This window comes from Hordeum vulgare, chromosome 3H (genome assembly GCF_904849725.1).
Source record: "Hordeum vulgare subsp. vulgare chromosome 3H, MorexV3_pseudomolecules_assembly, whole genome shotgun sequence".
Classification (NCBI taxonomy): domain Eukaryota; kingdom Viridiplantae; phylum Streptophyta; class Magnoliopsida; order Poales; family Poaceae; genus Hordeum; species Hordeum vulgare.
The window spans coordinates 488555019-488627107 of NC_058520.1; the positions used below are offsets into that span (position 1 = coordinate 488555019).

Here is a 72089-nt window from a genome sequence, read left to right on the forward strand (position 1 = left end):
TGACGAGTCCCCTCCGATGAGAGGAGTGTTGGTGATGACGATGGCGACGATTTCCCCCTCCGGGAGGGAAGTTTCCCCGGCAGGATCGTCCTGCCGGAGCTCTAGATTGGTTCTGCTCAAGTTCCGCCTCGTGGCGGCGGAGAAACCACGAAAAAGCTCCCTTCTGATTTTTTTCCTGGACGAAACCCTCCATATAGCAAAAGAAGGGGCCTAGTGGGCCAACAGGGTGCCCACAAGCCCCCATGGCGCGGCCTGGGGGGTGGCCACGCCGTGCAGGCTTGTGGACACCCCCTGGCGCCCCTCTGGCACTTCTTCGGCCTAGTATTTTTTATAAATTGGGAAAAAAATCTCCGTTGATTTTCACGGCGTTTGGAGTTGCGCAGAATAGGTATCTCAACTTTGCTTCACTTTCAGGCCAGAATTCCAGTTGTCGGTATTCTCCCTCTTCATGTAAACCTTGCAAAATAAGAGAGAAAAGGCATAAGAATAGTATCGTGAAGTGAAATGACAGCCAAAGAAGCGATAAATATCAACATGAAAACATGATGCAAAATGGACTTATCAACTCCCCCAAGCTTAGACCTCGCTTGTCCTCAAGCGAAAGCCTAGCTCAATAAATATGTCCACATGTTTAGGGAGAGAGGTGTCGACAAAACAAGATACAAACATGCATGCATCATGATCAAGATCAGAACAGCAATACCAACATATAAACTCTCATGTTGAAGTGATAATTCCTTCACAAAGTAAAGCATGGATCAAGAACCTTACCGAGGAGTAACAACCGATAGCCTTTAGTCATTGAAGCAATTGCAATTTATCACAACATCAGAAAGAGTCAAATAAGAGCTTGTAAAGCAAATCCACATACTCAATCATTCTTTCGTTCTCTACAATTGCTACAACTCACGTGGTACTCATGAGATCAAAGTTTCAGCTGGACACAAAGAAAGATAGGGGCTTATAGTTTTGCCTCCCAACTGCTTACCTCAAGGGTAATGTCAACAATAATAATTCATCGATACTTACCTCCAAGTTCAATACCTCTTTCAGAAATTTTACGTCCTAAGACGATGCCTTCATTAACCATAAAGTGGCACTTCTCCCAATTCAAGACAAGATTGGTGTCTTTACATCTCTGCAAGACTCGATCAAGGTTGCTGAGGCAATTATCAAAGGAAGACCCGTAAACGGAGAAGTCATCCATGAAAACCTCGAAAATCTTTTCACAAAAGTCAGAGAATATAGCCATCGTACATCTTTCAAAGGTGGCAGGTGCATTACACAAGCCAAAAGGCATACGTCTACAAGCAAAGGTACCAAAAGGGCAGGTGAAAGTGGTTTTCTCCTGATCAGATTGTGCAACTGGTATTTGGGAGAAACCAGAATAACCGTCTAGAAAGCAGAAGTGTGTGTGTTTGGATAGTCTTTCTAGCATTTGGTCGATAAAAGACAAAGGGTAATGATCTTTCCTAGTGGCCTTACTCAACTTCCTAAAATCAATCACCATCCTATAGCCAGTAATAATCCTTTGTGGGATCAACTCATCCTTATCATTAGGGACAACGGTGATGCATCCCTTCTTAGGAACGCAATGCACCGGACTCACCCAATCGTTGTGAGCAACGCTATAGATAATACCCACTTCCAGGAGCTTTAGTATTTCTTTTCTCACTACTTCTTTCATCTTAGGATTCAATCTCCTTTGATGATCAGCAACTGGTTTGAATTCAGGATCAGTTTTGATCTTGTGCTGGCATAGAGTGGGACTAATGCCCTTAAGATCATCAAGAGTATATCCTATAGCAGCACGGTGCTTCCTCAGAGTTTTTAGTAACTTCTTTTCTTCCTGCTCTGAGAGGCTAGCACTAATAATAATAGGATATATCTCCTTTTCATCAAGATAGGCATACTTAAGAGTATCAGGCAACTGTTTAAGCTCGAACATAGGATCACCCTTTGGTGGGGGTGGATCCCCAAGCAGTTCAACATGCAAGTTATTCTTAAGGATATGATATTGTTCTAAGACAACTCTATCTATCTCATCCCTTTCATCCATATGCATATCATTTTCATGCTCAAGCAAGTATTGCTCTAAGGGATCAGTAGGAGGCACGGCAATAGAAGCTAAGGCAATAGTTTCATCCCTACTAGGCAACTCCTTTTCATGAGGTTGTCTACCAAACTTAGAGAAATTGAACTCGTGTGACACACCTTCAAAGCCAACAGTGATAGTTTGCTTCTCATAGTCAATATGAGCATTGACGGTATTGAGAAAAGGTCTGCCAAATATGATGGGACAAAAGCTATCTTGTGCAGTAGCAAGAACGAGGAAATCAGCAGGATACTTCGTTTTACCACACAAGACTTCAACATCCCTAACAATTCCCACAGGGCACATAGTATCTCTATTGGCAAGGTCAATAGTGACATCAATGGGTTCTATCTCAAAAGGTGCAATCTCATCTTTGACTTCATCGTATAAGGATTGAGGTATTCCACTAACACTAGCACCCAAGTCACATAAACCATGATAACAATGATCTCCTATCTTAACAGAAACCACACGCATGCCAACAACAGGCCTATGTTTGTCTCTAACGTGAGGTTTAGCAATTATAGCAGCATCTTCACAAAAGTGAATATTATGTCCCTCAACTTCTTTAGACAGAAGATCTTTGATAATAGCAATGCTAGGTTCAACTCTATTTTGCTCAGGGGGTGTAGGTGTTCTAATATAGCCTCTACGTATGACAGTTGAAGCTTTAGAATGATCCTTTATCCTAACAGGGAAAGGTGGTTTCTCAATGTAAGCACTGGGAACCACAGGATCATTATAGGCAATGACTTTCTCTTCAACTGGAGTGGGTTTAACTACATTGACTTCTAACGGAGGATGATATTTAAACCACTTCTCTTTGGGGAGATCAATATGGGCAGCAAAGGATTCACACAATGAAGCTACTATCTCAGAGTCAAGTCCATACTTAGCGCTAAAGTCACAAAAAGTATTTATCTCAACAAAGGATTTAACGCAATCAAAAGTGAAATTCATACCTGACTCCTTACCTTCTTCAAGCTCCCAATCTTCAGAGTTGCGTTTAATTCTCTCCAATAAATTCCGTTTGAAGTCAATATCTCTCTTCATAAAAGAACCGGTACAAGAAGTGTCAAGCATGATGCGATCATCATGAGAAAGTCGAGCATAGAAGTTCTGAATGATAATTTCTCTCGAGAGCTCATGATTGGGGCATGAATATAGCATTGATTTAAGCCTCCCCCACGCTTGAGCGATGCTTTCTCTGTCACGAGGCCAAAAATTATAAATATAATTTCCGATCACGATGTACTAAATGCATAGGATAAAACTTTTGATGAAATTCCAATTTCAACCAATTGTAGTCCCGTGATCCAGTATCATCACATAGCCTATGCCATGTCAACGCCTTATCCTTCAAAGATAAAGGAAAGACCTTCTTCTTGACCTCATCCTCGGGCACACCTGCAAGCTTAAATAAACCACAAACTTCATCCACATAGATCAGATGCAAGTCTGGATGTGATGTTCCATCTCCTGTAAAAGGATTAGCCAGCAGTTTCTCAAGCATACCCAAAGGAAATTCAAAGCAAAAAATTTCAGTAGGTGCGGCAGGTTGAGGAGCAACTCTTTGTGCTTCCGTTTGAGGTGAAGATACCCTGAACAAGCCCCTCAAAGGATTAGTATCCATAGTGACAAGTGACAATAAATTTCAGCACACTATATGAATGTTTCCTTACCAAGTTCCACTTACCAAAGGCGCTTCACTCCCCGGCAACGGTGCCAGAAAAGAGTCTTGATGACCCACAAGTATAGGGGATCAGTCGTAGTCCTTTTGATAAGTAAGAGTGTCGAACCCAACGAGGAGCAGAAGGATCTGACAAGTGGTTTTCAACAAGGAAATATCTGCAAGCACTGAAATTATCGGTAGCAAGTAATTGTGTGGTGAGATGATTCGTAGCAAGCAACAAGTAACAAAAGTAGCAACAGTGCAGCAAAGTGCCCCAATCCCTTTTGTAGCAAGGGACAAGCCTGTACAAAGTCTTATAGGAGGAAAAACGCTCCCGAGGACACACGGGAATTTCTGTCATGCTAGTTTCATCATGTTCGTATGATTCACGTTCGTTACTTTGATAGTTTGATATGTGGGTGGACCGGCGCTTGGATACTGCCCTTACTTGGACAAGCATCCCACTTATGATTAACCCCTCTCGCAAGCATCCGCAACTACGAAAGAAGAATTAAGACAAAGTCTAACCATAGCATTAAACTAGTGGATCCAAATCAGGCCCTTACGAAGCAACACATAAACTAGGGTTTAAGCTCCTGTCACTCTAGCAACCCATCATCTATTTACTACTTACCAATGCCTTCCTCTAGGCCCAAATAATGGTGAAGTGTTATGTAGTCGACGTTCACATAACACCACTAGAGGAAAAACAACATACAACATATCAAAATACCGAACGAATACCAAATTCACATGACTATTATTAGCATGACTTATCCCATGTCCCCAGGAACAAAAGTAACTACTCACAAAGCATAATCATAATCATGATCAGAGGTGTAATGAGTAGAATCAAGGATCTGAACATAAACTCTTCCACCAAGTAATCCAACTAGCATCAACTACAAAGAGTAATCAACACTACTAGCAACCTTACAAGTACCAATCGGAGTCGCAAGATGGAGATTGGTTACAAGAGATGAACTAGGGTTTGGAGATGAGATGGTGCTGATGAAGATGTTGATGGTGACGAGTCCCCTCCGATGAGAGGAGTGTTGGTGATGACGATGGCGACGATTTCCCCCTCCGGGAGGGAAGTTTCCCCGGCAGGATCATCCTGCCGGAGCTCTAGATTGGTTCTGCTCAAGTTCCGCCTCGTGGCAGCGGTGAAACCACGAAAAAGCCCCCTTCTGATTTTTTCCTGCACGAAACCCTCCATATAGCAAAAGAGGGGGCCAGTGGGCCAGCAGGGTGCCCACAAGCCCCCATGGCGCGACCTGGGGGGGTGGTCGCATCATGCAGGCTTGTGGCCACCCCCTGGCGCCCCTCTGGCACTTCTTTGGCCCAGTATTTTTTATAAATTGGGAAAAAAATCTCCGTTGATTTTCACGGCGTTTGGAGTTGCGCAGAATAGGTATCTCAACTTTGCTCCACTTTCAGGCCAGAATTCCAGTTACCGGTATTCTCCCTCTTCATGTAAACCTTGCAAAATAAGAGAGAAAAGGCATAAGAATAGTACCGTGAAGTGAAATAACAGCCAAAGAAGCGATAAATATCAACATGAAAACATGATGCAAAATGGACGTATCAAGGTACTCCAACAGGAATCTTGAAGAACACTTTGAGGAAAAAAATCACATCCTTGAAGAACCACCATGACGAGCCTCGTATCAAATGGATGATGCAAGATATGAAGGATGAAAGAATAAGATTGAAGCCTTGCAAAGACTTCGATGAAGCTTCACGGAAAGATACTTGAGAAAACTTGGAACTCCGAAGACGAAAAGATAAAAACACTTGAGAAATAGGAATTGATATCATGAGCCACTCCGGACGAAGAATTGGGATCACTTGATGCAACAAGAATAAGAATTATGGTATGCTCATCCTTCATCAAATTAAATTGAAGACAAACAACGGATTAAACACACAACTTATTCCTATTGAAAGAATCTTGAAGAGACAGAGAGATAAGCACCGCTTGAGGCATAATTGAAGGGATCACCGGTAAGAATTCACAATTGAATGGGAACACCACGAATTAATGGAGATACAAGATAATGAAGAGATCATGAGCCACCTAACAGAAAACTTGAACAAGGCACCAGAATAATAGAGAGATGAACGAAGAGACAACAATTGAGAAGAATTGAGGACGAAAGCTGAAAGCTGAGAACGAAGAATCTTCTAAAATTATGGCCTTCGGAGGATCAAGAATGAAACAATCCAGAGATGCACCGGATAGCAAGAAATGAACCACTCATGATTGGGAACAATTAAGATGATGGCACCAAGATATGAGATAAACACTCCTTCAATCTCCAATGGAGAGAATGACGAGAAGAACACCACCAAGAATGTCTGAGACACTACGAAATAAAGAAGAATGCAAGGTTGAGCCAAATATGAGAATTAATTCAAATTGATCTTGAAGAAGGGATATGACTGATGAAATTCATACTTATGTCGTAATCGAAAAGAATTAATGATCTCCGGGAAAGAGTACAAGAGGAAGATAAGATCTTGGGAAAAACTTGTGGGCCATGGGCCCACTCAAAGAAACCACCGTTGAAAACAATTGAATAGATAAAGAGATTGCACCGGTATGAAGAGAACTAGATGAGGTTGAGAACCTCGAAATAATTGAAGCATCGAAAATCAGGACTTCTGAAATATCTTCAACACTCCGGATAGAAAAAAGAGGAAAGAATAGCAAGATAGTGAAAAGACCTCGATGACGCCTAGAGGGGGGGTGAATAGGCTATTTAGAAACTTCTTCAGATTTGGCTTGAAACTAATGCGGAAATAAACTAAGAGTGTACTTGTCAAGCACAAATCCTAAATGCACTAGGCACTGCAACGTGTATCAACAACACAATCTACCAAGATGGACACAATACAGTTACTAACAAGCACAAGTAAGTTACACAAACTTACTTGAGCTATATCACACGACAAGTAGGTGAACAACACAAGATACTAGATCACACTATATCACACGATATATCAAGGGCTGCAAGTATGAACGTGTGGATATAGAGGGTATGCTTGAATGATTAATCTTGTACAAGAAATAGCCAACACAATATAATGAGCACAAGCAATATGCAATGTATGTATGTATGCTCAAATAACACAAGTAAACCACAAGTAAGGAGTTAGGGTTAAGGATAACCAAGGTCACTGAGACGAAGATGTATCCCGATGTTCACTTCCTTGGAGGGAAGCTAGTCATCGTTAGAGAGGTGGATGTTACCACGAAGGCACACCAACGCCACGAAGGCTCACCCTATTCTCCCTTTGAGATAACACCATGAAGGCGTTTCTCAATCACTAGTGGTAAGCCTTTGAGGTGGCTTCCAAACCCTCACAAACTTTTCCGGGGGAAATCACATCAATTGATTCCTCTCCGAAGAACTCCTACCGCCTAGGAGTCTTCAACCTCCAAGAGTAACAAGATCACGGGGAATGCTCAAAACTTGCTCAAATCACAAATAGCTTGGGTTGAGAGAAGGAGAGGGAGAAGATCTATCTTTTGATTGGAACAACTCTCAAAGGGGCTCACAAATGCTCTTGGGATCTAAGATTTGGAGTGAGCAAATGTGTGTGAGGTGGAAATGTGTTCTTATGAGGATAAGGCTGTGTTAGGCAACCCTCTCACGAAGTGGGAGGGGGTATTTATAGTGTGGGGAGAAAAAGAGCCGTTGGGGACACTTTAAGTCACACAGGGTCCGGACGTCCGACAGTTGTCGGAAGTCCGGGCGTCCGTGAGGGGCCGGACGTCCGACCGGGGTCGGACGTCCGAGACTTTTAGGCATGACTGGAACTCTTCTAAATTCATCAGCGGCCGGACGTCCGACAGGGGTCGGTCGTCCGAGGCCTGTAGATGTGCCTGAACATATTTGAATTCATCAGCATACGGACGTCCGGAGTGGCCCGAAAGTCCGTGTTATACAGCTCAACTTCTACTGGTGGTAGGTTCCGGATTTCCGACGGGTGTTGGACGTCCGGCGCTCGGTCGTCCGGAGGGAGCCGGATTTCCGAGATATAGAACTCAACTTCTACTGGTGCAGGCTTCCGGATTTCCGGGACTTGGCCGGACATCCGGGCCTCGGACGTCCGGAGGTAGCCGGAAGTCCGAGTTATATGGCTCTGATTTCTGTGGTATAGGATTCCGGATTTCCAAACGAGTCAGTTGTCCGGTCCTCGGACGTCCGGAGAAAGCCGGATGTCTGAGGCACTGGTTCTGTTTTGAGATAACAACAAAACAGTGGAGATGTGGTCTGAGCAGAAAGTGATGATGTAGTTTGAGCAAGTTCATCGCAAAACCTGTGATCCCCTCTTAATAGTGCGGGATCCCTAAGGACTCAAGAATCATAAAAGAGTACTGATGATCCATGCTTGAGTGTATACTTTTATTCGCTGATCATCACTCCGCACAACTAACGTCAAAGGAACTGATACCTTTGAGTTAGCCCTTTCACCTGAGCTTGATGTTGTTGTTCCTTCTTGGCTCTAGTTGAAAGCAAGACATGATGAAGTCTTCAAGTAGCTTTCCCATACACAATGCGGAAAGCCTAGCTTATGTATTTATCTTCATTTGTCCACCATGTGTGAACATCCACAAGAATCAAGCATGTAGTGCTCAAGAATGCTTATCTTGATCTTGTCCTATCCACCATGTGAACATCCACAAGAATCAAGCATGTAGTGCTCAGAAATGCTTATCTTGATCTTGTCCTTGTTAGCACATGATCATTGACAATAGTTTCAGTGATATATTCGTACTGATCCACTTGAACTTGCACACCACAATCTTGATGACGATCACCACTTGACGTCATCCTTCATGGGTTGTATGAGATTTTCCTTTTGACGCAAGCCCAATGGAAACACACCTAACCCCCACATAGGAGTCTCACAAAGACCATGGATTAGTACACAAACACGTAATGGACAATGCTTACCATACCATGGGATCACTTATCCCTCTCGGTACATCTTATACGCTTTGTGTGTTGATCATCTTGATTTACTCTTTGTCTGAGATCTTGATCAACCTAGTGTTTCTATGACCATTCTTTGGATAATAACTTGAATAACATCTTGGTCAACATATAAACTCCTTGAACCCAACAGATGGACTTCAAGAAGTGCCTATGGACAAATCCTATAAATATAACTTAAGGCAACCATTAGTCCATAGGAATTGTCATCAATTACCAAAACCACATATGGAGATATATGCTCTAACAATCTCCCCCATTTTGGTAATTGAAGACAACCACTTCAAGAGAGTTCATATAAGGAAATAAGCATAACCAAGCGCACACATACAAGGTAATAATGCATGTGAGCAAGATGTAAATGCTGAATGCATGTGAGCAAGATGTAAATGCTTACGCAATAAAAGCAAAACCCTCTAAACATATCCAAAATAAACTCTCTAAACTTCTCCCCCATTGGCATCAATTGCCAAAATGGACGAACAGTTTAGAAGGCAAATACAGTAGTTGGTCCTCCAAAAAATGTGTACTTCTCAGCAAATGAGTGCAGAAAAATATACAAATACAATGATAAGTAGTTGGAGGAAAACAAACTATATTAAGGACCAAAAATTGCAAAAAGAATCATATGCCACAAAGACATACAAAGATAGAGGCAGGCAATCAAAGGATTACAGATGGAACAAACAATCATATGGTCCTTCGAACCACATAAATAAAAGATATTATGATAAAGGCAACATAGTGCTTTATCAAAAACTAGAGAAGCTCCCCATGATTTGTTTACTAATATGATATTATTGTATTTGACACAGGTGCACAAAATAGGATCGTTGCTCCCCCAGAATTAATAGAAACACACAACGAGTGCAAGAAGATAGATGAGACAATAGGCATATCAATTGCACAAAACTAATGGTTGAGCAACATGTAAAGGAAGCAACTTAAGAATAAGCTCAACCAAAGTAATGTGTGTGAGTCATGGCAAAGCACTTGAGAAGACTTAAGATAAGGATGAGCATTGCTCATCAACATAGTCTTGATGAATATGAGATACAAAGTGCAAGACATATCATTACCACACACACATACTAGAAAATGGGTTCACAAGCTTACTAATAAATAAAATAGGAACCAACGCTTGTGACAACCCATTGTGAAGATAGGAAGTAAGAATCTTGTCAAGAGGAGGGATACTAATTGAAAATGGCAAAACCCTCATCAAGACAAGCATGAGGAAAAATAATCTTCACGGCCAAAGAGTGCACCAAGATGTAGGAAAATAAGATACGCACTCAAAACAAATCCTTTCACGTTGCCACCAAAAACGAAAAAGGAAATGCAGCGATGGACGTGAAAGAAAAGAGGATATCAATTAGAGATGTAACTTCTCTCATGTGACCAAGATTCTAAGTAGAAGACAATCATGATGATATATATATCCACAAAGAAGGATGTACACACGAAATGGTTACAAGAAGGAAGAACACTAGATATCCAAAAAGGGAAGTCATAAATATATCAATGAGATCTTTTGCTTGGAAGCATAGCACATGGCCTAATGTTTTCTTATTGTATAATATGAACTTCCAACATACGAACATCAAAGACATCCCAACTAGCAGTAAGACATCATCGTTCGGATGCTTTGAGAAAGCAAACAAGTACTACCAGAACAAATCAAGAGATTCATGCCATGATGCAACCTGGAAAAGAAAAGACAGGTTGGGTCCTTTGCAAGAAAAGAATGCATGAAGTGGATACTTGTTACCGAGACAACATTGGATTGATGTAGTAGATGGTTGTTCTTTGATCATCCTAACTTGGCTCCAATAATCACATGGTCTCAACAGCTTCCTTATAGGTGAGCCGAGCATCCAATGCATCTCCAGTTGTTCTTGGAACAACAAAGCAAACAAAATGGTGCCCAAACTCATTGGGACCAAAGAGTTAGAAAACCAGCAATACATAGGACAAACTCCACATACATATGTGCATATAGATATGAATTTGAATTTCATGCACACTTTAGCCAATTTATGACAAGGTGGAATTCCCCCTATATATTGGGTCAAAGAAGGAAAGCAAGCAAAAGAAGTTGTATATAGTAGATATGATACGCATGCTCAAGACTCTTAAGAATCAACTCAACACAAAGTTGATTAGTCACCAAAAGACAAGGTATCAAGTGATAATAAGATCCTAAAACAAAAAGAACTATCACTTGAAGGATATCAATTAAAAGATACCTCAAGGAATGATATATCCATTGACACATGCCAATTAGAAGGCAACAAGAAACCAATTGAAGGAAAACAAACATGAGGTATCTAGTTTCCAAGAGAGAGCTAGGTTCCAACAAACAAAGCCCTCTACAATTTTTCATGATGGCACAAAGCATCATAAAGAGCAAGACTTGCCTCCCATCAACACACACTTGATGGGGATCAAATGATTTTATGATGGGTGAATAAAGAGAGTGTTCTAAAGAGAATAGGATAGCTCCCCCAAGGGACGTGCATTATATAGAATTTGCATTTGAATACAAAACGCACACGATGGGATCATCACTTTCTCTATATCTATAACCACACTAGACATGTTAAAAAATAGATTCATAAGAGGCAAGAAAGACAAACGAAACACAAAATACAGTGTAAAGATGATTATCAATTCCAATCACATGATGGGAATACCAATTGTCAAGGACAAGAAGTATTTTTGAAATGATACTCATTAGTAGATCACAAATATATCCAAGATCATCTTTACCCATAAAACGCAAGCAAATGACACTTGTAGAGCTAATATGCCACCTAGGAACAGGATAATTTACAATATCAACACTAAGTGGCAACACCTCAAATGTACACATTTTCTAGGTTTGTAATATGCACATAGCATATTACTCCCCCATAATGTGATAACCAACAATATTAACAAGTGGCAAATTGAAACCAACAAGAGATAATTAATGGACCATATGGAATTTGAATTTCTCATGAGTAAGACATACCACATAGAAACTAGATAATCTTGAAATATCAAAACTAAGTGGTATTCCCCATGTATACACATTTATAGGATTGAGAGGTGTGCAAAGCACATCACTCCCCCACAATGGGATAATCCATTAATCTCTCACAAGAGCCAACAAAAATACAGACAAGATGCAAATAGGCTCAATACAAGACTCACATGTACATGATGTGCAAAGCAACACATACTTGATTACTCAAGATAAGCAAGTTGAAAGCACAACATATACAAACGCATGCAAGGTACAAAACCACAACATGCAAAAGGGGGCAAGCACCTAACAATGTAAACAGTTTAAGTATAAGTTACCGTAAGGAGGCACATTGGATATAAGATAGAAACTCGATAATCTGAATGACTTGGCTTGAGATAATATGAATGATGAAGACCCCTTAATTCTTCATTATGTATCCAAGTCTCTAATGTCCTCCATAGTCACCTATTGATCAAGTTTGAGCTTGTTGGTCCCCAACTACGTTGGGTCCTAAGAGGTTAATCACAATAGGCTTGGCAACCCAAATGGTTCTTTTCTTGACACCATTTTGAGTACCAACAAACTTGGCAAACACATTGCCAACCTTATCCTTCCCAAGGGAATAGATATCATCAATAGTGATTGGGTTGGATAAGTTACCTCTTGTGCAAGACGAAGCAACGTGACCTTTCTCACGACATAAGTAGCAACATCTACCCTTTGCTTTCTTCCCAGTTGATTTCTCACCTTGGGGAGTGTTGGTTTGGGTCTTATTGGAAGAGGCCTTCCTTCAACTTGTAGTTGAATATGTGATTGAGTCTGTGGCCGCTTCCCTTGTTGCTTGTGACTTTGAGACTTCGTCTTCAGAGGGCAAGATCTAACATGGTGCCCTTTAACTTTGCACTTGAAGCAAATGATTTTGGCCGAATTCTTGACTTGTTCTAGGCCCCTCTTGTTCTTGTTTGAGTTTACTCCAAACTCATTTTTGTCATTCGGAGATGTTTGCTCACACAGGACGTTGTTGAGTGTGGGCATCCCTTCATGACACTGTTCCAAGTCTTTATTCAAAGAAGTGACTTGGGCCTTGAGCTCTTTGATTTCCTCTGCACGGTTAGTATCAATGAAAGTACTAGAGGAAGTGTGGGCTTCAATGTTAGAGCAACAAGGCAAGGAAAGTAATTCATCACATGAGGTAGCAACATTATGAGTAGACGAATTACGAGGACTAGCACATGGAAATATAGTACTTTGACCAGAAGTAGTGTCATTGCCCACATGAGGCTCGCTTGATGTTACCTTGGTGATGATAGCCTCATGAGCTAACTTTTGCACATTATAGGATGTTAGAAGATCGACATGAGAGCTTGTGAGCATTACATGGTTTTCTTCCAACTTCCCATAATTGCTAGTTAGTAAATCAAGTTGAGCACGTAGCTCAACATTCTCCTTCAATGTTGATACTTCAAAAGAGGTAGAGTTAGATGTACAAGTATCATCAACAATATGAGAGGAGTAAGTAGCAAATAGAGACTTCTCATGAGTAGATTGAAGCTCCTCATAGATCTTAGAGGTTTTGATGAGCTCTCCCTTGACATTATTGCATTCAAGGAGAAGGACCTCAAAATCCCTTTTAAGTTTATCATGAGCAACTTCAATCTCTCCTTTTGAAGATCTTAAGTCTCTACATGCTTGATGACTCTTCTCAAGTTCATGTTCAAGTTGTTCACTTTTAGCTTGTTCATGATTAAGTGAATCATTACAGTTTTCAAAGTAAGCAAGAACATCTTGGAACCTTTGAAGAGAGTTATTTTTAGCTTTATGAAGAATTTTATTGATCACATAGATATTTTCAGTCAAGTCATCATCATCATCCTCATCGCAAATATCATCGTTATTGCACAGGGAAGATGATACCTCATCATTACCTCTTGCCATGAGGCACATGTGAACTGGAGGAGTTGATGATGATTCTTTTGGTGAATCAGATTCTTCATTAGCCAAAAGTACTTCATATTTCTTGATTTCCCCTAAATGGTTAGTCATAGAGCAACTAGGGAGAAACAAGATATTTTGATCAAGAGGATACGAGGAAGCAGGCATATCACCACAGACATTTGTCAAGGAATCTTTAGGTGGAATGCATGACCTATCAGCACAATAATTTACACTATGTGTGGTGCTAGATATGCTCGTGTCCATAGAGGCTATGCCATTTTCATCAACATATATTTCTTCACTCACCATGTCATTACCTTGTGAGATTGAAGATGCTGAGGTGTGCAAGCAATCGGATATGGGAGTAGTGGTGGACTCTTTAAGATCGAAAAGAGTGAAGAGCTCATGCACCAACTCCTTCATCATAATACCGTCTTCATAGAGATTGGACCCACCATATATATCTTCAAGTTTAGTCCAAACTTCATGAGCTGACTTGCAAGTCGAGATAGACTTGAACACTTCACGACGTATGGTTCGATGAATGGCAAGAAAGGCCTCACAATCAAGATACATTTCATTAGTAGATGAAGATGCATCATCCTTTTTGTCGGCAATCCCTACAAGAACAATTCGTAAAGTATTTGGGCCCATGGCCCGAAAGTGATGAAGCATACGAATTCTCCATAGGGTATAATTTGTGCCATCAAAGTCAAAGATGCCATTGTGCACTAATCCAATAGTCGACATCGATACTCTCTAGGTCGATAAACCTAATTAAAGAGAGACCTAGCTATGATACCAATTGAAAAGACCTCGATGACGCCTAGAGGGGGGTGAATAGGCTATTTAAAAACTTATTCGGATTTGGCTTGAAACTAATGCGGAAATAAACTAAGAGTGTACTTGTCAAGCACAAATCCTAAATGCACTAGGCACTGCAACGTGTATCAACAACACGATCTACCAAGATGGACACAATACAGTTACTAACAAGCACAAGTAAGTTACACAAACTTACTTGAGCTATATCACACGACAAGTAGGTGAACAACACAAGATACTAGATCACACTATATCACACGATATATCAAGGGCTGCAAGTATGAACGTGTGGATATAGAGGGTATGCTTGAATGATTAATCTTGTACAAGAAATAGCCAACACAATATAATGAGCACAAGCAATATGCAATGTATGTATGCTCAAATAACACAAGTAAACCACAAGTAAGGAGTTAGGGTTAAGGATAACCAAGGTCACTGAGACGAAGATGTATCCCGATGTTCACTTCCTTGGAGGGAAGCTAGTCATCGTTAGAGAGGTGGATGTTACCACGAAGGCACACCAACGCCACGAAGGCTCACCCTATTCTCCCTTTGAGATAACACCACGAAGGCGTTTCTCAACCACTAGTGGTAAGCCTTTGAGGTGGCTTCCAAACCCTCACAAACTTTTCCGGGGGAAATCACATGAATTGATTCCTCTCCGAAGAACTCCTACCGCCTAGGAGTCTCCAACCTCCAAGAGTAACAAGATCACGGGGAATGCTCAAAACTTGCTCAAATCACAAATAGCTTGGGTTAAGAGAAGGAGAGGGAGAAGATCTATCTTTTGATTGGAACAACTCTCAAAGGGGCTCACAAATGCTCTTGGGATCTAAGATTTGGAGTGAGCAAATGTGTGTGAGGTGGAAATGTGTTCTTATGAGGATAAGGTTGTGTTAGGCAACCCTCTCACGAAGTGGGAGGGGGGTATTTATAGTGTGGAGAGAAAAAGAGCCGTTGGGGACACTTTAAGTCACACAGGGTCCGGACGTCCGACGGTTGTCGGAAGTTCGGGCGTCCGTGAGGGGCCGGACGTCCGACCGGGGTCAGACGTCCGAGACTTTTAGGCATGACTGGAACTCTTCTAAATTCATCAGCGGCCGGACGTCCGACAGGGGTCGGTCGTCCGAGGCCTGTAGATGTGCCTGAACATATTTGAATTCATCAGCATACGGACGTCCGGAGTGGCCCGGAAGTCCGTGTTATACAGCTCAACTTCTACTGGTGGTAGGTTCTGGATTTCCGACGGTTGTCGGACGTTCGGCGCTCGGTCGTCTGGAGGGAGCCGGATTTCCGAGATATAGAACTCAACTTCTACTGGTGCAGGCTTCCGGATTTCCGGGACTTGGCCGGACATCCGGAGGTAGCCGGAAGTCCGAGTTATATGGCTCTGATTTCTCTGGTATAGGATTCCGGATTTTCGAACTAGTCAGTCGTCCGGTCCTCGGACGTCCGGAGAAAGCCGGATGTCTGAGGCACTGGTTCTGTTTTCGGATAACAACAAAACAGTGGAGATGTGGTTTGAGCAGAAAGTGATGATGTAGTTTGAGCAAGTTCATCGCAAAACCTGTGATCCCCTCTTAATAGTGCGGGATCCCTAAGGACTCAAGAATCATAAAAGAGTACTGATGATCCATGCTTGAGTGTATACTTTTATTCGCTGATCATCACTTCGCACAACTAACGTCAAAGGAACTCATACCTTTGAGTTAGCCCTTTCACCTGAGCTTGATGTTGTTGTTCCTTCTTGGCTCAAGTTGAAAGCAAGACATGATGAAGTCTTCAAGTAGCTTTCCCATACACAATGCGGAAAGCCTAGCCTATGTATTTATCTTCATTTGTCCACCATGTGTGAACATCCACAAAAATCAAGCATGTAGTGCTCAAGAATGCTTATCTTGATCTTGTCCTATCCACCATGTGAACATCCACAAGAATCAAGCATGTAGTGCTCAGGAATGCTTATCTTGATCTTGCCCTTGTTAGCACATGATCATTGACAATAGTTTCAATGATATATTCATGCTGATCCACTTGAACTTGCACACCACAATCTTGATGACGATCACCACTTGACGTCATCCTTCATGGGTTGTATGAGATCTTCCTTTTGACGCAAGCCCAATGGAAACACACCTAACCCCCACATAGGAGTCTCACAAAGACCATGGGTTAGTACACAAACACGTAATTGACAATGCTTACCATACCATGGGATCACTTATCCCTCTCGGTACATCTTATACGCTTTGTGTGTTGATCATCTTGATTTACTCTTTGTCTGAGATCTTGATCAACCTAGTGTTTCTATGACCATTCTTTGGATAATAACTTGAATAACATCTTGGTCAACATATAAACTCCTTGAACCCAACAGATGGACTTCAAGAAGTGCCTATGGACAAATCCTATAAATATAACTTAAGGCAACCATTAGTCCATAGGAATTGTCATCAATTACCAAAACCACATATGGACATATATGCTCTAACAGATAGGCTCATAAGAATTTCCAACACAGGATAGAATTACAAGGGCGAAAAGGATATGATGAACACGGATAGCTGAATTGAATTCACCGGAAAAGATAACACGATTGAATAAAGATGAACATGAAGCTCCTAACAAAGTTCACAATGAATCACCTGCTACAAAAGGAAGAAGAGATAGCGGAAGCATCACTGAATATGAAGGCACTTGGATGATAAACTAATCACTAAAGAAAAGGGCGGGAGGGCGGGGAAAAAAAGACAACTTGGAACAGATGAGATGAACTCTGGAAAGAATTGAGAGAATGATCTGCAAAAAATTAGAGGGGATTGAATTCAGTTGAAGAGAAGCACACCGGTTGAATGGAATTGATACGATGACTCCGGTTGAAAAGGAAATGACATGACAACTCCGGTTGACAAGAATTAACAAGAGAATTGATTTGAGCAAAATAATTAGCATTCCCATAAAAATATGAGAACACCTCTTGGAAGGATATGAATTCACCACTTGACATTGAAGCAACTCGAATTACCATATTCAACACAACAAAGGGATGAGGCTTATGAAACAAGCCAGAACAAACTCATGAGAGAGATTTCCGTTCAATATTTTCGTGGACAGGATCGCACGGGCTCGATATTACAGTAGCCATCAAGTGCAAGGCAGTGCACCCAACATACGAAGCGTCCCCGAGTCGTAGCAAGCTACAAGGACTCTTTAAGACACAAGGAGAACCGTTGTAAGTCGACTGTCAACAAACGAATCCACTAGATGCCGAACCCCAACCTAACATCATGCATTTGTTGGAATATTGTCCTATAAGTAACTACTTGAATGCCCACCTAAAAACTCCCGAAATTTCTGGTCATGCAATCTGGTACACGGATACAAAGGAGTAATATTTCACACAAATCCTATACTAACCCGTCCAATGTATCACATCCATCAACACATAACCAGAATCTCGGACCTTCATCTACTACTGACTCTCGTGATCACAACGATACAAAGTATGGCAGTACTCCCGAACAATCTGCACCAGTAATGGGGACATCGGGGTTATCTCGGCACTACTAGTATTGAAGCAATTACGAACATCCTTCGTTCTGAGATACTAAGAAATCTGAATGATAGCGATGTGCTCAAGAATCCCCTAGAGCTCAACTCCCCGGAACAAATCAAGTCAGACAAGAGGCACCAAGACAGAACTCCGTCACATCGACATCATATAGATTCCAAAAATATCCGCGTGATCGTTTTTTTGAGTGAGAAGAGGAGTAGAATTAAAATATTACGTCAAGATTCCTCACCAGAGCATAGAAGAGGAGAAAAAAGAATCCTACTCTCCGATATATAACTAGACCCAAAGCAGTTTTTCACTAGATTCGTCTCGGCCAAGTTCGATCAATCAAGGGGGCTCCTAGATCGGTACTGCTCTGATACCAACTTGTCACGCCCAAGATGCGACCCTATCCTCAATTTGCTACGAGGGCCTCGTCGGGGATAGAAGCGCATCTCGTCGTGTCGCAAGAATGGATATCGTTACAAGTACATGTACTGAAAAGAAGATATATATATATATAGAATTGGCTTACACTCGCCACAAGCTACATCAGAGTCACAATAGTACAATACATAATCATCATGAAGAAGAGCAGGGTCCGACTACGGATGAAAACAAACGAGAAAAGAAGAACGACGTCCATCCTTGCTATCCCAGGCTGTCGGCCTGGAACCCATCCTAGATCGGTGATGAAGAAGAAGAAGCAACTCCAAATGAACAATCAACGCGCTCGCGTCAAGTAACCTTTACCTGTACCTGGAACTGGTGTTGTAGTAATCTGTGAGCCACAGGGGACTCACCAATCTCATTTCCAAAGGTATCAAGTCTAGCAAAGCTTAATAGGCGAGGCAGGGTTAAGTGGTGAGGTTGCAGCAGCGGCTAAGCATATATGAGGTGGCTAAACTTACGAGTACAAGAAATAAGAGGGGGAAGTACTACGCATAACGGGCGTGAACTACTGATGATCAAACGAATGATCATGAACACCTACCTACGTCAGACGTAACCCCACCGTGTCCTCGATCGGAGAAGGAACTCACGAAAGAGACAGCCACGGTTACGCACACAGTTGGCATATTTTAATTAAGTTAACTTCAAGTTATCTAGAACCAGTGTTAAACAACGTTTCCACGTTGCCACATAACCGCGGGCACGACTTTCTGAAAAGATTTAACCCTGCAGGGATGCTCCAACTAGTCCATCACAAATTACCACAAGCCGCATAGAAATCCTCGATCACGACACTCGCGATCTCGTCGGATTCCTTGGTGGAAAACCTCAACTGTGAGATTACCCAAAGCATCACCGGAATCCCGATGCACAAGATATTTCGTCAAAGGTAAAACTAATCCAGCAAGGCCACCCGGTGTGTCGACGAACCCGATAGGAGCCGCATATCTCGTTCTCAGGACACACCGTCTATGCATAGTGGACAGTAACCAAACGCTCGAGTTGCCCCGAGGTGGTACCGCCGACTACTAGGTGGGTGGACCAACACTCATGAGGAGCACTGGCCCGGGGGTTGATTAAATTTCCTCGGGTTAATTACTCCCTATGTGGTTCATTAGTTATTAGGCAAATGTAAAACCAAAGTTGGGCCTTGCCAGACCAGCTTTAATCTAAAATAAATTATCAAGGGGGTCCCCATAACAACCCCAATCGTGTTAGGAGCACTCATTTATGGAACATAACACCGGTAGCCGAAACTAAGGGGGCAAAGTTGGAACAAAACACCAAGCTAGAAAGGCTGAGCCTTCCATCTTTTACCAAGTATATAGGTGCATTAAATTAAATAGCATTTAATAGGGTGATATGACAAGGGACCCATGTTATCACATGGAAGCAACTACACCTGCAACTAGCAATGCTAACACATGGTTAAGCAAGCAGTAACATAGCCAATCAGTGGTTTGCTAGGTTGAACGGGTTGAAGATTTTCATGGCATTGTTGAGAGGCTGATGTTTAACATGTGGTAGGCAACGAGACATAATCGATAGAAGCGATAAAACTAGCATGGCAATGATAGTAATGGTATCTGGGGAAATGGTCATCTTGCCTGAGATCCCGCTTGGAAGAAGAACGTCTCCGTGAAGACGGCGAACCAACGTAGTCGAACGGATCCTCACATTCCGACGCGCTTGCGGAACTCTATCGAGACGGAGCAAACCGAAAACAAGCATCAACACAGATATTCACCACGACAAATGCACGACATGAAGCACATCCTAATATGATGCATGATCAGATCAATAATGCAAGGGATGGCATGGCAATTCACCTCACACAAACACTACACATTAAGTGAAGCTCGACATGCAACGAGTTGCATATCGACGAAACTCCACGTTTAATTATTTAGTTCACTCCCGTTTATTTACACGACAATATTAAAATGTTGTTAACATGGCAAGGGGTGAAGCGGGTGATTCTACATGGCATCCTAGTCGGTTAACACGCGGAACATAGAACGTAGCTACGTTACAAGAGACATGCAACACAAGATATTATGCCATGAATGTGTCATGCATGCAAGCTTACAACAACACGGGCAAGAAGAGAAAATAAGCATGTGTCACCATGGCGAACAAAAGGGAACCACGGTGGCAAAACGGAAACGAAGCCACGACAACGTTCCTATCCCGATAACTCAACGAGATATCGGTGCCAACGAATTGGAGGCGCGTGTGTGTCATGCCAAATAATGATGGGGTGATCCCGGTTACCGGGTTCCCATGTCTCGAGGGCACGACGAAAGAGGGACAACATGCAATGGGCAATCGAATATGGCGCAAGCATACTGTTACATCTCATACATCACATGCACTCGGTACACGACATCGTCCCAACAGTTATACCTTTGAAGTGTGCGTTCAGGCGGATCGGATCGTTGCGGTGTATTAGAACAAAGATCGTCGTGGACGTCGTGGAAGTAGTTGTTCACGGGTCTTCGGCGTCGGTAGACGTACACTGCTCCGTAGATGTCCGGGGTCGTCAAGAACGTCGTGGTACACGTGTCTTGCGTTGAGAGGAGAAGTGCCCAAATCGAGGCAACACGAAAGGCCTCGAATCAGCAGCGATAATAGCACCAAGCCGCAGCGGTTACAGCAGGCAGCAAGCACATCAAGCATCATAGCAACGCAACAACATCATAGCAATAGCAGCAGGCGGCAACAGCAGGCAACACAAGCAACAACACGCAACGCTAGCAGGCCATAGCAGCAAGCGGCTAGCATTGGCGGCAAGCGGCAGCAGCAGCAGCAAGCAATAACAAGCACAACAACAGGCAGCAGGTAGTACGACGACAGCAACAACATCAGTCGGCAGCGGCGGCAGCACGCAACAGCAACTAGCAGGCGACAGCAAGAGCAGCAGGCAGCAAGCGGCAAGCAAGCACAACAACAACAGCTAGCAGCAACAGCGACATGCAACTAGCAGGCACAGCGGCGACGGCAGCGGGCAACAACATCAGGCAACGGCGACAGCATCAGCAGCAAACAGCAACGCGGCAACAGCAGCAGCCACATCGACAGCAACAGCGGGCAACAACATCAGGGACAACAGCGATGAGCTTCATGGAGTGCAGGGTGGCGCGGGAGGCCAAGGGCGGCGGCGCTGGGCAAGCCGGCGGCGGGGAGAGGGCCAAGGGCGGCTCGGCGTGTTCGGCTTCGCAGGGAGGCGGCGGCGGGTCCCTGTGGCAGGGCGACGCAGCAACAGGCGGCGCGGCGAGCATCCGGCGAGAGGAGAACGGCCGGCGGGGCGACGAGCTCGAGACGAGGTCGCCATGGCGGGAACGGCGACCGGCTCGGGCAGGGGAGATGCACCCTGGCGGGTGAGGGGAACAGAGAGAGGGGAATCGGGACTGGAGGGTCCCGAGGAGGGGATCGGGAGGAGGAACGAGAGGAGGGAATCGGCGCAGGGGAGGTTGCAGCGCGGGGGCAACAGGGAGGACGACGACGCAGGGGCCCGAGGAGGGAGATGGGATCGGGAAGAAGCTCCGTGTCGCTAGGTTAGGGGAGCCCGGGTGGGCCTTGGGTCGGCTCAGGCAGGGGCTGGGCTTCTCTCTTTTCCACCTCTTTCTTGTTTTTCTTTTAAAATCTTTTTCTTTTACAGCAACTTGCAAAGAAAGAAAACAAGGGAAGAAGTTGGAATTCCAACAAGAGAGAAATTTTCTCGGAGCCACAAAAATAAGGAGGATTTAATAAAATTGGTTTGGGGATTTTTACAAAATATAAATTCGGACAAGTTTCGAATATATGTCAAACTTGCCTAAATTATAAACCATAACCAAACCAACCCCAATTGGACTGAGATTTAAGATGGTGACCCTATACAATAGATATTATTTATGGGCTCCACACAAACATTTATTTGAGCACTTAAATCTGCAACTCAAATAAATGAAAGCAAAGGAAAAAGGAAAGGATCAAGGAGTGGCTAGAAGAAGCGGGAAAAACAAATGAACACAACAAGGGAAGCAATCACACCAGAGATGACGGAGATGATGCATGATGCGTGATGAATGCAACAAACAAAATAAAACACACCGCGACAACAAATAAAAGGGGATCTTCTAGAGTGTCGGTGTCGGGCTGTCACACCGGCAACCTGGAATAGCAAGGATGGGCGTCGTTCTTCTTTTCTCGTTTGTTTTCGTCCGTAGACGAACCCTGATCTTCTTCATGATGTTTTATGTATTGTACTGATGTGACTTTGATGTAGCTTGTGGCGAGTGTAAGCCAGTTCAATATATCTTCTCTTTTCAGTACATGTACTTGTAACGATATCCATTCTTGCGAAACGACGAGATGCGCTTCTATCCCTGTCGAGGCCCTCGTGCCTAAATAAGGATAGGATCGCATCTTGGGCGTTACAAATTCGCATGATTAAAATCCTTAGGAGTTTTTCCTTAAGAAAATCCTTGGATTTTTTTCAAAAGAAATCCTTAGAAAGACTTATTTTTTATGCTCTATATTTTGGAGATGACTTCCAAACATTTAAAGAAATTGCACACAAATTGTTTTTTTTGCTGGGATGAATAAAATGGATGCAAGCAGTGTGTCGTCTGTGTCTGATGCTGCTGGAAGAAAATCTACCGTGTGTTTGAATATTTTCAAATAAGAGGTAGAATGTCATGACATTTTCCACATGGATCTAACCTTTCCAAAATTAATCCATCGACGCGCATAAAACTGAATCTGAATCATGCTAAATCTAGGGTATCACTTTAATAAACTTTTAACCTATTCATCTTCATCATGACAATACAATGAACATAAAAATAGAAAAATACATTTAGATTAATAGACCAACGACAGTAACAAACACTACAAGAAGCCAAAGACGCACCGTTGTGTCCCCCTTCATTGGAGCCTTGCGAAACTTGATGTAGTAAACAGTCGGGATGTCATCGTGTTAAGGTACCATAAGACCAACACACGAGAACGGTAATCACCGTCGATGAAGAGTAGCGTAGAAAGGATCCAACTTAAAAACACACGGACTAGACGAACGATGTACAGATCCAAACAAATCCATCAAAGACATATATGCTGGACACACACCTCTACACGCCACCAACGATGCTAGACGCGTCACCGGAACAGAGGCTAGACGGAAGAATCTCAATTTATTTCAGGGAGTTGTCGTCATCTTGTCTTCCGGATTAAGACACAAACCCTAATAAAATTAAAGAAATATCTAAAAACGAAAGCCCTCCTACAGCAAGGGTCAGGATGAGTGGCGAGGCCAGCCAGAAGGGTCATTGCTATTTTCTCTTGATTTTTCTTCATAGTGTAGAGTAATTGTACAATAATTTTAGCACATGTTTATAAAAAATTATGGGGTCAACTAACTCCACAACTTGTGCATTGAATCGCCTCTCATCAGAATCCACCGCGCCCCATGGCCCTAAGGCCATCAGAGATGATATGGACCAACAGTGACACCGACGAGAGATAGAGGAACCCAAGTTTTTTTGAGCCGAGGCGGTTGCATGGGCATCGTGATATCCTTTCCTTTATCCTAATATAATATAATATAATAATGAAGCAAATTCGGTTTCTGGTCGTCCGTCTTGAAAATTACCCCTAAATTTTGCATAAATTACCCACCATGCCACCGGTAAGTAATAGAAAATGTTTCACAAAGCGAAAAATCTTAGACTGGGCCGGCCCATGTAAAAATCTCCTATATTACGCTCTGCAAGCTGGAAGAATATCCAGCACACCGTATGGGCCGGCCCATGCACAGGCGCCTACTTTTAGTTCCGTTTATTTATTTATTTTCAGTTCCGTTTTATTTTTTATTTTAAATAAATTAGAACTTCAAATAATATTTAAAATTTCAATAAATTGAAAAATATAAATCAACATATTTAAAAAATTAAAATGTTTGTGACTTTAAAAACTGCTCGGTGTTTTGTAAAAAATACTCGCATATACAATAATATGTTTGCAATTTTAGAAAAAATGTTTGTACAATAAGCAAAGTCCATGATCTCAAATACAATTCCATGTATTAAAAATTATTAAAGGCATTTAACAAAATGCTTTCTAATTCAAAACATGTTAATGCATTTAAAAAATGTCTTAAAATTTTAAAAATAGCTAATGCCTGTTTTGATAGTTTCTTTTTTTTATTTAAAATTTTCCGTTCCATTTTTGTTTATTTATAAGTTAAATAATTCAGAATTACAAAAACTTTTGCATATTAAAAAATAGAAATTTTGAATTAAAATGCTGACGAATTTTTATTTTGAATTAAAAATAGGATTCAAAAAAGCGCCGGATTTTATATTTTTTTGCAAATTCCAAAACAATGTCCATGAATTTAATAAATATATGACTGATTTATAAAAATGTTTGCTTATTCAGGAAAGCTTCATGCGTTTCAAAAAATATTTGTAAATTTAAAATAAAATCCTCCAACATAAAAAATTATGTTCGTCTTTTCTTGAATTGGTCGCCAATTCAAAAGAAAAATATTTAAAACCGTTCGAAATATAAAAAATATTCACGATTTTTAATAAATATTTGTGAATTGTTAAAAATGTTCTTGATTTTAAAATTATTCCCATATTTGTAAAATTATTCACGAAAGATCTAATGTATGCAGTTAAACATTAATGCTTATAAGTCTTTGTGACAATATACCTGTGTGAATTTTGAATAATTAACTGTTGGATGAATCGAATTATTATTGTATGTTTTCTAAAAAAAATTCTTGAAATTCAGAATGAATCTTTGAGTTACCAAGATTTTTGACAACCATGATATATATTTTTTGAAAATGTAAAGATTGCTTCAATTTTTGAATAAATTTAAAAGAAGAAACATTTTTTGCATTTGTGTATAAAATTACTAAATCAAGCGATGATATGTGAACATAATATGGTCATCATCATTGAAGATTATGTTTTTTCTTCCGTGGCAACGCATGAGCCATTTTGCTAGTATAATATAATAGCCTTAAAAATCATGGTTGGTTTTCTTTGAACTGTTTATTGAACTCTCATTAAGTTATAAACTCAATTAATTTTGAAACTCTTGCCCGCATAGACAAATTTTGAAACTCAAGTTTGCGTGGGGAGTATGCCACAAGACATTGGCGTCATGGCGTTGCAGGGCAAGCAACCACACGCGCACGGGCCGTCAGCCCGCCAGACCCGAGCAAAACCCTCGACCGGCCGCGTGCTTCGACCCGAACCGACCGCGCAAAATCTCGCACACGCACCACCCTCCCCCGCCGCCGCCGCCACGAACGACATGGCCGCAGCGCTCCTGCTCCGCGGCCTCCGCTCGTCGGCGGGCCGGGCGCGCCCCGCCTTCCCCTCGCCGGCCTCGGCCCCGCCGCCCTTCACCTCCTCGCTCCTGCACCGCCTCTACTCCTCCGCGGCCGCGTCCGCGGCCAGCCCGCCCGCCTCCGCGCTGGGAGGCGTCATGGACCCGGCCCGCATCCGCAACGTGGCGGTGATTGCCCACGTCGACCACGGGAAGACGACGCTGATGGACCGGCTCCTGCGGCAGTGCGGCGCCGACATCCCCCACGAGCGCGCCATGGACAACATCAGCCTCGAGCGCGAGCGCGGTATCACCATCTCCTCCAAGGTAACCCTCTCGCAGCCGCATGACTCGTGCGTGGCCACTGAGGCTGCGCGCGAGGAATTCCTGCTCGTCATTTCGTCGAGCAAACTGCGGGCGTCAGAGGATGGGCTATAACACAGACATAGGACTGAGATCTGGTCTAAAAGCCACTCTCAGTTCGCTATTTTATTGGCCTCTGTCAATAGACGTAGGCTGGCGTGCATCCTGAACGGCACCTTGTGTGCATTTCTCTATGAATTCGAATTAGTGTGAGGATGGATGTCACGTCTGGTTCAACAACTGGCTGGCTAGAGCTAAGAGTCTGTGCCCAGTTACCCACTGATTACTCTCTGGCAGTTCCACAAACTCTTTAGGCGGGTTGCAATGAGGGCCGCAAGTAGCAGAACACTAGCCTGGCCCATTTTATTGTCCTAATGAAGCATTGTCGTACCAGGGAATACGTTGACAAACGTTTTCCCATGTAGATAATATGGCAACGCATGTGACATGTCTTGTTTCCTTTTGGTTATATGTCCAGGTCACTTCTGTCTCTTGGAAGGAGAATGAACTCAACATGGTCGATACCCCTGGCCACGCTGATTTTGGTGGGGAAGTAAGCACTTTTGGTTTAACTATATACAGTACTTACTTATAAGACTGAAATGACCATTTTGATGTGATATTTGAGATGGCCATTGCCCTTTTGTAGGTTGAGCGAGTTGTTGGAATGGTGGAAGGGGCGGTCTTGGTTGTTGATGCTGGGGAGGGACCTTTAGCACAAACCAAATTTGTGCTTTCAAAGGCTTTGAAGTATGGTTTGCGCCCAATCCTCCTCCTCAACAAGGTTGATAGGCCTTCAGGTCTGCTCGTTACCTGAAGTTTTGCCCATTAAACAGTAGTCCACGGCCCATGAGTGCAGTTTATGAGTTTGAATAATAACAAAAGTAATCCTTTTTTTACGGAGAGCAGAAATGTTTGGTTCTTCAGCATAACATCTAAGTTGTAATTGTTTGTTCCATTATAAACAAGGAGGTTACTGGACGGACATGTCCATAGGTTGAGTTGCATCATACAGACAAAACATAAATGGAGACTAGGTGCATGCAAAGTCAACTTAGAGTGGCGGTAATTTAGTGAAGGCAAGGGAAGAAAACTATAGAAATATATACAGTAGGCAATTAGTCATTAATTAACTGTAAAATGAGGCTACTAAACCATCACTCTTCTTATGTTAACTCCACATCATTGGAAATCTAGAAAGTCTAGTCACAAATTTTGTATTACAAAGGGCACAGTTGGATCTGGAATTTTTCTTACAACTAAGGAATCTACCTTGTCCTTATAATCCTTTTTATCCTGCTAGCGAAGTAATTTTTCTCCGCAAGGTAAAAAATATGCTAATTGCAGATGTGATACATGTGCATTATTTTTTGGCATGTATCCTTGTACTTTGTATTTGTTGTAACTCTTCTATGCCAACAGTTTCTGAAGAAACCTGCAACGAAGTTGAGAGCTTGGTCTTTGATCTATTTGCTAATCTTGGTGCTACAGGTGCATTTCTAGCAATTCAAATTGGTTTGCCTTAGAACTTTCTTTTCTTTTCTTTTTTAGTAACATTGTTTTGTTTGCATATTACAGAAGAACAGCTTGATTTCCCAGTTCTTTATGCATCAGCTAAAGAAGGGTGGGCTTCGTTAAAATTCACTAAGTGCCCGTCTGATAGTGAAAAAAATATGTCTCCTTTGCTTGATTCGATTGTACAGCATGTTCGTTCCCCAAAAGCGGACCTTGAGGCTCCATTCCAAATGTTGGTTAGTATACTGAAGTACTGAACAACATAAGAGCATGATATTTGTTTGAGATGAGAAAACATTATATATTTCTTTGTTATTCCTGAATCCATGCTTTGTAAGGTGTATGATAGAGTGAGTGGCCATTAAGTGGATTGCATTTACTTTTATAAGAGTGTTCTTCTCAAATTAGCAACTACAACATGATTCCCACCTTAATTGTTCACGACGTCTAGTGTTAATTTCGAAGAACTAGCATCAATTGGTTTGGCCTACTGCTTACAATGCAAAGCGCCGTGTCTACGTTGTACTTTCTTTGTTCTGGCTTCACATGTCTTAGTGCTGCCTGTACTTTCTTTGTTCTGGCCCGTACAGATTCTTTTCATGGAATTTGTTTACTTGAGCTCCTGTAGACAGCTGTACCATTTTGGAAAGTAGTTATCCATCTTAATGAGATCGGAGTAAAAAGGTCCAAGACAAGTTAGATGACATCTTGAAAAATATCCAAACTGATACAGTCTCCTGCCCAGTTCGATACATACATCTGGTTAAGCAAGCCCAGCCATGATGGATAAGCTAATTGTGGTTTGCTAGCACATCTGATACAATCTTGAAACATGCTGGTTTTACTCAAGTGAGCTGTGCATGGGGTGATGTATCATGAGGCATTAGGTACAATCATGAGGCATCCTACGCATGCTGCAGCAACCATGATAATCTTGATGCGCGCATTTACCTTCCTTCTTAGTAAAATTGCAAGAAGGTCATCCCCTATTGTTTCTTGCTTTTAAGAATGAATGTGCTGGAGGCATCAATATGAAAGGTGCTTGATATGTACTTGTTTATTCTTTTTTCGTCCTTACTTTGTTCAGCAAGCAAATAATTCTTGGATGGTTCAACATTAATAATGGAATGCTGAGTAGTGGTTGAAGTGGGGCATTTAGCTTATTGTCCATGCTTCCATGTTGATAGTTTTTCCTCTCGTAGTATGTCTCCTAAGATGGTGTATGAATTTAGTCCTCGTTATTGAGGAATGAGTATCAATTTGTTTCACTACCTTTTGCAGTATGATATCAACTTTCAGTCTTTTCACCCAGTCATATTTTGGATGTCTACATATCTTGTGATTTCTTTGGCCCAGATCATATTTTCATGGATACTTGACTTAAGCTGTTATGTATGCGGTTTCATCTTTCTTTGATAAATGTTTGCCACATTAACCATGATAAAATCATGTGTGATGATGTTAGATGTATGGTAGCCAATCATATGAGTTGGTCTGTAGGTATTAGTTACTACTATGCTGTTGCCTAGTACATGTATATGTTTGGTCCATTGGAATAACTAAAAGTCCATTTCCTTACACATAGCCTATGGGAATATGCAGTAAGTTCCAGCCAGGCTAATATGTCTAGAAGAGCACTACGCTGCCGATTGTTTACCAGCTACCAAGCACTGTCCTAACTTGTAACTGTCCTTGTTGCTTGCATACTGACATCTGTAGATTGCCAACAATCAGACTCTGATATTTTTAATTTTTTGAGTCATCTGCTAGAAATGAATGAAATCGCATATGTACTGGTCTGAAAGAAGTAGTCAGGTATTTTATTCCAAGTGAGTTGCATTTCTTGTCTCTTAGCCATTGGTAAGGAATTTCCACAATATAATTCTTTATATGATTTTTCTTGTTTCAACATATGTCATTTTATGTTAGACAATTCCTTTATATCCTTACAGCAGTTATTATTTTTCTATAATGCTCCTCGGGCGTGAATCTCTCTTATTTTGAAACAGAGGAGTTTAAATAGGATGTTCCATCTAGCATTCATCTATGTTTTGAATTGTAAAGACTCAAATAAGTTTGTAATGGTCTTCAACAGGTTTCCATGATGGAGCGTGATTTTTATCTAGGAAGAATACTCACTGGGCGTGTAACCTCTGGAGCTATCCGCGTTGGCGATAAAGTTCATGGCCTGCGCATCACGGATGAAGGGGTTCAGAAGATAGAGGATGGAAAGGTGTGACTGAATTTCTGCTTTCTCTTTGATGCTGAGCCTATTCTTCGCCGTTCAATATGTGTTTGCCAATTGGGTTTATTAAATGCCTTAATGACCTTTGTATGTTACAAAATAAATTTAGGTTGTCAAGCTCATGAAAAAGAAAGGCACAAGCATGGCAATAATAGAGGCTGCAGGAGCTGGTGATATAATCTCAATGGCTGGATTGTCTGGTCCAGCAATTGGACACACCGTGGCAAATCCTGAGGTAGTGGTAACTCTATGTTTTGATTGGGCTACTTGTTGCTGTAGCTGAACGTATTCTCCTTTTCAGTTGTCAGCAATTCTATATTTTCATATGTGAATGTAATTGTTGTGTGTAGGTTTTGACTGCTCTGCCTGCAGTTGAGTTGGACCCTCCCACAATATCTATGACTTTCGGTGTGAATGATTCACCACTGGCTGGCCGTGATGGCACTCATGTAAGTAGAAATAACAGTTCACCTCTTTCAGTGTAAATGATTTGTCTTGATCCTCTTTCCATCTGTACAAAACCTGAGTGACTCCTATTTAACTGAGTGGAACAAAAAAAAGTGTCTACACATGTCAGAAGAAGAGTGCTCGACAACCAGTTTTTATTATGTATGCCATATGCAAAAAAAATTATAAATGTCAACAAGACATGATAAATGATGTTGTGACATCTATCATGCCTGATCATGTATGGTTGATTGTTGGCTTGCAATTTCATATAGAGTTAAGAAATCCCTTAATAGCTGTTAATTATCGTGGAACCATGATAGTGTGCTCTATGCATTACACAACTATTTTGTTCAGGAGGTAGATTTCATATGCAGGTTTTTGAAATAAATATCTAGATATTTCAGATTGGATTGGATTTGTTTGCTGTATTACATACTAAAAATATTCCCTGTTTAATCTTCATTTTTTGGGGGAAAATAGAAGTATGGCATTTGGCCAGGTGAAATGTTATAATTGGTTACACAACTGGATGTCGCTGACAACCCATTGCTCAATTACAAATCATGGATAGATGGAAAAGGCTGACCTCCAGTACATGATGGATGACGAATTTGTTCTTGAATCATCAAACTTACCCAAATGTATTTTGCAGTTAGTCCTCTGAATGTGCTTCTAAATTGGTAGTTGAGAGTAAGGACCTAGTCTTCTACTATCATTAAATATATTGGGGGGGGGGGGCGTAAATCCAGGGTATGGTGCTAGCCTCCTACTGTCCTTTTTCTTTTCTTTTTCCAGTAATATAAGTTTTTTTTTTGCAGTATGCACCATGATAGATTTATTGTGAAGTTCCTTGGCATTTGTTAATGTTTGACATCACAAACTTACACCAACGTATTTCTGAATTCTGATTACGCCGTTTTATGTCATCATATGTGGAATTTTATGAGGACTTTGTCATTGGTTAAATGACATAAGATCCAATAGCATTTCTATAGTCTAACTTTACATGTTGCCGGTGCCAACTAGAATGCACTCATTGGAGCATAATCTGTCAATTTGTTGGGTGATATTTAATGAAAATCTGAACTTGGCTGACTTCGCTTGATTTTTAAATTTTGCAGGTAACTGGAGCGAAAATTGGGAACCGTTTGATGGCAGAGGCAGAAACAAACTTGGCAATTAATGTTCTTCCTGGACCATTGTCAGAATCTTATGAAGTTCAAGGAAGGGGAGAACTTCAGTTAGGTCTGAAATTTTGACGAAATCCCTGCTGTTCTAACTGAAATTTTATTCAACTCGTTTAAAACTTTGAAGTACCTCATGGCAATTTTATGTGGTATAAATAAGAAATTTATTCATCGACATCATAGGATGATCTGTTTAACTTCCAGGAATCTTAATTGAGAACATGCGACGTGAAGGATTTGAGCTTTCAGTTTCACCACCAAGAGTGATGTGAGTTCCAATAATTCACAAACATTGTTATGTCTCATTTGCATGCAAACTCTTTTTCTGGCAAGCCAACTGTCTCTACTGTTTAGCTAGATGTTTATATTTGTTTCTTTAATCTATCATGTTCACTCCTTCCTTTCTAATACGTGTAACTTTTGAGCAATTTGAGTGCACTTTGTCCACTATGAGAATGACGAGTTTTCTTTTGTAAATTAGGTATAAAACAGAGCGTGGGGAAAGGCTAGAGCCTATTGAAGAAGTAACTGTCGAGGTAGAAATCAGGATTGCTTTGTTTTATCTTCTTTATCTTCACATGTTCTGATCTTATATTTTCAATTTATGAATTGGATATTGTAGGTGGACGAGGAGCATATCGGATTTGTGTTGGAAACTCTTAACAACAGGAAGGGGGAATTGTTGGACATGGGCCCTGTTCCTGGGACAGTTGGAAGAACTCGGGTCTTCATGACCTGTCCATCTAGGTCAGTAGTGCTCTCAGTTCTGCTGATTACTAGTTGGGTCACTTGTTACCTTGAAAAGCATGTAATACTTGCTGACTGGTTTGCCATTTGTACTTAATATAATACGGATTAGTTATATTTCACCTTTTACTTCTATAATTTTGGCCAATGATGTTTGTTTTCGTATTTGTATATTTGCCTGTTTACCTCATAGATATGCCCCCTGTAGAATTTACTGTAAAATCAAAAGAACCTAATTTTGGAATCTACTTATTCCTTCGACTCGATGTAATATGCACTAATGATTTTGATTCAGATAATATCAAGTGATCTATTATGAATGCAGGGGTTTGGTGGGTGTTAAAGGAGTTTTCAACAGCTTTACACGTGGAACTGGATTTATGCACCGGGCTTTCCAGGGTATGATGCTATTTATGATTCAGTGCTACATAATGGTTGAAGTCTGTAACTCACACATGTTGTTTGTAGATAAATAGTAGGCTACATAGTGATGTCATGAATTCATAGACTTAAGTGCATAGGAATGATCAAAATCAGAATTTTCATCTTCCCAGTGTAGAGGCAATTTATGTAATCATCTGTGCAGACTTTGCTGTTAGTGCTGTTAGTCCTTGATTTTCAGTCAACTGCATAAGTCAAAGGACCGCAGCCAGTTCTAAAAGTGTTATTACCACCTTGTGCTGTTTACCTTAGCTAGATGTCAACAATATTTTTTTTGTTATGGCATAGCTTCAAAGACTTAGCCATGGACAGGGGTGCGTGGAAGTTAGCTATCCACGTTCCAGAGCCATGACTTGGTTTCGAGATCTTATGGGTTTCAACTCTAGCCTACCCCAACTTGTTTGGGACTGAAAGGCTTGGTTGTTGTTGTTGCATAGCTTCAATTTTCAGGCTATGGATGTGCACACAGTTGCCACAGACCATCAAAATAAAATTTATGCTATGTCACAAGAAGATTAGTGTCTTGCTGCATCAAAATGCAGTAGTTTGTTTGCCTTGCATGCCTAGCTAGATTTCAGGAATTCTTGACCTATGATTTCACAATAAATTTGTTATTTAACTGATGTTTTTTTTTTAATGCAGCATATGCTAAATACAGAGGTCCACTGGGCACTGTTAGAAAAGGAGTTCTGGTAAATCAAATTTCAGCACCTTCATAATCTTATATTCTTACATTACTCTTATTTGCTTATCTTATACGTAAATCATATTTTACATTGCAATAAGGTATTAATACTGATGTTCATTTTTAGCAAAGAAGCATGCATATCTTAATATCTTAATTAAATAGAAACAGTACTTTGAACAGTACATATGTGCTGCTGAACTCTGCAAGTGGAAGTTGATTTTTCTCCATGTTCATATATAGGTATCTGTTGGCAGAGGATTTATCACTTCACATGCACTCATGAGTTTAGAGGCTCGTGGTACTCTTTTTGTCTCTCCTGGGATGGAGGTAGTTATCACTTCATTTTGTTATAGTACCTTCTAGGTGCAGGAGATTACCTTAACTCTCTTTCTTCCTTGTTGAAAGACATACGAAGGCATGATAGTTGGCGAGCATTCACGTGATAGCGATCTTGAGGTAAGTTGATTATTTACTTAGCATGAATCAGTTTCTGTCCATTAATACATGGAAATAATGCTGTTCGGCAGATCAATCCTGTGAGAACTAAAGAGCTTACAAACATCCGAGCTCCCGGGAAGGATGAAAATATCCGCCTGTCTCCACCTCGCTTGGTATGTCCTTTGCTCATGTACCTAGGGCGTGTTTGGTTGCCTGGGTGGCTCTAGCCTGCATCGCATGAGGGATCCTGGGTGAGTGTGGCCTGGTTGAGTTGATGCAGAGATTGGTTGAGATGTGTGTTTGGTGGATTGTGTGATATTACTGCATGAGAGATGCTATATACAAGAGATGATGTTTGGTAGACTGCAGGGAGCGGATCAACTCAACCGACCAGAGGCGAGGCGAGGCGATCTCCCTCCCCGATCCAGATCGGGCAGGGAGCCGAGGTGCTCGGTGGCGGGGCTGGCGGTCGGAGGGCATGGCGGCGCGGCAACCGGTGGCGAGGCGATGTCCCTCCCCGATCCAGATCGGAGCGACGGGAGCGGAGGTGCTCGGTGGCGGGGCTGGCGGCCGGAGGGCATGGCGGCGCGGCAACCGGTGGCGAGGCGATCTCCCTCGGGATCCAGATCGGGGCGACGGGAGGGAGGCACTCGGCGGCGGGGCTGGCGGCCGGAGGCATGGCGGCGCGGGTGGCGAGGCGATCTCCCTCGGGATCCAGATCGGGGCGACGGGAGGGAGGCGCTCGGCGGCGGGGCTGGCGGCCGGAGGCATGGCGGCGCGGGTGGCGAGGCGATCTCCCTCCCTGATCCAGATCGGGGCGACGGGAGAGGAGAAGGGCGTTTTGCACGACTCGTGCATGCATCCAAGGAACAGCTGAATCCGGCGTAGCTCTCAGCCTGGCTGAGAGGGTACTTTTTGCATCAGTTGGGCCAGGCCCAGATGGCCATACGGTTTACCAAACAAGCTGAAAATTACATCTTGGATGCCATGCAGGTGCAGCGCGGGCAACCAAACACGCCCCTAGAACATCATGACTGCACTAATATTGGTTTTCAGAGCTGAGGACGGATAACTTTAAATACGCGCTTTATTTTGATGAAGAAATGTCTTGGAATGCTCATCTAACCAAACACAGTTACTGTTAGCTATTACATAATCTTAATGGAAGCTTGTTGAACCATGCAGATGACTTTGGAAGAAGCAATTGGATATGTTGCTGTAGATGAGCTTATTGAGGCAAGTTTTTCTCTCAAGTTCTTCAAACATTTAATTCGTGCAGAATTTTCACTCTAATCTATTATCTGAGATGATTGAGAAGTGTGGTAAATGGAGATAAACAATTGATTCTTCTAGACTCCCAGAAGCATTGTCCCCATTCCTGATTGATTGAAATTAGAAAAATGGACACTTGCCTGTTTATATTGAATTTCTAATGATTACATGAGAACTTCTGTCAAAATAAAATGTTGATGCTTTAAAGATAAACTTTAGAGTCTAAAACCAAATAAAGATCTTGTTGCCTGATGGTATGTGGTGTTATTTCTTCCAGATAAGAGTAAGCCATCAGTCAGTTACAGACAATAGTAAAAACAAACTGAAGGCAAAGAAAACAGTCCATAATTATTTGCCATGCAGTTTGGTATTACTACCTCTATCCAGGTTTATAAGTTGGGCCTGGGTTTATGGATCTTCAATTTTACTAGTGAAACATGGGTTATATGCCACAACAATTTATCTTTAGATTTGTCGTCTCAACATAGCCGGTCCAAAGCCCGGGTAAAGGAGGAGGGTTGTGATAGGCTTTGCGAGCCAACGTCAAAACGCAGCCACTCTTATGGAGATAAAAGCCAAAAGAACTTCGTTGGGCCGCAATACTCTTAGTGACGCGCCATATCTTGATCTGGATACGATGATAACTGAGCAAGGATTGGGTCGTCGCATCCTTAGTGGTGCGCTAATCTATAAAAGAGAATCCCATCTGGTGACTTTTAGTAGTGGTCAACACTATGCAGATTGATTTTGTCCTCTTGAGAAGAGAAGACATGCGTGCTTGTCTAGAGAGAATGTTGTCCCTCAACATAAGCTTGTGGTGGCTGATTTTCGCTTTCGGGTGTGTGTCCTGCGGGATAAGCGTGCCAAAATCGCTAAAACAAAGTGGTTGAAGCTCAAGGGGAGACAACTAAGGCTTTCAAGGAGAGGGTTGTTAAAAGGGCTTTTGGGAGGAAGGTGATGCAAACAATATGTGGATGAAGTTGGCGAGTTACCTTCAAAAGGTGGCTTCAAACGATTAGAGGATTTGGGGTGACAGGGGAAGTAGAAGCGAAGCTAAAGATACCTGGTGGTGGAATTATGATGTCTAGAAGGCTATTAGGAAAAGAAAGATTGTTTGCTACTCCCTTCGTTCCTAAATGTAAGGTGTATTAGTTTTTCAAAACGTTGTCTACTTTATAGCAAAATACATAAATATTTACAATACGAAATATGTAAAATATATTTCATGGTGAATCGAGTGACAATGATTTGATATTTTACACATTGATATTTTTCTTTATAAACTTGGTCAAAGTTAGAAAAGTTTGACTTTTTGAAAAAAATAGTACACCTTATATTTAGGAACGGAGTGAGTATTAAGGAGAAGAAAGGTTGTTTAAGACGCCTACACCTAGATAGGAGTGTAGAAAACATTGAGAAGTACAATGTGGCAAAAGAAGACCGCAAAGCGAGCTGTGGCAAGGGGTCATGCATATGAGGACCTCTACCAGCCTTTAAACACGAGGGAAGGCGAAATGGACATCTGTAAGATGGCCAAGATCCTTGAGAGAAAGGCGAGGGATGTCAACCAAGTCAAATGCATCAAGGACGGAACAAATCAACTTCTGGTGAAGGACGAGGAGATCAATAATAGATGGCGAGAGTACTTAGACAAACTATTCAATGGAGAGAACGAGAGCTCTACCATTGAGTTGGACGACTCCTTGATGGCACCAACAGACGTTTTGTGCGACGAATGATATTGTATGGCAGAATGTTGACTAACTAAAAGGCACCAGTTGATATTCTATAGAAGAACAATAATATAGGGCAAACTGTTCAAAGGATTCGGCCGGTGATATTGTATGGCAGAATGTTGACCAACTAAAAGGCAAATGTCCAACAATTAGGTATAATAGAGATGTGCATGTTGAGATAGATATGTGGTCACACTAGAAAGGGTCCGGTCTGGAATGATGATACATGTGATAGTTATGGGTAGCAGCACCAACTGAAGAGAAACTTGTCCAACATCGTCTAAGATGGTTTGAGCATATACAACGCAGGCCTTCAGAAGCACTGAGTGCATAGCGGAAGGATAAAGTGTGTTGATAATATCAAGAGGTCAGGTAGGACAAAAAAATATTGACAGCTGTAAGGGAGGTCCCTACAGCATAACTGCTGCAACAAACCCAAAGAACTAGTCATGCACAGTGATGTGTGGTTGTTTGGGACTAAAAGCTTTGTTGTTGTTGTGGGGTTATTTTTGTCGTCGGATGAAATTTTAAACATGTATACTTTTTGTGGAATATTACACATATTTTGTTAGTCAGTTTGATGACCTAAAAGTTTGTACTTCACTTAAAAACCCGGACGGAGGAAGCAGTAGGATGGGAGCATGTTTTTAAAGTAACTTTCTATCTGAATTAGGGAACCGTACTTTGTGTACATAAAAATTTAAGAATCACAACCTACAGGAGTATTAGTTTATATGGTATACTCCCTCCGTTCCTAAATATAAGTCTTTTTAGAGATTCCACTATTGAACTACATACAGATGTATATAGACATATTTTAGAGTGTAGATTTACTCATTTTGTTCCGTATGTAGTCCCCTGTTGGAATGTCTAAAAAGACTTACATTTAGGAACAGATGGAGTACAATATTGACGACTCAGTGGGTGGGCACTGAAATCCATAATGATTCTGCTAATGTGTTGGGGTGGTAATTAGTCCAAACAGAAAATATGGTGTTAGTTTAGAGTTTCGTAAAGAAAATTAGTCTAGCTGGTTTTCTATTTGTGTGTGCTCTTATTCCAGTTTCATACTGGAAGCAAATTCTTATATTATGCTGCTTTATACCGGGTTGTTGACATTTGAACCTGATCAGGTTACTCCTAAGGTCATACGGCTTCGGAAGAAATACCTGGACGCCAACAAACGCAAGATGATGAAAAACAAAATTGTGCATTGAAGTTCCAAACTTCCAATCACATCTAGTACTGATAAAGCCACTACGTATTGCGTTATCCTCCAAAAGGCATATCCGATTTTGGCATACAAGGCCTATCCAGTTTCTACACGCGGTGGGAGGAATTGTTCCGTGGGATGCTAGTGACGAATAAGCCCAAGGTTTGAGCAGCTGTTGTAACAAAACTGAGTGAGTGGGTTTGAGTTAGAATTACCTTGCGAAGGTATAGCATTATAGCTACTTATAGCTTTTCTTTATAGAGAATTTTGGGGACACATAAAATATTACCCTGGAAGGGTATAGTGTTCTTTTGGTAGTCAAAGAAAAACATGCCAAGGTACTTTGGTTGAACTGGCTACTTTTGTTGACACATTTTGAAACGTCTTGTGAGAAATTAAAGCAAATAAAATCTACATGCTAACTACAGCATTAACTGTAAGAGGCCATTGTGCGCATACATTTATGGGCTATGTTTGTCACGATTATGGTATTTCATTTTTGAAAATCTTATTGTTTATTTCAATATGTTAGCTGGCCATTTGTTTAGAGCAGATTATATAAAATAAACCGTCAATTTGGTGCAATTTCAAAAAAAGTAAGTCGATTAAGTGCTAGGTGCGTTTTCTACACAACTGCCTGCCCACCAAGCGCGGTATTAGGAGGAGATGTATCAGAAATTTGTTTTGGATTTCAGAAAGAAAAAAAGAAATTTGAAGTACCTAAAAATTCAAAAATATCAAATACATATAGATGTGTTCTACATGTTTGTGAACACATATGATGAAATCCATGTGAGCTATAGGGAAAAAACAATTTATGTGGATTTTTAGAACATGCACTACTTTAATGGTTTTGTTGTTTTTGTATACCTCATAAGTTAATGTATTTCATAATGAAATTTATACAAATGTGTAATCATGTTGATTTTCTAAAGGATACTTGATAATTCAAAAAAAAAATGGAACGGAGGCAAAAGATTTGCCTTATCCATTAATTAAGAAGTTAAGAGTTGCTTTTTACGACCAAAAGCAATAGAATTATTACAAAGCCACTACTCGTGGCATGATGTTTCTCAAGTGCTTCGTGCCAGCGGTAATTTAGAGTCGGACGGTAGTGTCAGTGTGCACCAGGTTTAGCATTCTGCTCACATCAAATCGTCCAACAAACTAGCATGATGAGAAACGACATCGCTTTTCGGTTGCTAGTATTCTTTTCAGACATATTGATCCACCAATCCTTGGTGGAACACCTGTGTGTCCAGTGAGAAGTGTCAGTGTGCACCAGGTTTAGCCAAGCCTTAGATTATGCCCCCAAAGCCTCAAGGTGAATCGATATTTGAAGAATGGGTGGCTCATTGATTCCTCAGTTTGCTTGCAGATGGCACAGATGCCACAATTTGGCCAACCGTGCCTCTTGAGCTTATCGGCAGTCCAAATCCGGTTTTGAATAGCAAGTCAGGCAAAAAGATAGACCTTGGAAGGAGCCCAAGTCTTTCAGACCCCATAAGTCATGGGCGAGCGAGTGGTTTCGTGGAACTATGCTTTGTAAGTTGAGGTGACGGAGTAGTGGGCACTAGCTGTATGCTTCTAAATTTTGAATTACAAATTGCTAAGAAAAAGGGAGCTTCAAAATGGCCATAATCTATGCTGAAAATGAGATTTGGAGGAGGGGCTCCACTGAGCCCTTTATTTTTTCAATTTTTTTTTTTGCTATACCTCCAAAAATTCTGAAAATTAATATACACATACACATGTGTAGTGTGCACTTATGAATTGTCGTTGATGTTTATTTCATTGTCATATGTAGCGGATTAGAATATATAAATACATAAATCAAAATGGGTCTCCTTTTGTTATATTTGGGTCAAAATGAGTAGACTACAAATCACAGTACTCCCTTCTTTCCGATTAATAGTTTCATCTAAAAAAAATTAGTTTTTTATTATACTAGGCTTATTTTGAGTCTAATTGAGTTAAACTGCTTTGATTCGCACGTCATATTTAATTCATAGAGATAAAAGAAAGAGAATATTTAATTCATAGAGATAAAAGAAAAAGGATTATTGGCTATACAATTTTTTTTCTACATGCATCATGCAAGTTCAATAAAAAGAAGAATGCTACATTTATTGACTCAAAATTTAATATATGAGAAATATTTTATTGACTAATCAAAACTAGTGTCATCCACTCACAATTCATCTTGATTGATGAGATTTCAGATTTAAATCCTATAAACCAAAAAGAAGCAAATATTATTTAATACAAAAAGATCTTATGTGTTCCAAATAAAAATGATTTGTTTTGCATATTTTTGAGTATGTGTACCGAATATTATTTTTCCAAAATACAGGACTCAATGGAGCCAGGACATCATCCAAAATACAGGACTAACTATGTATTCGATCGATGGCATACAGCGCTCTTCCCCCATCATCCATGACATAAATGAAGCCCACAATGCATTCGCTGACAACGCCTGCCATCACATCTACGTTGCTGCTCATACATCATCTGGGGACTCAACACATCAAATTTCAACAGTTATGTTCCATACCATTTTTTTAGTGAAAGCAAATCTCACATAAGCTGATTCTCACTAAATTTGTACCCTGCCAAGCTCAAGTTTACAGCGAGACACGCCGACAGGACTACTTTACACTAGGTAAATGCACGACTTTTATGGAAATGTAGATAATGGAATAGAGACCCTGGTTTAAATATACTAAGATGCATAGAAATAAATATCCAGCCAACAAAGCTCAGCTCAGCTCATGCCTCCACAACCTTCACAGTTATTTGCGTGCTTCGGTCTTCCTCTGTTCTTTAGCTGCAAAGAACGGGATATGATTCAGTGCGTAACTCATAATATTCCCTAACTAAAAATGTTACTGTTCAGAAGTTCTTAGGGAAATGAAAATGCAAACACTTTGTTCAACATGGATAAAATGATGTTAGTGTAAAGCAGTACATATAGAGAGCATCTCCAAAAGATTCCCACGTCAAGTCCATGAAGATGGAAAGCGTAGAAAACTGACCCCTAGACCGGCTTTCTGGATCAGTTTAGCTCAAAGTGAGGCAAGACGGAGGATCTCGCCCAACATGGCGTGCTGCCAAGTGGTGCATACACCACGCATGTGAGGAAGCCCACGCCTCTTCCAGGCCTGGCTAATTTGTAGAGGAGAAGACAAAATGGATAAAATTCCTGTTGAAATGCTCCCAATTTCATCACCAGCTCTAGAACACCCAATCGCCAAATCCCTAGCTTCCGAAATTCCAGTTTACGGAACCCCAGTGCCCAAATTCCCCTTTACACCTCATGCGCAACAGCAGCAGCGACTTAGGTGCAACGGCAGCAGCATGCAAACAGTGTCATTGTGCTAACCTCTCCCTCTCTGATCCTCATGCATGCGTTGACTAGGGATGACGGCAGTAGGTTCTAGGCGACTCACTGTTGGAAAGGGAGATAGTCGACTATTGTTCATGGGCTGAGGTCACTTTGGTGGTCTATATGACAGCTCCAGTGTGCAGGTTTCTTCTCAATCGCATCTTGATTCGGAGGTTATTTGTTGGGTTCTAAACTTCGAATGGTCCAATTTTCACACTCGATTGAGCCATACAAAATGCTACCTTGAGGAAGATAAAGGGAGAGGTGGAAGGGTCTGATCATGAAGATTAAATGTCAAGGTACAAAATGCAAAAATTACATGGCGCCTAGGCGCTTCAGCTTTCCTCTCGTGTGCTTCTGTCCATCATGGCGCGCCGCTAGGTTTGAAAAGTGTGGCTCTCTCCCTCACTCTGAACCATACATAACTAGTACCCATTCACAACTCATATTCCGTCACAAATCCCAAATTGCAGACCCCGTTATATATAAAGAAGTTGGAGCTACTCAAAGGTGTTAAAATGCCTTTTAGTGAAAAATATCGAAGGAACAAATGCTCCAGCATGGGAAACTGGTGAGACATGTGGCGGTGAAAGACTATATGCGAATACGATATGCAGGGCAACGATGCTGAGCTTAACAAGAATAGACGAATATCAAGGGGCATACCAGCTTTCTCCTCTTCACGTTTCTTTGCAGCATCTGCCCTTTGCTGCCTTATTAAAGCAAGACGTTCTGCATTTGCAAGACAATAGTTATGGCAATCTGCAACTTCCACGTAATGCTTCAAGATTGAATGCATGCAAAGCTTTAACAAGTTGATGACTAAATATGATTGGGCAATAGCTGTGAGTTCATTAGTGCTGCTGATATCAATAACCTATTCACGAAACGTTACTCTCCTTATTGTGGTGTCTGTTTCTATGTGAGTCCGATCTTGTAGCAGTCCATGTGAATAGTACATATATAACCATGGCCAAGAGACGCCAAGAGAAGATAGATGTAAGCACAACATGGAAAAAAAAATCTCACCCAAATCTTTCTTCGCCTGTTCTGTTTTGCCTTGCTCCTGAAGCTTCATATAACGCTCATGAGATTTTTGCTTCTCGATCTCCTCCCTAAAAATAAACATGACAGCAGTGTGTCAGCAGAGTTGATGAAACAAAAAATATATATAACAATGCAATGGGCTGGTATGAACTTCAACATAATAGCTGCTGTATTCTTTCCACTCACACACATACTCTCTCTTACAGTTTTACACGGAACTGTTTACCATGAAGACCATCTCTACAGAAAGGTGAATGCCAACATAGTGACTAGACACTAAAACGAATCTGAGATGTGCTACCTACAGACTCATGAGAGCCTGCAAACCAGTGGGAATGATGTAACATAGAAGATAATATGCCAACCACTAATATGTACCACCATGCAGGGTTTTTTTATCTACTGATTCATCATGTTAGTTTTTTTTGGCACGCCCACCCAGAGGTTACAGTTAATGTTACACCATTTCTCAAGGTAGACACAGAAGCAGTGCACAAGCATTTGCGGTGAGATATGATACAAAAACAGAGTTGAAGAAAGAAAACATGGAATAAGGCAAGTACCTCTCACGCCTCGAGAGTTCAGTTGTCTTTCCAAGCTGAAACGTTCAAGCTTAGTTAGTTGGTGATATGTATGGCAATATTTTGTATCAACGTGTAAAGTAATTTTAAAGCTCATAAAGAGTTCTCCACTTCACTTTTCATGAATGAAAATAGCTGGGCAACGCCATTTGTGTAACAACATAGCAAAGGCAATGGAGGAGAAGACGAGGAAACTTAATACTATAACCGGTGTGGCATGGTATTTTATGCTATTTAGCTACCAGCAGTAACATCACAGATGCTTCTGGTTGTAACACACTTACATCAGCTTCCTTGGCTTTTATATTCTTTGCTTTCACCAGGTTTGGATTTTCGATTTGAATAACACCTTCAGTTCCTTTATGTTTCTGGAATATTATAAACTGAATCAGATTGGTAAACAATTAATCATGCACATGAACATATACTTCCAAATGGATAAGTGCATACAACCTTCTCTTCACTGTCGTCTTCGGATTCTTCCTCTTCAGATTCTTCTACTTCTTCCTCTTCCTCTTCTGCTTCAGCTACATTCTATATTAAAAAAAAATCGATGATCAGAAAGGAGTATATCATGATCACATTTGCATTACACGTAAACACTTCATCTATATGCACTTAAGAACTCTTGTCATTTTCCCCAATGGTTTATGAAATTGGCTGTAACAATTGCCAAAAAAATAATAATACACAATCAGATTAGCAAATGTAGCACCCCAGTGACTATATGTTATAATCAAACATTTATAATACAAGCACAACAAAGGCATAGGTAATCTAATATTATGTTGATGAAATTAATTCAATTTTGGAAGGTGCAAACCTTCTTAAACGAGCGTGGGCGCCCAGAAGTTCCAGAAGCTGCATTTAAAATTCAGAAATATGTCAAAGCTACACACAAAAGAACAGCAAAAGTAAAATTGCCAAATACAAATGACTCAATAGTCACTGAGGTGCAACGAAATATATAAGAAAGTAGCCAAAAACTGTTTTGTAGAGGTATGCAAACAAATTCAAATGTAGCATCTCTCCTGTATAATGCCTCGAAAACGCTTATTCGTCTGAGACTAGATAAATACATGGTGCTATTGATTTCTCACTGCGTTTAAACTTCACAAATAAACTTTTCTGCGAAGCTCTGATAAGAGTGAAAATGAATGGAAAGTCCGTTTACAAATCAAGGGAAGAAGCAAATGTAAGTTGTCCAGTCATGGGATGGAGAAAGCATCTAAACCTTAGGGGGAAAATACGCAAAATGTGTAGTCTATGAGCATCCAAACCAAACAAAAACGTTAGCACAAAAGACGCCCAGGATAGATCAGCGAAGACCCCATCATCGACGGCCCATAGCATCATGTAATCAAATCGTTTTATGCTAACCCGTGCATCCTGGCAAAACTAGGCATGTCGACGTCACCGCGAGCTACCCTTATCCAACCGGAACACCGCTACCAAGCCAAAGAGGTAGAAGAAAAGCCTCCTCGCCGCAACACCGGATCAAGCAGTCGCCTAGACGAGGGCGGCAGACAAAGCCGACGAGCTGGCGCTGAATTTGACCAAGACGGGACCGAACGGAATCGAGGAGGAGCGAGGGCTCGGGTCGTTACCGATCTCCTCCGGGGTGGAGAAGTTGCGGCGGCCGGTTGGCTTGCCCTTGAACTTGCCCCTGCCCATGGCGGCGGCGGCGGGCGAGGGGAGAGGGGACGAGGCGTGTGGAGGATAGAGGGAGCGGAAAGCGGGGGCGGCTCGCCTAGTCTGTACGCTGGGTGGGAATCGGGAAACCCTACTGTCACGACCGCCCTTTTACAGTGGTGGGCTGGGATGGGAATGAGATTCGGTGCAGAAATGGCCAATTGGAGAATTCGGTGGCTGGGACTTTTGGGGTGGGAACCGGGTGCGACCACTTCGCGAAAAAAAAAATTGTTTGTGAAATGAAATAAGTACCGTGCTCATAAAAGTTGGAATAAGTTTGATTTTGAGATAAATACACTCACGGCCATTTAATTTGAGGTCAAAGCACAATACAATCATTAAACTTTGGAATACGTTCGGTACGGTCATTGAATACGTAAAGAGGTGATTATACGGTCACCGATTCACCTACAGCTCCGTATTCTGTTGGGTTGGCTGGTCAACCTTTTCAACTAAACGTGAAATGACTCGTCAAGCACAATACGTGGCAGCCGGTCGCTGCCCCTTTCCAAGTTCCCCATCTTTCCTCCTCGCTCCTCGGCCCGATCGAACGACTCCGCCCGGATCACGCCGCGCCAGAGCCCAGATGCCCCCGTGCCTCCTCCTCCTCCTCCTCCTCTTACTCGCAGTGTTGTCGCGCTCCCGTCGTTGGCCGCGCCCCGACTCATCGACCACGAGCCCCCTCCTCTCCCCGCACCAGCGCGCCACCAGCATTGTGTCCAAAGCATCGGCGGGGGCGGTGGGGAAGCGAGCCCCATGCTTCACGGCGACCGGGCGGGAGGTGGTGTGATGCACGACGCTGCAGGGCATGCCGGGGTACCTGGACCCGGACTACCACCGGTCGTTCCAGCTGACGGAGAAGAGCGATGTGTACAACTTCTGCGTGGTGGTGCTGGAGCTCGTGACGGGGTTGCGTGATGGAATATTGATGGTTTCTTATGAAATGTCGATGGGACATCATGCTAACAATATCTGCCACGCATATAATCACACTCAAAGTTGTCAAAATTGCGACTCAAGTCTTAGAATCTTACGATCTTACGATTCAAACCAGCCCCTCCGATTCTACGATTTTGCTCATAGAATCTAAGATTCTACTATCCTCGTAGTTATGATTCTATGATTCACGATCCTAGCAACGGAGCTACGATCCGATTTAGAATGGTGATTCTAACAACTTTGATCACACCAATCTTGCACTCAGGTAGGCAACCCAAATAAGAGAACAAAATATTACATCTCGAGTGCAACCTGTAATGGAACTCTCTCGAAGACACATCCATATGCACAGCAAGGCGGAAAACTGGACGAGGCCCCCAAAAAAACTAGACAAAGGAGGTGCTTAAGCCTGCTTTCGAAGTCACAATTCAATTTGCAACAACCAATTTGCTAAGAGGTTACCAACCTCGCCCTCTCCCCACAGTACCTATAACATGTGATCCTCATCAAGCCATGATAGTAGAACATGTTGGGAGTATCCTAGCAAACTGGGCATGAGCAGGACGGGTGTGGCGGAACGGTGGCAACCAGAAATAGTTATAAACTTGTAGAATTTAGGTCTAATATGATCGTAACTTCAATGCAAAAAACCATCTCTAGATTGCACAGAAAATACATGGCACTTCACCAATCTTAATGATTTGGTTATTCTGTAGAAAAAACAGGATCCAAAACCAAAGGAGCCCTTTCCGAGATGTGATCACTTATCCTTGCGTTTTTGTTAATATGATTGCGAGATTCTTAATGATTTGATTATTCTACAGAAAAACAGTGTTCCACTTAACGTGTAGTGTTTAGTTGTTGTGAATTGCCATGCCCTGCCTTGCATATTTGAAATTGATCATGCATCATACGTGAATTGCATCATGTCATGTCTGTGTCGTGGTGAAGATCGTGTGTTGATTCTTGTTCCCGATTTGCTTCGTCTTGATAGTGTTCCGCCAACGTGTCGGAATGTGAGGACCCGTTCGACTACGTCGGTTCGTCTGCTTCACGGAGTTGTTCTCCTTCGAAGCTCGATCACAGGCAAGATGATCATTTCCCTAGATACCATTACTACCATTGCCATGATAGTTGTTTCGTTTCTATCGTTATGTCTCGCTGCCTACCACCCGTTAAATATCAGCCTCCCAACATTGCCATGAAAACCTTCAACCTGATCACAACCTAGAAAATCACTGATTGACTATGTTACGGCTTGCTTAACCATTCGATAGTGTTGCTAGTTGCAGGTGCAGTTGCTTCCATGTAATAACATGGGTTCCTTGTCATATCACCGATACATCCCAAACGTAACTATAATTTTTGCTTGTTCCATGATCTTTTGGGTCACATTGTTATATGTTTTGCTACGCTGTTATATCATTTTACACATATTTGGACTAACCTACTAACTCAGTGCACCCAGTGCCAGTTTCTGTCTGCCGATGTCTACTTTGCACAGGCTTTTACCCAATTTTCCGAAGCCCGAAAAAATCCAGGAAAAACATATTAAAAAATCAGCATAATGGAAGCTTCGAGATCACCAAAGATGGGCCAGAGGCCGCCCAAGCGACCTGCTGGCCCGGGCTACCCCCTGGTCGCGCCAAGAAGCCGCTTGGGTGGGCCCCACCTCCTTCGGTGCCCTCCTTTGGCCTATATTTAGACTCTTGAGAGTAAATCCTTCCATAACTTCCAGAATTGCGAATTTCTCCATCATTCTGCCGCCGCAACGCTTTTGAGATCGGGAGCGTCGGGAGACCTCTTCCTGGTACCCTGCCGGAGGGAGGATTGACCTCCGGAAGCTTCTCCACCGCCATGGACGCTTCCCGGACGTGCCCTGAGTAGTCCTCCTTAGACCATGGGTCCATGACCAGTAGCTATGTGATGTCTTCTCTCCAATCTTTTGCTTCAATGGTTAGTCTTTGTGAGCTGTCCTACATGATCAAGGCATCTATGTAATTCTCTTGCTATTGCTATGCTCGATTTGTTGGGATCCGATGGATTATGAGATTATGTTCATATTGTTATGAGTTATATATTCGATTATCCTTTTATATTATGTTCCTTAGTGATCCATGCATGTTCTCTGTTGCTATTTATTGCTTTGCTTGAGTAGTAGATTGTAACTCCAAGAGGGAGCGTTATGCATGATTGTGGGTTCATGCCCCTCGATGTCTAGCTTGAGTGACAGAAACATGAGACTAGGGGATGTGTTGTTGCCACCAGGGAGAAAACAACGGTGCTTGTGACCACGGTTGCAAGGATTGTTTACCTTACGCGTAGTTCGTTAATGCAGTTGTTCGTTGCTTTGAGTTTACACTTTGGGTGGGGCTCGCAACTTAATACCGACAAGATGTTCTAGATAGATATCTCAAGGTGGATGATTAGTAAGTTGATGCTGATGAATAAATGGTCTACTTGTCTTGGCGTACTGTCCATTACTATTGAACCTCTAACTATCAAGTACCATAATTAGCATTGAGGTGCGTTCATAATTTTGTCAATTGCCCAACTGTGATTTGTGTACCCAAGCATAGTTGTTTATCGTCTTTTGGGAGAGAGACATCACTGGTGAACATCATGTGACCCTGGTCCATATCACCATCATTGTTTACACCTCCATCATTTACTGCTTTCATTTACTTTTCTGTTGCAATCACTATTACTTTCCCGCTTGTGTTTTGATCCTTTGCAAACTACAAGACCGGAGAGATTGACAACCTCTCTGTACTCGTTGAGAGCAAAGTTATTTGTTGTGTGTGCAGGTCCACGTCTTCTGCTAGCACTAGGGTGGAAGACACCTACTTGTTGAGCCTAGGAGTCCTCCTGGTTCGATAAACCTTACAGTTGCCGTGTGAGGGAAAACTTGCTACTGACTACATCTTAACCTTCCACTTGGGGTAACCAATGAGTACCGTGTGGGGAAATAAGTACCGGTAAACTTATCATGTTTCAGTGCAGCGGCAAAACCATTACTCGGAAAATTCCTACACATATTAGGTTTTTGGATTGTTGAGTAAATAGGCAATTTGCCGAGTAGATTAATCCATGAAATAATTACTAACATGGCATTGACTAGATTCATGACATACTGATCACGAAGAAGACTAGCAAATATTACGCATATAGCAAAACCATCTACGCATATTGCTAGTACTACTAGGGCTAAAATAAACAGGAGCGGGATAAACGAGTTATATCATCTACGCATATAACTAGTACTACTAGGGCTAAAATAACCACTTGTGTCTTAACGTTCAGGAAAGTCGTCTTAACGTCCTATTTTTTTCTCGGAGAATATGAATTTATAGGACTGGAATTTGTGTCAGAGGAGCCTCGAGGTCCCCACAAGCCATCAGCTCGCGGCATGGGGGCGCCCTAATGGCTTGTGGCCCCCTCGCACTTCACCTCCGAAGGTCTTTGCTTCGTAAATCCTTATAAATCCCAAAAAATAATTCACAAAAAGTTTCGTCTGATTTCGAGAACTTTTATTTCAGCACAAAAATAACACCAAGGTAGTTCCCTCAAAATAGCGTTAGTCCAGGTTAGTTCAATTCAAATCATGCAAATTAGAGGCCAAAAATAAGAGCAAAAGTGTTTGGAGAAATAGATACATTGGAGACGTATGAGTTGTCGTTATGATCACCTAGTTACAAATGACGTTTAAGCAACCCCGAAGTTCGCCATACAATAAGATGTGAATACGATACTTCATGGTCTAAGGAACTAAAACACGTGTTAACACTCCCGTGTTATAAGAATTGATTTCAAATGACATTATCTCAAAGTATAACAAACAGGTCATCGCTCGATTCAATATGGTCGATCTTCTAATGTTACACCTAACGTTATCCTAAGATCCGAAAAACATGATCACTAACAACACTTGAGCCAGTCTTAGAGGTGATACTAGGGATCTTATTTTCCCGTTTATCATTCCACACACGCATATGAGTTTTCCACTGAATCACATATTCCATTATCATAGTAGTTATAACATAGAATATAAACTCTCAGTTATGAATACAAAAATATAATAATACAATATTATTGCATCTAGGGCTTACATCCAACATGACCATTGTACTATTAACACTATTAAGAGGGTTATATGTTCTCGAAGCTTAGGTCAGTTCTGATGGTTAGCCGAAACCTATGGAAGACTGAGAGAAATCTCTTTGTGCTCCGAATGATTACTTTTCAACAAGATATATAGTTCTTCTTCGCCACAAGAGATATCTATCGGGCCGAGGAGTTAGCTTTACCTGCTCCGCAAGGAAAGTTACCGTTATTCTCAAAATTTGACCATTGGAAATGTGTTGGTTGGCCATTGGGGGTTTCGTGTTCAGTTTGGTTATTTCCCTCATGGGAAGGATGCCGCCGTAAATAGCCACCCTGCACCAACGTTGTCTGTTGGTTACTCCTTGTGATTTTGGGAAGGTTTATTGATCACCCTCTCGAGAGAATTGAGTTTAAAATCAATTGATAGAAAATCTAGAGCCAAAACTTAGATAGTGGTTGAGCATCATAACGCATCTGAGTTAGAATTCTTGTACCTATTACTCTTGAGAGCTCCACACTCTCTAGATGGAGTCGACTTGAGTGTCGAAGAGTAATTGTATTCACCAAGCAAAGTCTTCAGCAACCAAGAGTAATTGTGATTTTGCAAAGAACTGTGTCAAAGGTTTGGACATCACTAACAAGTATCTACCCCGAGTGAATTCAATCAAAGTCTAATCTACTTTAAATTGAAGGAAAATAGAATGGAGAGAGGTCTAGTCCCGTGTTCAATCACAAGTACCTCCAATCAGACGTCGATGTTCTGCAAAAGAGTGAACTAGTCTACCAAATCATCTACCGCCATCGAGCACCACCGATTCAAGTCTTCTTCTATTGCAATTTGTTCACTAGTTTATTTCTGTGTTGTATACTTTGTATGGTATCCATGATCATGTATCTATAATAATTCTATTCGTGCTCGCTTTAGTTTAGGTGCTATCATTTACTCGATATTATGTGTCTCATATAGCTGGCTGCTCTGCTTCCATTCAATGACTTCCTAGCCAGTTGTCTGTTTTGATGTCGTTATGTGCCACCATTGTCATTGCGTAAGCCTCGAACTATTATGCAAAGAAGATTATCACATCCTTCATCGAAAGCTTTGATTTACCCATGTAGTTTATTGTTTGTATGTGCTTTGATCATTTACCTTCACTATTCTATCTATTCCGTTGTTTGATGTGGTTTTGATTCGAAGTTTCAAAAGAAAATTTGAATCTCCCATTCACCCCCTCTGGTTGGTATACTCTTAGTCCTAACAAATGGTATCAGATCAAGGTCTCCTTGTCTCTGTTTATTAAAGGTCAAGTCGCCTTGGAGTTTTGAGTATGTCGCTTCCACGTAGATCCACACAGTGTGAAGAAATTCCTACCTTCAATGGAAATGATTATCAATACTAGCAAAGTACAATGAAAGTCAAGCTTCAAGCCTTGAGATTAAAGTTACGGAAGATTGTGGAATACAAATATACTATTCCAAATCCACAAACACCCACTCATGAAAATGAAGCCAACATTCACTTAGATGCTCAAGCGAAGGATATCATCTACGACAACATCTCCAAAAATATTTTTATTCGATTCCGGAGGCTTGAAACAGCCAAACAAATCTGGGATGCCATAAAAAATGTTCACGATGAATCCGCTGCCAAATCTGTTGTTCTCGCAAACATCTTCTCGCAAAGTACATTCATTTGAGAAGTCTTCGAAGAGAAAGTGTGGTGGAACTCACCGACCGCCAAAGCAGTCTTGTTGAGCGCTTACGCCAACAGGTGTCGATGATATCACTCACAAAGATGTTGTGGAAAAACTGTTCAAGTGTCACAACCCTAGAATACTTGCCTGAAAATAATTATACTAGAGAGAATCATGCATCATATTTATTTCAATGAAAATTGAATTAAGGGAATCCTCAAAGCCTTGGAAATCATTTTTTGAAATTATCAAATTAAGAATCTCTTCAAATGAGCCCAAGAAAATGTTCTTGTTAAACCTTGAAAATATTGGCAAGAGCAAAAATTCAAACCAATAATTTTATAGGCTTAAAGCATTTATTTTTGGGCTTTAAATAAAATCATCAAATATTTGAATTGGGTTTAATTCTCCTATAAAAGAATTGCATGCATAGTAATTGTGTAATTTGGTATGTGGCTCTCGTTTTATCCATTTAGTCCACATATCAATTCTGTGGAGTTTTAAACATGACTTCGTCTTGAGTGAGCAAGGCCCAATCTAAACTTTGACCAAATTGATTCGTGTTCCTTGCAAGATTTTTCTCACCAACAACTTGTTACTCTTGGAGCTTGGGCTCCTGCGCAGCTGAGGTTCCTCCGAAAGGTTCCTTCCTTGTGGTGTGCTCCATAGACGTATGTAAAGGCGTGCTAGTCGCCTTCAAGACCAACCGCGGGTGATTTGAAACTTATATTGCTTGCCATATAAGTTGTGCTCATCTGGACGCGTATCTCGAGAACCTATTTATTCATGAATCCCTAAAATTTGTAGCTAAGCTTAAATTTGTAGTCTCCTGTTCACCCCCTCTAGTCGACCGTATCAATTCTTTAAGTTGTTGTAAGAGCCTCAACTCTCTTATTGGGCTTAACCGTCTAAAGAGGGTATGGAAGGTCATGAGGATGTGGGTGGCGAGCCACTCCTTGTGGAAGGGGTCCAACAACCCCCCTGTCGCCGACACATCCCACATTGGTCTCGCTCCTACCTTTACTGCGGCAGCCAACCTTTCAATGTTCGTGGATTTTAAATCAGTAATGTTGAAAGCAGTTCACTTCTCGGTCAAGGACAAAGTGGACGCACACATAAAGGCTTCATCGTCCGCAACTAGTCCATTTGATCTAAATGTACTTCAAGACGTGGATGGCTCGAGAGAACCCCTTGCATCCCCCGCTTGCACACTCGTTCCTAAGTACAATGTTGTTGAATCTCAACCGATTCCGCACCCACACATTAATCATTTTGGGGCTTGGCCCCTTTGAGAGCTAACACATTTGCTAAATGGAAACTAGCTATGGAGTCTTACATTCGTAGTGCTTTGACTCAACTATGGTGGGTGATTGTCATTGGAGCAGGTTCCCTTGGCTACGTCGATGAGGTCGTCTTGCCTCCTCCAGACATGGACAACGCAGTGTCGGTGTGCCATGTCCCGCGCATATGAGGTGGAACAACTCACCGTCGTCGGTGCAGAGGAATGCATATTCATCCACCTCCATGGCTATTGTATTGCCTTAGTGGAGGGGTGGAGATAAAATCGTGGTGCTCGATAGAGTGTTTTTTGCGTCGCGAGCGTTGTGGAAGAAAAGGAAGATGCATCCGTCGCAAGCTCATTTAGGCACGCGTGCACAACGTCCTCCATGTCATACAACGATAAGAATGTTGCCTAATTATACTCTCCGTTGCGACAACCGAATTGGACGAACCCAAATCATCTTGACAACACAGTTGCAATCTTAGTACGACGAGCCACGATGGATGCTTTGTACACAGTTGAAGCCGTCTACTTCGTGGCAACAACGGCGCCACATGCCCTTTTTTTGCGAATGAAAAATATATTGATTAACCAACCGAGTCCTCCTTACATAAGGTGTCAACCTCCTCAGGTATACCACGTAGCCATACAGCCGTACGATGATTTATACGTCCAAGCCGAGCAAGAGCATCCGCTAGAGCATTCCTACTCCTAACCACATGCGATGTCACATGTTCTCCTATCTCCCCAAGGGCTTGTTTGAGCTGCATCACCAAGATTGCATGCGGTGATCTATCAATTCCTTCCTCGACGATCATCTGGACCGCGCACGAGCAATCCAATTCAACAATCATGGGCAGCTCACTCCAGGGCGCGCTATGAAGATCCCCTCCAGACAAGCCGCCAGTTCCGCTTTGAGAGCCGGGGAGCAAGTACGGAGATAGCGGCAAGACGAGAATATGACTTGTCCTTCCTCGTCCCGAAGGATCATTCCTGCACCCCCAATTTTGTTACCTTCAGAAAAGGCCCCATCGATGTTTAATTTGGTCCATCCAGGGGGTGGCTTAGTCCACCGTTGCACCCGGTCCTTTGGTTGCACCTCCTCCTTCTGATTTGCTATTAGCTTCCCCTGGTGGGAGGGCACCATTTTTCCTTTGACAAGATCACCCCTCGGAAACTGTTTTATGCACTGGAGCGTTTGGATATAGCTGGACAGGAAACGCGTGGAGGCTTCAGTCGGCGGTGCCTGTTTGCCATGAGTAAGTTCATTGTGGACGTGCCAACTCCGCCAAAGTGTCATTAGAACAGGTAGCGTTGATCAGGCTTACACTGGTCCAGCAGATGCAGCAGCCACTCAGTCCCTGTGTTCTGTATATCTTCCAACTTCGGCATGTTCTAGGATTTCGCCATGTCTCTCCATAAACATTGCTCCAAGGGGCATGTACATAGAGCATGGAAGGTGTCTTCTCGCTCCTTACCGCAAATGACACAGGTATCTGTCACTCCCATGTTGTGCCGTAGCAGGTTTGCAACCGTAGCAAGGGAGTTTGTTGCAACCCTCCAGGCAAACACCCGCACCTTTGGAGGGGCCATGCATCCCCAGAGCACCTTCCAAATAGCTCGAGTACCATCTGGTGCTCTACTTGACGCCTCCCTAGATGCCCGAAGTTTCTCCTCATGTGCGAGGTGGTAAGCCGAGCGTACTGAGAAGACACCTTTTGGATCTGGCGCCCACGCCAAGACGTCTTGGACAAGCCGATTTGTGAAGGTCCTGATCTCACTTATGTCCTGGACATCCATTGGTAAGAAATATCGGTTCAGGGATTCCAGATGCTAGCGTCCGTGATCATCCAGGAGCTCAGACACCCTCCGAAGGCGGCAGTTCCCTCTGATTGAGATAGGACGATAAGAATGTGGTCTAGGAATCCATGGATCCCTCCAAATCCTGATCTGCTCACCGGTTCCAACTCGCCAGATAATACCTCGTTTGAGCAGATCCAGCCCATAGGTGATGGCTTGCCATGTTGGTGATGCATTTCCAGTGAAAACCGTGTCCACCAGGGCGCCATTTGGGTAATACTTTGCCTTGATAACCTGTGCACACAGGGACTCCGGTCTGGTTAGTAGACTCCAAGCCTGTCGCGCAAGAAGAGCTTGATTGAACAAACAGAAGTCTCGGAATCCTAGTCTGCCTCTGTTTTTTGATTCGCAGACTTTATCCCAAGACTTCCAATGTGTTTTCCTCTTTCCCTCCTTAGCACCCCACCAAAAGTTTCGTACTAATCGAGACAGATCCTCGCAGACAGAGGCAGGCAGTTTGAACACCCCCATAATGTATGTGGGAATACCCTGGGCAACAGACTTGATCATCGTTTCCTTCCCTGCTTGAGAGAGAGTATCCCCCCACTCCAGAATACGTCGTGTGAGGCTTTCTTGCAATTTTTGGAACTTCCCCCGGTGCATCCTACCATCAGGTGTTGGAAGGCCCAGGTATTTTCCTTCAAATTCTTCCATTTGAACATCAAGGATCTGTCGCACTTGTTCTTGTTTTACTACTGGGCAGGCCTCTCCAAATTGAATGGAGCATTTCTGGGTATTAATCAGCTGACCCGTAGCTTGCTCATAGCTCTGGATGACACCTTTTACAAACGTGGCTTGTGCTTGGTTTGCCTTGAAGAAGAGGAGGGTGTCGTCGGCAAATAAGAGGTGAGAGACTCCTGGGGCCCTTCGGCAAACTTTGACTGGATGAAGGTTGTTTGATTCTACTCCATGTCTAAGTAGAGCGGAGAGTCCATCAGCGACAAACAGGAATAGAAAGGGGGACAGGGGATCACCTTGTCGAAGCCCCCGCGAGGGTGTGAACGAGTTCAACATGGAGCCGTTGAATTTGACAGAGTATTTCACCGACGTAATACAAGCCATGATCCATTGTATCCATTGATTAGAGAAACCCAACTTTTTCATAACTTGTCGCAGAAAGCTCCAATCAACCCTGTCACAGGCCTTGGAGAGATCCAGCTTATAAGCACAGAAACTGTCCTCCGTGTTTTTGTCCTGGTGCATGAAATGTAGGCACTCAAAAGCCAGTAATGCATTATCAGTAATCATTCTGCCTGGGACAAATGTGCACTGTGCTGGTGAAATAATCTCATCAAGGACTGGGCGAAGCCGATTAACCAGGCACTTTGCGACGATCTTGTACACGACGTTACATAAGCTGATGGGCCGGAAGTCCTTAAGGCGATTGGGGTCGTCTACCTTGGGGATAAGCACAATGGCCGTCTCGTTCACACCCTGTGGCATCACCCCGGTGCTGAAGAAACGTTTCACCGCTACAATGATGTCCTCCTTCATAACAGCCCAATTCTTCTGAAAGAATCTTGCTGGAAAACCATCCACTCCCGGAGCTTTAAGGGGTCCAATTTGGAATAGGCTATCCGAGATTTCTTTCTTCGTAAACTCCTTGCATAGACTATTATTCATATCTTGCGAGACTTTTGGTTCGAGAAGGTCTATGACAGGTGCCGTTATGAGGTGTTCCTCCGCCGTGAATAGCTCCTGAAAATAAGCATTAACCATACTGCCCATAACCTTCGGATCGCTGTGCTCGACCCCTTGATCGTCCATAAGGGTTTTGACACGGTTTTTGCAGGCACGCCAGACTGCTTTCCGGTGGAAAAACTTGGTGTTCTGGTCACCATCCCGCAGCCAATCCACTATGGACCGCTGCATCCAAAGGAGCTCCTCACGATATAGTAGCTCATTCATATGATCCGTGACTTTCCGTATCTCATTTCTACCAGCATTCATATTAAGGAGCTCCTCCAGCCTTGATCTACTTTTTTCCAGCTCCTGGGTTACATGGCAAAATTTCTCCTTACTCCAGACTTGAAGTTTATTCATAAGCTGGCACAAACCTTGTCGAACATCCCCCAGATGAGCCATCCTGCCTGCCTCTGCCCAACCTGTATCAATTCTCTCTTGCAAACTCGGTTCTCTTTCTCAAGCTATCTCATATTGCTTATGGGCTGGTCTCCAGTTCTTGTCAGGTTCCTTTTCACAGCATAAAAGGACAGGAAGGTGATCAGAACATGCACTAATCAAGTGGGAGACCGCCGCGTCAGAGAACATATCTCGCCACGCGTTATCCGCAACCACCCTGTCCAAGCGGACCTTGACGTTCCTTCGTCCTTCACGCTTATTATCATATGTGAAGGGCAGGCCGGAGAACCCCAAGTCTTGGAGACCACAAACCTCCCGGAAAGCTAGCATTTGTTGATCTCCATGAGGGGACACGGACAAGTGTTCAAAGGACCACATTGCTTCGTTAAAATCACCCATGACACACCAGGGCAAATCCGAGTTCAATTTCAGGTTCTGCATCAAGGTCCACATATGGTGTATATTTTCCACCCTCGGCTCCCCATACACACACGTAAGTCTCCATTCCGATTCTGACAAAGAAGAGCGAATATAAACATCAATAAATCTTTCATTCACTTCTTTAACATCCACACAAAGCTTTTCACACCAGAAGAGCGCCAGACCACCACTAAGTCCCTCACTATCAGAACCAGCAAAACCCCTAAGCCCCAGTCGACCACATAAACGCTGCATCTTTGTTGTTTTTTGTCTGGTCTCACACAGAAACACCAACCGGGCCTTTGCCTTTTGCACCAGGCCCGTCAATTCACGAACTGTCGGTTTGTTGGCAGCTCCCCGACAGTTCCATGTAATGCAATTCATTGCTCCTGACGGGGCGCCACACATGGCCCCGTCAGTTCACCGGCGGCCCCATGGCCGGTTGCCTCCATATCCACCGCACACCCCCCGCTATCTCCCACCAGTATTTTGCTCATCAGACATCCGTGTGCCTCCGTTAGCTTATCCACTTTCCCTTTCTTTTGTATCCCTCCCGGCTCAGCAGCGACATAGGGAACCATGGCATTTGTGGCATCAACCACTAGTTCGAATCCTAGCATTCCATCCACCTGACGCTTGCCCAAGACAAAATCATGCAAATCCAAGGATAGAGATGCCGTCCCAAACGAGCTGATCAAGCTCAGACCACGGAGAGCAGGAATCATCTCATCTAATCCAAGAGGTTCATCACGAATCACCAGGTTGCCCGAGCATCTTCCCCCTGTCCCCTTTTTTGGCACCGCACTTTTCTTCTTACGCTGCTTACTCCCATCTACACCACTATTAACAGGAGCTTTTGCTGTGAAACAAGCCTTCAGCTTCTGCATCTTGCTGCATTTCGGTTCCTCCGATACTAGATGCAACTTTATATTGTTCACCTCTTTTGCCAGCTTTTGATCAACGGCGTCTGAGCATGGTATTTCCCCTTGTTCAAAATTATCATGGGCATCCACCCTCTGCGGGATCCCATCCTCCTCCTTCGGTTTGCTACTCCCACTCGATCTGAGCTGGTCGATGTTATTTGCAGAACCAGCACTTCCGAAGGAGAAGCTCATCCCCCTTCGTGCTCGTGGCTGTCCTGGCGAGGGGGTAAAGGTTGTCATGTGTTCATATTTTTTGTAAGGGGAACAGCGTAGCGTGGAATCATATGCCTTCGAAGGGAGCCCCAGAAGCTTCTTCTCACAAGCAAGTTTATCATGCCCCATAAAACCGCACTCAAAACAAAAGTGTGGGACCCGCTCATATTTGAGCTGGAATATGCAGCGTTTCACAGCCCCTTGCACCTTGTACTCCAATATTACCTCTTTCTGCAATCTCTGATTATAGGGTAGTTTAACTCTGATGCGCAAGAATTCATTCATTGCATGCCCCGATTCCGGTGCGTCCACCGCCATTACTTCGCCTAAGGTACCACCTATGGCTCTCCCATAAGCTCTAGTCTGCCTTTTCCATGGAACATCAAACACTCGCACCCACACCGAGACAGAGTCAAGGACTGATTCAGAGGGGCGAGCATCGCCATCGAACGAAGCTACCAGCAAGGCATTACCATCATATATCCATGGACCTCCGCGGCCCACAAAGTTAAAATCTCCTTCCGAGAAGAGCTTGATCACAAAGTGATTACTCTCCATAGGTTGAAACTCCACACCTGTTCGCAGCTGCCAGATTTTTTGGAAGTGGTTGGACAGAGTTTTTGCGCTAGGGCACTTCTGCGCACGGTACAAACCTAGGAGCTTCCATCTCTCTGTTTCCTCTACTTCTTCCTCCTCCTCCTCGAAATCCACTGCTAAAAAGACCTCGATGACGCCTAGAGGGGGGGGTGAATAGGCTATTTAAAAACTTCTTCAGATTTGGCTTGAACCTAATGCGGAAATAAACTAAGAGGGTACTTGTCAAGCACAAATCCTAAATGCACTAGGCACTGCAACGTGTATCAACAACACGATCTACCAAGATGGACACAATGCAGTTACTAACAAGCACAAGTAAGTTACACAAACTTACTTGAGCTATATCACACGACAAGTAGGTAAATAACACAAGATACTAGATCACACTATATCACACGATATATCAAGGGTTGCAAGTATGTACGTGTGGATATAGAGGGTATGCTTGAATGATTAATCTTGTACAAGAAATAGCCAACACAATATAATGAGCACAAGCAATATGCAATGTATGTATGCTCAAATAACACAAGTAAACCACAAGTAAGGAGTTAGGGTTAAGGATAACCAAGGTCACTGAGACGAAGATGTATCCCGATGTTCACTTCCTTGGAGGGAAGCTAGTCACCGTTAGAGAGGTGGATGTTACCACGAAGGCACACCAACGCCACGAAGGCTCACCATATTCTCCCTTTGAGATAACACCACGAAGGCGTTTCTCAACCACTAGTGGTAAGCCTTTGAGGTGGCTTCCAAACCCTCACAAACTTTTCCGGGGGAAATCACACGAATTGATTCCTCTCCGAAGAACTCCTACCGCCTAGGAGTCTCCAACCTCCAAGAGTAATAAGATCACGGGGAATGCTCAAAACTTGCTCAAATCACAAATAGCTTGGGTTGAGAGAAGGAGAGGGAGAATATCTATCTTTTGATTGGAACAACTCTCAAAGGGGCTCACAAATGCTCTTGGGATCTAAGATTTGGAGTGAGCAAATGTGTGTGAGGTGGAAGTGTGTTCTTATGAGGATAAGGCTGTGTTGGGAAACCCTCTCACGAAGTGGGAGGGGGTATTTATAGTGGGGAGAGAAAAAGAGCCGTTGGGGACACTTTAAGTCACATAGGGTCCGGACGTCCGACAGTTGTCGGAAGTCCGGGCGTCCGCGAGGGACCGGACGTCCGACAGAGGTCGGACGTCTGAGACCTGTAGGCATGACTGGAACTCTTCTGAATTCATCAGCGGCCGGACGTCCGACAGGGGTCGGTCGTCCGAGGCATGTAGATGTGCGTGAACATATTTGAATTCATCAGCATACGGACGTCCGGAGTGGCCTGGAAGTCCGTGTTATACAGCACAATTTCTACTGGTGGTAGGTTCCGGATTTCCGACGGGTGTCGGATGTCCGGAGGGAGCCGGATTTCCGAGATATAGAACTCAACTTCTACTGGTGCAGGCTTCCGGATTTCCGGGACTTGGCCGGACATCCGGGCCTCGGACGTCCGGAGGTAGCCGGAAGTCCGAGTTATATGGCTCTGATTTCTCTGGTATAGGATTCCGGATTTCCGAAGCCGTCGGGCGTCCGGTCCTCGGACGTCCGGAGGAGGCCGGATGTCCGAGGCACTGGTTTTGTTTTTAGATAACAACAGAGCAGTGGAGATGTGGTCTGAACACAAAGTGAAGATGTAGTTTGAGCAAGTTCATCGCAAAACCTGTGATCCCCTCTTAATAGTGTGGGATCCCTAAGGACTCAAGAATCATAAAAGAGTACTGATGATCCATACTTGAGTGTATACTTTTATTCGCTGATCATCACTCCGCACAACTAACGTCAAAGGAACTGATACCTTTGAGTTAGCCCTTTCACTTGAGCTTGATGTTGTTGTTCCTTCTTGGCTCAAGTTGAAAGCAAGACATGATGAACTCTTCAAGTAGCTTTCCCATACACAATGCGGAAAGCCTAGCTTATGTATTCATCTTCATTTGTCCACCACGTGAACATCCACAAGAATCAAGCATGAAGTTGTCAAGAATTCTTATCTTGATCTTGTCCTGTCCATCATGTGAACATCCACAAGAATCAAGCATGTAGTGCTCAGGAATGCTTATCTTGATCTTGTCCTTGTTAGCACATGAGGTTGTCCTTGTCAGCACATGATCATTGACAATAGTTTCAATGATATATTCGTGCTGATCCGCTTGAACTTGCACACCACAATCTTGATGACGATCACCACTTGACGTCATCCTTCATGGGTTGTATGAGATCTTCCTTTTGACGCAAGCCCAGTGGAAGCACACCTAACCCCCACATAGGAGTCTCATAAAGACCATGGGTTAGTACACAAACACGTAATGGACAATGCTTACCATACCATGGGATCACTTGATCCCTCTCGGTACATCTTATACGGTTTGTGTGTTGATCATCTTGATTTACTCTTTGTCTGAGATATGAGATCACTTGATCCCTCTCGGTACATCTTATACGCTTTGTGTGTTGATCATATTGATTTACTCTTTGGCTGAGATCTTGATCAACCTAGTGTTTCTATGACCATTCTTTGGATAATAACTTGAATAACATCTTGGTCAACATATAAACTCCTTGAACCCAACAGATGGACTTCACGAAGTGCCTATGGACAAGTCCTATAAATATAACTTAAAGCAACCATTAGTCCATAGGAGTTGTCATCAATTACCAAAACCACATATGGAGATATATGCTCTAACAATCTCCCCCATTTTGGTAATTGAAGACAACCACTTCAAGAGAGTTTATATAAGGAGATAAGCATAACCAAGCGCACACATACAAGGTAATAGTACGTGTGTGCAAGATGTAAATGCTTACGCAATAAAAGCAAAACCCTCTAGACGTATCCAAAGTAAACTCTCTAAACTTCTCCCCCATTGGCATCGATTGCCAAAATGGACGACAAGTTTAGAAAGCCAAAATAGTAGGTGGTCCTCCAAAAAGTGTGTACTTCTCAGCAAATGAGTGCAGAAAAATACACAAATACAATGATAAGTAGTTGGAGGAAAAAAGGATCGTATGCCACAAAGACATACAAAGATGGAGGCAAGCAATCAAAGAATTCCAGATGGAACAAACAATCATATGGTCCTTCGAACCACATGAATAAAAGATATTATGATAGAGGCAACACAGTGCTTTATCAAAAACTAGAGAAGCTCCCCATGATTTGTGCACTAATATGAGATTTTTGTATTTGACACAGGTGCACAAAATAGGATCGTTGCTCCCCCAGAATTAATAGACACACACGACGAGTGCAAGACGATAGATGAGACAATAGGCATATCAATTGCACAAAACTAATGGTTGAGCAACATGTAAAGGAAGCAACTTAAGAATAAGCTCAACCAAAGTAATGTGTGTGAATCATGGCAAAGCACTTGAGAAGACTTAAGATAAGGATGAGCATTGCTCATCAACATAGTCTTGATGAATATGAGATACAAAGTGCAAGACATATCATTCCCACACACACATACTAGAAAATGGGTTCACAAGCTTACTAATAAACAAAATAAGAACCAATGCTTGTGACAACCCATTGTGAAGATAGGAAGTAAGAACCTTGTCAATAGAAGGGATACTAGTTGAAATGGCAAAACCCTCATCAAGACAAGCATGAGGAAAAATAATCTTCACTGCCAAAGAGTGCATCAAGATGTAGAAATAAGATGCGCACTCAAAACAAATCCTTTCACGAAGCCATAAAAAAAACTTGAAAGAGGAAATGCAACGATGGACGTGAAGGAAAAGAGGATATCAATTAGAGATGTAACTTCTCTCATCTGTAAAAGATTCTAAGTAGAAGACAATCATGATGATATATATCCACAAAGAAGGATGTACACATGAAATGGTTACAAGAAGGAACAAACTAGATATCCAAAAGGAAGTCATAAATATATCAATGAGATCTTTTGCTTGGAAGCATAGCACATGGCCAAATATTTTCTTATTGTATAATATGAACTTCCAACATACAAACATCAAAGGCATCCCAACTAGTAGTAAGACATCATCGTTCGGATGCTTTGAGAAAGCAAACAAGTACTACATGAACGAATAAAGAGATTCATGCCATGATGCAACCTGGAAAAGAAAAGACAGGTTGGGTCCTTTGCAAGAAAATAATGCATGAAGTGGATACTTGTTACCGAGACAACATTGGATTGATGTAGTAGATGGTTGTTCCTTGATCATCCTAACTTGGCTCCAACAATCACATGGTCTCAACATCTTCCTTATAGGTGAGCCGAGCATCCAATGCATCTCCAGTTGTTCCTGGAACAACAAAACAAACAAAATGGTGCCCAAACTCATTGGGACCAAAGAGTTAGAAAACCAGCAATACATAGGACAAACTCCACATACATATGTGCATATAGATATGAATTTGAATTTCATGCACACTTTAGCCAATTTATGACAAGGTGGAATTTCCCATATATATTGGGTCAAAGAAGGAAAGCAAGCAAAAGAAGTTGTATAAAGTAGATATGATACGCATGCTCAAGACTCTTAAGAGTCAAATCAACACAAAGTTGATAAGTCACCAAAAGACAAGGTATCAAGTGATAATAAGATCCTAAAACAAAAGAACTATCACTTGAAAGATATCAATTAAAAAGATACATCAAGGAATGAGATATCCATTGACACGTGCCAATTAGAAGGCAACAAGAAACCAATTGAAGGAAAACAAACACGAAGTATCTAGTTTCCAAGAGAGAGCTAGGTTCCAACAAACAAAGCCCTCTACAAATTTTCATGATGGCACAAAGCATCATAAAGAGCAAGACTTGCCTCCCATCAACACACACTTGATGGGGATCAAATGATTTTATGATGGGTGAATAAAGAGAGTGTTTTAAAGAGAATAGGATAGCTCCCCCAAGGGACGTGCATTATATAGAATTTGCATTTGAATACAACACTCACACGATGGGATCATCACTTTCTCTATATCTATAACCACACTAGACATGTTAAAAATAGATTCATAAGAGGCAAGAAAGACAAATGAAACACAAAATCCAATGTAAAGATGATTATCAATTCCAATCACATGATGGGAATACCAATTGTCAACGACAAGAAGTATTTTTGAAATGATACTCATTGGTAGATCACAAATATATCCAAGATCATCTTTACCCATAAAACGCAAGCAAATGTCACTTGTAGAGCTAACATGCCACCTAGGAACAAGATAATTTACAATATCAACACTAAGTGGCAATACGTCAAATGTACACATTTTCTAGGTTTGTAATATGCACATAGCATATTACTCCCCCACAATGTGATAAACCAATAACATTGACAAGTGGCAAATTAGAACCAACAAGAGATACTTAATGGACCATATAGAATGTGAATTTCTCATGAGTAAGACATACCACATAGACACTAGATAATCTTGAAGCATCAAAACTAAGTGGTATTCCCCATGTATACACATTTATAGGATTGTGAGGTGTGCAAAGCACATCACTCCCCCACAATGGAATAATCCATTAATCTCTCACAAGAGCCAACAAAAATACAGACAAGATGCAAATAGGCTCAATACAAGACTCACATGTACATGATGTGCAAACCAACATACACATACTTGATTACTCAAGATAAGCAAGTTGGAAGCACAACATATACAAACACATGCAAGGTACAAAACCACAACATGCAAAAGGGGGGCAAGCACCTAACAATGTAAACAGTTTAAGTATAAGTTACCGTAAGGAGGCACATTAGATATAAGATAGAAACTTGATAATCCAAATGACTTGGCTTGAGATAATATGAATGATGAAGACCCATTAATTCTTCATTATGTATCCAAGTCTCTAATGTCCTCCATAGTCACCTATTGATCAAGTTTGAGCTTGTTGGTCCCCAACTACGTTGGGTCCTAAGAAGTTAATCACAATAGGCTTGGCAAACCAAATGGTTCTTTTCTTGACACCATTTTGAGTACCAACAAACTTGGCAAACACATTGCCAACCTTATCCTTCCCAAGGGAATAGATATCATCAATAGTGATTGGGTTGGATAAGTTACCTCTTGTGCAAGACGAAGCGACGTGACCCTTCTCACGACATAAGTAGCAACATCTACCCTTTTCTTTCTTCGCAGTTGATTTCTCACCTCGGGGAGTGTTGGTTTGGGTCTTATTGGGAAGAGGCCTTGCTTCAACTTGTAGTTGAATATGTGATTGAGTTTGTGGCCGCTTCCCTTGTTGCTTGTGACTTTGAGACTTCGTCTTCAGAGGGCAAGATCTAACAGGGTGCCCTTTAACTTTGCACTTGAAGCAAATGATTTTGGCCGAATTATTGACTTGTTCTAGGCCCCTCTTGTTCTTGTTTGAGTTTACTCCAAACTCATTTTTGTCATTCGGAGATGTTTGCTCACACAGGACATTGTTGAGTGTGGGCATCTCTTCATGACACTGTTCCAAGTCTTTCTTCAAAGAAGTGACTTGGGCCTTGAGCTCTTTGATTTCCTCTGCACGGTTAGTATCAATGCAAGTACTAGAGGAAGTGTAAGCTTCGATGTTAGAGCAACAAGGCAAGGAAAGTAATTCATCACACGAGGTAGCAACATTATGAGTAGACGAATTACGAGGACTAGCACATGGAAATATAGTACTTTGACCAGAAGTAGTGCCATTGTCCACATGAGGCTCGCTTGATGTTACCTTGGTGATGATAGCCTCATGAGCTAACTTTTGCACATTATGGGATGTTAGAAGATCGGCATGAGAGCTTGTGAGCATTACATGGTTTTCTTCCAACTTCCCATAATTGCTAGTTAGTAAATCAAGTTGAGCACGTAGCTCAACATTCTCCTTCAATGTTGATACTTCAAAAGAGGTAGAGTTAGATGTACAAGTATCATCAACAATATGAGAGAAGTAAGTAGCAAATAGAGACTTCTCATGAGTAGATTGAAGCTCCTCATAGATCTTAGAGGTTTTGATGAGCTCTCCCTTGACATTATTGCATTCAAGGAGAAGGACCTCAAAATCCTTTTTAAGTTTATCATGAGCAACTTCAATCTCTCCTTTTGAAGTTCTTAAGTCTCTACATGCTTGATGACTCTTCTCAAGTTCAAGTTCAAGTTGTTCACTTTTAGCTTGTTCATGATTAAGTGAATCATTACAATTTTCAAAGTAAGCAAGAACATCTTGGAACCTTTGAAGAGAGTTATTTTTAGCTTTATGAAGAATTTTACTGATCACATAGATATTTTCAGTCAAGTCATCATCACCATCCTCATCGCAAATATCATCGTTATTGCACAGGGAAGATGATACCTCATTATTACCTCTTGCCATGAGGTACATGTGAACAGGAGGACTTGATGATGATTCTTTTGGTGAATCAGATTCTTCATTAGTCAAAAGTACTTCATATTTCTTGAATTCCCCTAAATGGTTAGTCATAGAGCAACTAGGGAGAAACAAGATATTTTGATCAAGAGGACACGAGGAAGCAGACATATCACCACAGACATTTGTCAAGGAATCTTTAGGTGGAATGCATGACCTATCAGCACAATAATTTACACTATGTGTGGTGCTAGATATGCTCGTGTCCATAGAGGCTAAGCCATTTTCATCAACATATATTTCTTCACTCACCATGTCATTACCTTGTGAGATTGAAGATGCTGAGGTGTGCAAGCAATCGGATATGGAAGTAGTGGTGGACTCTTTAGGATCGAAAAGAGTGAAGAGCTCATGCACCAACTCCTTCATCATAATACCGTCTTCATCAAGATTGGACCCACCATATATATCTTCAAGTTTAGTCCAAACTTCATGAGCTGACTTGCAAGTCGAGATAGACTTAAACACTTCAGGACTTATGGTTCGATGAATGGCAAGAAAAGCCTCGCAATCAAGATACATTTCATTAGTAGATGAAGATGCATCATCCTTTTTGTCGGCAATCCCTTCAAGAATAATTCGTAAAGTATTTGGGCCCATGGCCCGAAAGTGATGAAGCATACAAATTCTCCATAGGGTATAATTTGTGCCATCAAAGTCAAAGATGCCATTGTGCACTAATACAATAGTCGACATCGATACTCTCAAGGTCGTGAAACCTAATTAAAGAGAGACCTAGCTCTGATACCAATTGAAAAGACCTCGATGATGCCTAGAGGGGGGGTGAATAGGCTATTTAAAAACTTCTTCAGATTTGGCTTGAACCTAATGCGAAAATAAACTAAGAGGGTACTTGTCAAGCACAAATCCTAAATGCACTAGGCACTGCAACGTGTATCAACAACACGATCTACCAAGATGGACACAATGCAGTTACTAACAAGCACAAGTAAGTTACACAAACTTACTTGAGCTATATCACACGACAAGTAGGTAAATAACACAAGATATTAGATCACACTATATCAAACGATATATCAAGGGTTGATAGTATGTACGTGTGGATATAGAGGGTATGCTTGAATGATTAATCTTGTACAAGAAATAGCCAACACAATATAATGAGCACAAGCAATATGCAATGTATGTATGCTCAAATAACACAAGTAAACCACAAGTAAGGAGTTAGGGTTAAGGATAACCAAGGTCACTGAGACGAAGATGTATCCCGATGTTCACTTCCTTGGAGGGAAGCTAGTCATCGTTAGAGAGGTGGATGTTACCACGAAGGCACACCAACGCCACGAAGGCTCACCCTATTCTCCCTTTGAGATAACACCACGAAGGCGTTTCTCAACCACTAGTGGTAAGCCTTTGAGGTGGCTTCCAAACCCTCACAAACTTTTCCGGGGGAAATCACACGAATTGATTCCTCTTCGAAGAACTCCTACCGCCTAGGAGTCTCCAACCTCCAAGAGTAATAAGATCACGGGGAATGCTCAAAACTTGATCAAATCACAAATAGTTTGGGTTGAGAGAAGGAGAGGGAGAAGATCTATCGATTGGAACAACTCTCAAAGGGGCTCACAAATGCTCTTGGGATCTAAGATTTGGAGTGAGCAAATGTGTGTGAGGTGGAAGTGTGTTCTTATGAGGATAAGGCTGTGTTGGGCAACCCTCTCACGAAGTGGGAGGGGGGTATTTATAGTGGGGAGAGAAAAAGAGCCGTTGGGGACACTTTAAGTCACACAGGGTCCGGACGTCCGACAGTTGTCGGAAGTCCGGGCGTCCGCGAGGGACCGGACATCCGACAGAGGTCGGACGTCTGAGACCTGTAGGCATGACTGGAACTCTTCTGAATTCATCAGCGGCCGGACGTCCGACAGGGGTCGGTCGTCCGAGGCCTGTAGATGTGCGTGAACATATTTGAATTCATCAACATACGGACGTCCGGAGTGGCCCGGAAGTCCGTGTTATACAACACAATTTCTACTGGTGGTAGGTTCCGGATTTCCGACGGGTGTCGGACGTCCGGCGCTCGGACGTCCGGAGGGAGACGGATTTCCGAGATATAGAGCTCAACTTCTACTGGTGCAGGCTTCCGGATTTCCGGGACTTGGCGGGACATCCGGGCCTCGGACGCCCGGAGGTAGCCGGAAGTCTGAGTTATATGGCTCTGATTTCTCTGGTATAGGATTCCGGATTTCCGAAGCTGTCGGGCGTCCGGTCCTCGGACGTCCGGAGGAGGCCGGATGTCCGAGGCACTGGTTCTGTTTTCACATAACAGCAGAGCAGTGGAGATGTGGTCTGAACACAAAGTGAAGATGTAATTTGAGCAAGTTCATCGCAAAACCTGTGATCCCCTCTTAATAGTGCGGGACCCCTAAGGACTCAAGAATCATAAAAGAGTACTGATGATCCATACTTGAGTGTATACTTTTATTCGCTGATCAACTACGACAAAAGGCCACATCGTCCATGATCACTTCACCTCCGAGGTGTGCTTCAGCGGGCCCCGTCAGGCCGCCACCCGCCCTCCGAGCATCCCAGTTGATGTTCTCTTCTTCCTGACGTTGCCCGAGATTGTGAGTCCTCCGAGCTCCCGACGTCACTATGCCCCCCTCGCGCGGTGGCTTCGGGTGGGTAGGAACCTCACCGGCCCCCCATGATCACCCCCACCACCAGCGTGAAACGACGCTGAAGACGACATCGAGGCAAGCGATCCGGAGCCGGGGTCAGGCGGCTCGGGGTTGCGTTGTCGGGGACGTCTATGGTCGATCTGCCGGCCGCACCTATAAATAGGGTTTAACGCGTGGCTTCCTTCGTGTAGGCTTCGGACTCCTCTCGTCCGGGGTAGAAGAGGACACTTTGACGACGGAGACAGCGGAGACGTGCGTTGGGGGGAGGCCCCCCTCAACACCGATAGGCTTCCATCCTTAGGCAGCACCGGCGGCGACGACGACAAGGGCAGGGGATCGCCCATGTCGCAGGAGCCAACCCTAACCCTAGATGAGGCAGGCGATGGTAGGTCTTGGTGTCCACGAAAGTTCCCCTTCTACCCGTGAAACTCGGCGCCACGTGCCCTTGTTCGTGCTTCGCCATAAAATAAAGTTTAGAAAGTACGTACTCCCTCCGTCCCAAAATTATTGTCTTAGATTTGTCTAAATATGAATGTATCTAGTCACGTTTTAATAACTAGCAAAAGGGCCCGTGCGTTGCAACGGGAGAAAAAAATACCACAAGCTTTTAATCTTTTTATAATAATGTTGATTTATTAAAATAATAAGCTAACTAACTAATGTAGTCAGTCCTATCCTATTTTGTTGAGAAATCAACCCGTCCATTGTTAATTCCATCATGATGAGAAATTGAGCGGGACAAGCAAAGCAAAACAAAGAGGCTACCTGAATTGATTAATGGACTGTTATCTTATTTCACTCATGGGGTAGAGAATGTGGGATCAGATGACAAACTGAAGGTGGTGTTCCATTCTCTCTCTCTACAACAATGCAATCTTACATTCAATACATTCATTCATCAGCAAAACAAATTCCCACAAAACAAAATTTCTTGCCGGTGCTTGGCACACGGTTGGAGGCATGGGGAGGGCATCTCACGAGATGATGAGTTCCTAACGGAGGAGGGGATACGATGAGGGGAGCAAGGGGTTAGGCGCCTCTATGTGGCCATAAGGAGTCGTCGTTGCCGCGCCATAACCTCGGAGTTCCCCGTATGAGCCATGGAGGCCCGCCTCCACCTGCAAGTACTTCGCTCCGTCGCGCCTTATCCGCGCGCCGACGCCGTTCTGCATCGAGCAGACGCATCATCCCAAGTCGATGTAGTTGTCGCGTTGATTTGATCCAGAAGCTGTGCTCGAGCGCCGAAACGGGGGCAACAAGCGGGCAGAGGTACGACCGTGGAGGTGGGTGGGTTGAGATCAACATCACTGGTGGTTGAGGTCGGCCGCGGCGATGAGTGGTGTGGCAGCGGTCTGGGCACTGGCCAGGGTGGACCAGGGTCGACGCGATGCGCTCGAGCGCCGCAACGGGGGCAGTGAGTGGGGAGAGGTACACCCGCGGAGGCGGGTGGGTTGAGATCGGCAGCGGTGGTGGTTGAGGTCGGCCATAGCGGTGAGTGGTGTTGCGGCGGCCTCGGCACAGGCCAGGGTGGCCGAGGGTCGATTGGAGGAGGCGATGCGTACGGGTATAATTTTTGCAGCGAATCATTTTTTTTCTTTTGCGTTGCAGTAAATGATGAAGCGCAGGTTGAATAACAAAAATTACACGGGCTTTATTACAAAAATTCCGTAGTGGGTTTTCCGACGGAAGCAATAGCCGCTTTATTATTAGGTAGATACATCCGTTTCTAAACAAACCTAAAACAAGAATTTTGGGACGAAGGAAGTAATTAAGAATAAAAAGAATCCAAAAAAGTACATTGCCTAAACTAAAATTTGGTATTTATTGACTCGAACGATCATCGTCGTACATGTAGAGAGAGTCGTCGCATACAACGCACTTACACGATAGTGTGCGTGAAGGGGGTTAAGTAACGAATGGAAAAAAGAAACTACTTATTGTTGAAATCCTGAATATCCGTTGCTAAATTTTTTATAAATCAAAGATAATGATTTGCGGCAATGCCTGCATGGGCAGAAAGATATTCGAAAGAGGTCTATAAAATCGTGAGACAAATCACACACCCACAAATGGCTAAGCTGTCCAGTGCCCAGCAGAATATTTCAGTCCCGTCCAATTTTTTCATGAAACAGTCAGAGGCAATAAATGACACTTATTCAGAAATATAAATACGATAATGCATCTATTCCTTACTTGTACTATGTTCACAAAACAAAACAATAATCCATACTTTTTCAAGAAAGCTTCGCCTATTTTTTAAATACAACATTAGCTTGAGTGCTGCAATGGGCATTCAACCGGTAGAACAGTGTTCAAAACCTTAATACTTCAGCCACCTCAACTTAACCCGATCAAAATAGTTAATTTAGATTTGGTTGGGGTGCGCCACACCTGGACAGCAGTGCAACGTCCAGGGAACGCGTGAGGAGCCCAGCAGCAAGCCACTGTGGTGGATCCTCCCCCATAAAAAATAAATTTAATATCGTTGTGGGCGCATGGCCCACATATCAGATATTAAACTGATAAGAACAGATACTACACTTGATCTTAGCCAAAAGGCCGAGAAAGGTATGACTTACAACCGTGCCCCCGCCCCTCCATTTATACTCGTCCGACCCTGCCCCGCCGTGCTCCGCGAGCGATGTGGGACTAATCGAACCGGGAGGTTTCCCGTCTGCGGGGTGGGCTTCGCTCCCGAGTCCCGACCGTTTGGGCAGAAGCAAAGAGGCCCAGCGAGAAGATAAAAGGGCCTCAAAGCCCATTTCCCCATCCCTATCTGCGGCGGCGGCGTCTCGAGCAGAGAGGGAAGGAAGAGCATTCTATTCTACCCTAGAGAAGAGAAGAAAAAAGAAGCAGAGGAGGCGGAGGCGACGACGATGTCGGCGGTGACGGCGGCGGTGCCCTTCTGGCGTGCGGCGGGGATGACCTACATCGGCTACTCCAACGTCTGCGCGGCGCTGGTGCGGAGCTGCCTCAAGGAGCCCTTCAAGACCGAGCTCTCCTCCCGCGAGAAGGTCCACTTC

General features: G+C 42.7%; 3 protein-coding genes and 1 non-coding gene across 4 annotated transcripts in view; 2 read left to right on the plus strand and 2 right to left on the minus strand.

The window, feature by feature from the left end:
* Nucleotides 1–25810: 25810 nt before the first annotated feature.
* LOC123444426 (50S ribosomal subunit assembly factor BipA) lies at nt 25811–38619 on the plus strand. Its single transcript, XM_045121129.1, has 19 exons — nt 25811–26211; nt 26726–26800; nt 26897–27047; nt 27670–27738; nt 27826–27998; nt 29858–29995; nt 30117–30242; nt 30358–30456; nt 31579–31702; nt 31849–31912; nt 32126–32180; nt 32267–32391; nt 32717–32790; nt 33475–33524; nt 33761–33847; nt 33926–33976; nt 34048–34131; nt 35144–35194; nt 38100–38619. Exons 1-19 carry the CDS (start codon nt 25870–25872, stop codon nt 38181–38183), a joined length of 2022 nt encoding a protein of 673 aa, XP_044977064.1. The 5' UTR covers nt 25811–25869; the 3' UTR covers nt 38184–38619.
* A 2090-nt stretch (nt 38620–40709) lies between these two features.
* On the minus strand, nt 40710–45042 carry LOC123444427 (28 kDa heat- and acid-stable phosphoprotein). Its single transcript, XM_045121130.1, has 8 exons — nt 44803–45042; nt 44019–44056; nt 43649–43729; nt 43480–43563; nt 43178–43212; nt 42597–42682; nt 42234–42299; nt 40710–41009 (listed from the first exon to the last, which is right to left on the minus strand). The coding sequence occupies exons 1-8, from the start codon at nt 44867–44869 to the stop codon at nt 40975–40977; spliced, it is 492 nt and encodes a 163-aa protein (XP_044977065.1). The 5' UTR covers nt 44870–45042; the 3' UTR covers nt 40710–40974.
* A 26399-nt stretch (nt 45043–71441) lies between these two features.
* Nucleotides 71442–71638, minus strand: LOC123445886. Its single transcript, XR_006631244.1, has one exon. It is a non-coding gene; the product is annotated as a U2 spliceosomal RNA (small nuclear RNA).
* A 76-nt stretch (nt 71639–71714) lies between these two features.
* LOC123444428 (ATP synthase subunit epsilon, mitochondrial) overlaps nt 71715–72089 on the plus strand; it is a 2121-nt gene continuing 1746 nt past the window's right edge. Inside the window, exon 1 of the mRNA XM_045121131.1 lies at nt 71715–72089. This exon is cut by the window's right edge and continues 40 nt beyond it. Within this exon, the coding sequence (XP_044977066.1) occupies nt 71943–72089 (147 nt within the window). The 5' untranslated portion in view covers nt 71715–71942.

Bases quoted from the DNA above. Each gene is read 5' to 3' on its own strand.
- LOC123444426 (XM_045121129.1), top strand. From the start codon at position 25,870: ATGGCCGCAGCGCTCCTGCTCCGCGGCCTCCGCTCGTCGGCGGGCCGG. The intron at 26,212-26,725 runs GTAACCCTCTCG...TTATATGTCCAG, and splicing joins GTATCACCATCTCCTCCAAG to GTCACTTCTGTCTCTTGGAA. The intron at 27,999-29,857 runs GTTAGTATACTG...GGTCTTCAACAG, and splicing joins AGGCTCCATTCCAAATGTTG to GTTTCCATGATGGAGCGTGA.
- LOC123444427 (XM_045121130.1), bottom strand. From the start codon at position 44,869: ATGGGCAGGGGCAAGTTCAAGGGCAAGCCAACCGGCCGCCGCAACTTC. The intron at 43,564-43,648 runs GTTGTATGCACT...ATAATATTCCAG, and splicing joins AAGACGACAGTGAAGAGAAG to AAACATAAAGGAACTGAAGG. The intron at 42,683-43,177 runs GTACTTGCCTTA...GTTTATTTTTAG, and splicing joins GAACTCTCGAGGCGTGAGAG to GGAGGAGATCGAGAAGCAAA.